This window comes from Trichosurus vulpecula, chromosome 5, assembly GCF_011100635.1.
Source record: "Trichosurus vulpecula isolate mTriVul1 chromosome 5, mTriVul1.pri, whole genome shotgun sequence".
NCBI lineage: Eukaryota > Metazoa > Chordata > Mammalia > Diprotodontia > Phalangeridae > Trichosurus > Trichosurus vulpecula.
The window spans coordinates 139,508,322-139,580,410 of record NC_050577.1 but is presented as its reverse complement, the minus strand read 5'-3'; the positions used below and the strand labels follow the sequence as shown (position 1 = coordinate 139,580,410).

The following is a 72,089-nucleotide window of genomic DNA, read 5'->3' as shown; positions in this document are numbered from 1 at the left end:
TGCCGCACTAATGAAGTTTACCTTAGACACACTGGAGCTTTCTGCTGGGTTGCTTGTAGACTCCTGAAGCTTCCTTTTCTTTGTGTTTGTAGTTTGCTCTCAGTTCCCAAAATAGACAATGTCACCAATCACTGCTTTTCTAAGGATGCTGCTAAAATATTGCTTAGAAGTCCAAATACTTCAATTCTTCAAACTTCACAAGGTTCTCCTCTTTTTAAGCATAGGGCAGGAGATCAAGATCAATACCGAGACTAGGACACTTCTGTCTTACCTGCCTGCTGACCCCCAACTAAATGATTGCTTCTCAAGGTCTTGCTCTCTCTCCTCCCCACCACCAGACACTAGAATGTTGATTCCAAAATACCTTGCTAGTTTTATACAAGGCTGTAAAGCAGCCTCAACCAAAATGGCAAAAATATAATAACTTCACCAATTTAGAGACCAATGTGAAATTTATGATAATTTGGAGGAGGCTTTGGCCCAAGTTCACTATCTATGGTTTATTAAGCAAAAGATAATAGCATCAAGGTTGCTTAATTTAATTAACAGAAAAGCTATTCTCTGCCCTTAAATACTTTAGGAACATCTATTCAAATACATATATTTGATATGCTAATTACAAATCATTCTTATCTCTTCACTAAAACAATCCTCACAAAGAACTCTATTAGGCAACACTGTATTGGTCTATTTTCAGTTACTTGATATAAATATCAGCATTTCTTGTTAAGTGTCTGTATTCCAAACTTTTTAGTAATATAGACTACCTTCAATTTGTCTAAATTAGTGAGATAGGTCTGGGAAAATTCCTCTAAGCAACTGCTTCCTATTTTCAAACTGTCTTTCCTCTGTTAGTGACTTTCTACCTGGCCAAGTAATCATATAGACTGTCTCATTAAGTTTCTCCAAAGGCTTTCTTTTTTTTCTTCATTCCTGTCTCCCATCCTGTATCATCCAACCACATGAAACCAAGAGAGCATGTACTCATTCTCTTTTTGCTTATAAGTTCTAAAAAAGATCATTCTCTTCCTATTCAATTCTGGGCCCAATGCTATCATCCTTCAGTACTTTTCCAAAATAGCCACATTGATGAAATTAATTAATTGTCCACCCAGCTACATGCCATGATCTCAGAAATACGGATTTTTTTTTTTGTCTCTTGTTTTTTAATTGTGGATGATTACTCAGGACTTCATTGAGGAAGTCTTACAGTTTTCTGGGGTGTGATGGAATTATGATGTCATCTGGGAACAGGAACTTTTAGAGGACCTTGCTTTCAATACAAAATCCTTTTGTTTGGTTCCTCCACACCACTCCCCTTCACTCTGCCTCTGCTCCAAAGTAGCTTTCTTACTGTTTCTCATACGTGGCACTCCCTTTCCTATTTCTATGCCTTTCTACTAGCCCTCTGCCATGCTGGATTCCCTTCTCTTGCCTTTTAGAAAAGCTGTTCTTCTTTTTCAAGACTCTGCTCAAATATTGCCTTCTAAATGGAGCCTTTCCTGATCACCCCAGTTGGAAGCATCCTCCTTCTCCTAAAATCACCTTGTATCTATTTTGTGTAAATCTATGTTGTAAATGTTATCTCTTACCACAGGATGTAAGCTCATTGAAAGTAAGTACTGTTTTGCTTAATAGATATTTGTTGATTGATTGAAATTGGCATAAACATTTAGCAAACATATATGTATTCCTGTTTAATACTTCTAATATTTGCTGGAATATTGAACAAAGTTCTTTCTGAAATTATATCTGCTATAAAGTCTTATGTAATTTTTGATATACAGTTAAGTCTGAGGAGAGTTTTCAAGGCACATATTGCTCATTTATTCCTATGGATTTTAAGAAAATATTTACTCATATATTCTATGCTCCAGCCAAATGCTCCACAGTTTGGTGTCTACTATCTTAAATTCCTGGGCAACTTTTCCACAAAATGGAAGGATATGATAAATGAGGTCTTTTTCTTTTCCCATATACAGCTTTCAGATGAATAGAGAGATAGAGAAAAGTGTATAAACAGTCATGGTGAGTCCAATCCCTTTTGCTTCCTTAAAGTCAATAATATTCTGAGCTCACCCCTGGTGTATGGTTCTTTATATAGTCAAGGATGTTCACTGTTCCAAAAGTCTCTTGGGAAACCATACTAGTTCCAGGCTTGCTCAAGTAGAAGCCAGTTTGGTCTTGGACCCTTTTGTTTGGGATGCTATGACACCCCTCAGCTCTGCTTCTTAGGATCTCTAGTTTTCTGCAAGGATCAGCGCAGGGGCCACCTCCTTCATAAGGCCTTTCCTCTTTCCCTCACATATTAGTATTCTCTTCCTCTTCAAATTAGTTTGCATTTATTTGTTTACATGTTATATTCAATCAATGAATCAACTTTAAGTGCCTACTGTACACCAGGCACTGTGCTTAACTCTGAGAGATATAAAAATAAAAATAAGTTTCTCACCCTCTATAATCCAGTGATTCTCAAGGTGTATTTGGAGACCCATGGGGTCCCCAAGACCCTTTGAGGGGAATCTGCAAAATCAAAACTATTTTCATAATAATACCAAGACATTTTAATTTCTAATGTGATAAATATTGATAGCTATAACCAACACAAGCAAAAGCTCTTTGGGGCCCACAATAATGTTTAAGAGCGTAAAGGGGTACTGAGGCCAAAGAGTCAGAACCACTGCTTTATGTGCTACTGCAGTAAAACAATATATCCACAGATTGCAAGATATATGCAAAACAAATACAAAATTGCAACACATATACATAATAAATGCAAAGTGTTTTAGAAGGTGGACACTAAGAGCTTGGAAAATTGAGAAAATCATCTTGAAAGAGGTAGTATTTGAAATAAACCTTGAAGAGCATTAGGGATCCCAGGAAGCAGAGGTATAGAGGCAGAGAGTTTCAGGCAAGAGGGAAAGACTGTACAATGGTGAAGAGGCAGGAAATAGAATTTCGAGGACAGGGAACAGTAAGCAGGCCATTTTATCTGAAGCATCTTGTGGGCAAAGGGCAGTGATGTGTGATCAGGTAAACTGGAGCCAAATGGAAACTGGTGCAACATAACTCCTTGAGGAGAGGTACTATCTAGGCTTTTTGTCTTTGTGTTCTCAGTACTTGGCACAGTATTATTTAGTGTTTTATTTTTCAGTCATGTACAACTCTTCATGACCCTTTTTGAGCTTTTCTTGGCAGAGATAATAGAGCAGTTTGCCTTTTCCTTCTCCAGCTCATTTTACAGATGAGGAATCTGAGGCAAACCGGGTTAAGTGACTTGCCCAGGATCACACATAGTATCACATGACACAGTGCCTTGTACATATTTAGGTACTTAATATATACTAGTTGAATTGATTTGAATTAAACCTATAGAACAGAGCAAAGTCTTGGACAAGTACCCTAGATTAAATAAGATCTACTGGATTTCCTCCTGTCTCTTCCCCCAACCAAAACTTTGCCTTGAATATTGTTCCCTTGGCTACATTCGTATCTGACGCTCACTTTAGACTGGAACAAAAGCAAAAATTGCATTGAGTAGTCTAGCCATCTGCTCATCTTTATAGATATTGCATGTAAAATTTCAATTCGCTTTTGGCAACATAAAGAACTTAGCAGTTATTCTATCAGTATTTAGCTTCAATATGTTTAGTATGCATGTAAGATTAATTTCTATTCTTCCTTTGCACCTTGTTGAGTTCATCTGATCTAGATCTCTCATTGATTCAGATGAACTCTGTGGGGCAAGGGAATTGGATGAAAAATGGGCTTATAATCTATATTGACACAGGAATTGAGATGCTACACTAACACAGGTAGCAGAATCATTGGGGAGCTATAAAATAGCTTCAAAGGAAGTAGTGCTAAGTACAAATACATTTATTTCCAAGTATAGATTAATGTTACATGCTATAATCTTCCCTAAGGAACCGTTATGGTTAATTAAGGACAGGTTAAGTGTTGTAAGATTGTCCACAACCAACACTAAACTACACTGGTTGGCAAATTGGCCCAAACAACAGGCTGCTTTCTGAAAGTAGAATGAACGAATTGAAAAGTTTGTGTAGGCTTATAAGGTTGCCCACCATTTTGTGTGTTCAAATTGAAGGCAAGTTATTTTATGAAAGAGTCTTAGAGTGAATAACTTATAAATTATATTTATTAAGATACCTTTCTGCAGATTGGTATAGCCAAATATTTTTTTAAAAAAGTAATTTTTTGCAAGTTTTTTCTCATTAAAAAAATCTCTAAAGGAAATTAAATGATGACAAGAAAAGTTATATATTTGTATCTGTATTTTCATCACCTAGTTGACTGCTATATACTGATTTTTCAGCTATAGCAACTTTCCTTGATCACATCTTATTCAGTTATAGAAGATTAGGAGGATTTATGTTAATGGAAATTTCCCATGCTGTAGAACTTACAGATTTTTGATGGGTATATGTAGTATCTATGGAGCAGAGAGGTGGCATAATGGATAGGGTACTAAGTCTGAAGACCAGAAGACTTATCTTCCCATCTTCCTGAGTTTAATTCTGTCTTTAGACATTTACTAGCTATACGACCTTGGGCTAGTCACTTAAACCCTGTTTGCCTCAGTTTCCTCATCTGTCAAATGAGCTGGAGAAGGAAATGGCAAACCACTCCAGTATCTTTGCCAAGAAAATCCCAAATGGGGGAATGAAGAGTCTGACATGACTGAAATGACTGAACATACAAACATGTCATTATCTATATAACTATAGATACACACGGATACATACATACATGCATACAAATCATATGTATGTGTATATATGCATATGTGTATATATATATATACACATATATATACACACATATATATGGAGAAAAAGAGAGATAATGAGAGAGAGCAGTGATGAGGGGGTGTGGTGTTGTTGTGATGGTGAAAAGGGCTTCATGTGGACAATGTCATTTTCCCCCAGCTCTTTCTTTCAGGTGTAGTTTTCTCTCTAGTTACTTCCTGTAAGGTTCAAATTGGGGAAAAGCCCTAAAATACAATATTAAGTAAAAAGTCATAAAAACTTAAACTCTGTGAAAGATGGAAGCCCAAACATGGTGACCTGTTTACAAATTGTAACTTAGATTCTAAATTATAACTTAGATGCTGAATCAAAACTTAAGATACTATGACCTATCAAAACCAAAACAAGAATATTGTGACTGGGACATGATCAATACACAAACTTATGTTTGGGCATAACATTGGCTTAACTCCCAAGCTTATTACTAAGCGCAAAACCAAAAATATCCACCAATCAGTGTGATGCACTCTCTAGCTCCTCCTGCCTTTGTTTTCTGTAATTACCATGGGGATTTCGGTGTTCTGGTGAGCGGAGGATCCACAGAACTGCTTGGCAGCCACCCCAGATTGTCCCTGTTTGTAAGTATTCATAATAATTGATTAAACTACTACCTACAATCAATATGGAGATACTTGGCCTCTTCCTTTGGCATTAAAAAGAACACCCCATGGTTATAGGGGAGGTACAGGGTTCCCCAGTCAGAGGAATTCCAAACTTTACGCTCCCTCAAGTCCATCCTTCTAAAGGAATTGTTTTTCTTTCAAACCAAAGTCAGGGGTAAAAATGGAAAGGAAAAATAATGGAGTACAATCTCTGCTACTAATCACAGCTTCATCCAACCAAAGCTGTTGACTAATTTTTTGTCTAAAAAGATACAAGTCAATATTTTTCTCCACCTACTTGGAGAAGTTACAAAAACATGAATCAATAACCACTTTTGTTTGTTTGTTTAGCTCAGGCCCTTAGCCAGGAAAAAATTGCCCTAGCAAATGTATATTCCATTTGTAAAAATCTGGTATTTTTTTTTCCTCTTTCCTAAGTACTCTACTCCTATTGCCTTTCCTCTACTTCACTGGAGTAATAAAACACATAGATCAGCAATGTGATGGTTAACCACATTTATCTGAGAAAAGAGACAGGGATAAGGAATGAACCTGTGATTTTATCAGTAGGATAAACTCCCTCTGTCAATGTAGATTGGCAACTTCTCTCCACCTTCTACTCTTAAAGAATGAAAGCAGGAGGCAGCATTAGCAATCACATGACTACAGGTAGTAAAAAAATTTACTCACTGCTGAGTTCTTAGCAATACATCACCTGGTGACAAAAATGATGCATCGGAAACTTGCTATATTTTGCGGTCAACAAATTCCTTTACTAAAAGTATAAATCTTAAAATATACCTGAAGATTCAACAAATTAATTGAACTAGAACTCAAAGATATTGCCTGTTTCAGCAATCTGGCTAGCAGCTGCTGTGGGGGTGAAAAACCAACACAAGCCCAACAATAAGAATGCTACCAGCACAGGTTCTTTTGATCTGCTTTACAAAGGAAAGCAAAGTTAAGGGGTTAACAGGTTTGCTTTAATTCAGTATACAAATATCACTCACTTAGTTCAGGGGAAAAGCTAGCACCCTGAACTTCAGAGAAAATACAAACAAATTACCAACAGACCAAATACAACTCATAGTTACCAAGAAAACCAAGTCTGGACATCCAGGCAAGCTGGAGGGCTCTTAACTACAGCTGCCCGGAGTCTCCACATCAGTGTGCCACCAAGAGTCAGAGCCCTGAGCAAATGGCTCTATCTTTCCTTTTTTTATACAGTTTCAGGCATTATCAAACGTCATCTGAGCAACCAGAACTCAGGCTCCTATGATTGGCTCTGGAGTTAGCACCTCCCCTTAGGACCCTGGGAGCTTCATACCCACCTAGGCTTAGCACCTAGTAATTAGGGGTTTGGGGCAAACTTAGGAGCAAAGATCTAATCAGGCCTCCCTTAGCCCCACCTGGGGCCCCACCTTAGTTACCAATTCACGCCCACATATGTTTAGCACCTAATAGGGATTTGGGCCTGGGGCTTAGCACCTAGTAAGACTCAAAGACACTTAATCATTTTAAAACAGTAAGAAAGCCCCAACTTAATTGATATCACATTGCCCTAAATTATAAGGACATAATACTGATCCATAAAAACTTAACAACAATGATTTTAATAGATGTTGCCATACCAAAAAATCATAATCTCAAAACCATAGTCCGAAAATCTTTCAAAATATAGAGACCTTCTATATCCCAAAAAGATCAAAGAAAAAGGAAAAAGACATATGTACAAAAATATTTGTAGCAACTTTTTTGTGGTGGCAAAGAATTGGAAATTGAGGGCATGCCCATCAATTGAGGAATGGCTAAAGAAGTTGTGGCATATTATTGTAATAGAATATTATTTTGCTAGAAGAAACGATGAACAGGATGATTTCAGAAAACCTGGAAAGACCTACATGAAAGAGTGAAATGACCAGAACCAGGAGAACATTGTAAATAGTAACAGCAATACTGTTTTTTTTAAAAAAAAAAAGGTACAGCTACTCTGATCAATACAATGATCTGAGACAATTCTGAAAAACTCATGATGAAACATGCTATGTACCTCCAGAGAGGGAATTAATGAACTCTAAATGCAAACTGAAGTATTTTTGTATTTTTTTTACTTTCTTTGCTTTGACTTTTTTTTGTTTTTTGCAAAATGTCCATTATGAGAACATTTTGTATTTTTTTTTACATGTGTAACTGATATCATATTGCTTGCCTTATCAATGGGTGGGGAGCAACTAGAAGGAAGGAAAGAATTTGGAACTCAAAATTTTAAAAAATGTTAAAAATAATAAATTAAAAAATATATAAAGACACCTTTCCCACCAAGTGGGAAAAGGATGAGGTACATAGCATTTGTACCATTCTGTCTGCTACTAAAGTGGCCTTGAAGATTTTTTCAGTTAGCTCAGACAATATGAACTAAACTTTTAATACTTTTATTCAATTGCAAACAAAAACAAAACAAAACTTATTTTATCGATCCATGTGGTCCATAGAGCTCCACAATATGCTCCACAGAGCATGGGCTTTTGTAAAGAATAATAGCAAGATGTCAATTGTAGGTGGAGCTAGGTGGCGCAGTGAGTAGAGCACTGGCCCTGGAGTCAGGAAGACCTGAGTTCAAATGTGACCTCAGACACTTGACATATATACTAGCTATGTGACCTTGGGCAAGTCACTTAACTCCAATTGCCCTGCCAAAAAAAAACCCCAAAAAGATATCAATTGTGATGATTTCTGTCTGAATTCCATCAAAAAGGATGAGAACAAGGTATATCATCATTATAATAAAAGATTTAGTCTAAGCTGTTTGATGTATAAGGCAAGTGTGCCCATAGGAACTGTTCTCTTTTTCCAAGTGGATGACCAAAAATGTAGAGGGGTCTGATTTCCCAAAACAGAGGGTGACTAAGTGATCCCCTGATGCTTTGAAGAAGCCGACAAAATTTCTGATTGTGCTCCGTGCTTTAAGTATTTGTGTGACTTTGTTTAAGTTGCTTGGCCTCTATGGGCCTTATCACCCTCATTTTTAAGATGAATAGGGTCATTTAAGTGATTTCTTAGATTGATTTCTAAGGGTCACCTCTAATATTCCATGATTATATGATTCTATTACTCCCTTGGCTGTTGTGAGGATCAAATGATATTGTATTTGTAAAGTACTTATCATGGTAGCTGATAAACAGTAGTCACTGTATAGATGCTTATTCCCTTTCTTTCCTTTCTATAATCTTTTTAGGGCAGTTAGGTGGGGCAAGGGATAGAGTGCTAGGAGTGGAGTCAGGAAGATCTGAATTCAGATTTAGACACTTACTAGCTACGTGACCCTAGACAAATCATTTAGCAGGGGCGGAGAACCTGTGGCCTCAAGTCCACATGTGGCCCTCTAGGTCCTCAAGTGTGGCCCTTTGACTGAATCCAAACTTCACATTCCCCACCCCTGATTTAATGTCTCTGTGCCTCAGTTTCCTTATCTGTAAAATGAGGATAATAACAGCACTTACCTCCCAGGGCTATTGTGAAGATAAAATGAGATAATATTTGTAAAGTGCTTAGCACAGTGCCTGGCACATAGCAGGTGATTAATAAACGCTAGTTCCCTTTTTAGGGTCAGGTTCTTTATAAAAATCAGGTTTCTGGCTTCCACTTTTCCACTTTTCAGTTATTTTTGTCATGTCACATAATGTAGACCTGGCCCTATGGTGAAGTTAAATTTTTATCTCAATTCTGTCCTTGATTTGTGAACTCTTACCTCTCAAATTTTAAATGTTGACAGAAGGAAGATTGTATTGTCTTCTTTCACGGCTGTGGTAAGATTTCAGTGCTATCCCAGCACTTTAAAAAATTTAAACCTTTTGAGAATTAATGTTGCTATTCATTTTGCAATGTATGAATGACAAAGTTGTGCTTTAGATTTTATTTGAAATTTAAATCTTCAGAACACATCCTCCTTCAACTTGTTTTGTTCTTTAAAAGAGTAAAAAAGGCTTTGTTATTATTAGAGATTTCAACAATTTTGTGGTTCTAAAAAAATTAAGTGTGTTAGGCTTAATGTCCCAGGAGAACTTTGTATATCTAAAGTGCTTTCTTTTCTAGGGAGGTTAAAACAATTAGGAAAATAATTTGATGGTTGAAATAAAATCTTCAGATCTTAAGCTTGACTTTTAGCTGTCCTGATGTGATTGATGCCAGATGATTTTTAAATGATTCAGAAAAATAAATTCTCATAGAATAAGAAAAACCTTGCCATTACTAGGGTAAGGCAAGATGTTGCTAAAACCTAGAGGTCACAGTCCACAGCAGGTAAAAACAACTCAACTTAATACCTAGTTAACAAGAATAATTAGTTAAAATAGAAAGCTACTAGATGACATTTTCTATTTTCCCCTACCCCTGTACCTCCTCTTATGTGAGCTTCTCTTTGCCTCTTGCTCTTTCTCCTGGCAGCCCTGGTGGTAGTATCATAGTATCCCAGAATTGACTGAGGTCTCTTCCTGAGGTCTTTCTCACCTCAACTGAATTTATCTTTAAAGAGTTAGTTTAAGGACTTGCTTCTAAAACATTTTGTGGGACTTGCCCAGAGTATCTAACTCACTACTGATGGCTATGATAATAGTATATTTTTTTAAAAAAAGTGATTTTACTCAGGTTGTGTGTACAAGTTTACAAAAGAGGTAGAAAGTTATTGGTCAGTAACTTAAGTAAATAAGAAAGACATTTATTGGATTTAAAAAGTGAGACTATCTTATTAAATCATTTTTGTACTCAATATTGAGATTGAAATGAGTTATTGTTATTGTTTGGAACTCTATTAAAGTATTGAATCAAGCTATTTCCCCCCTTCAAACAGGGAGTAATTAATCTGATCATTTGTAAATTGGCCAACCCATTTACATTATTATAGAGCCTGTAACAAATACACATTTAACATTTCTGAATGAAGCTATTTATTATATATCTGAGTTCTTTATGAATTAGACTATTTAACTAGTAAAAATAAAACCGAATAGCAACGTCTATGCCCAGCTACTAGGGAATATTCATTCCCTAATAAATGACCTTGGAAAAATCGCTTGATGTCTTAATACCTTAATAGGTAGGCAGCATGGAGATCTGAATTAAAATCTCACCTCAGACACTTTAGCTGTGTGTCCCTGGCCAAGTCATCTAACCTCTCTCAGACTTTTCTTTATGTCTAAAATAGTGTAATAGTAGCAATAATAATGCCTCTCCCATGTGGTCGTTGTAAAGATCAAATGAGATAACATATATAAAGCACTTTGCAGACCTTAAAGTTCTACATCAATGTTAGCTATTGTTACTATTATCACTTCAGAAATCTTACTTGAGAAATTGTTTTACAACTACTTTCTGACTTAAAAACACCCAAATTATGAACATCTCATATATACTCATAGTCTAAACAGAGATGGGGGGCAAGAGTGGCTCTTCCCATTAGTAAAAGTGGTGCTTGACCCAATAAATTTCTTTCATGGCAGATGGGGGAGGGGATAGTGTGAGAGAGAGAAGAGGAGGAAGGAGAGAGAATATCAGAGAATGCATGAATAAGGAGGAAAACGTTACCATGTTATTTCGGGAAGTCTTGGTGAGCCAAGACTACATTTTTTTTCTTGTAGCCTAGAATAGGATTCTGGACAACAGAAGTCCCAGGGTCTAGACCAGGTATCTATGAACTTGGATGAGAAAAAAATTACATTTTTATTTTCACTAACCTTTGATTTGTATTCCTATGTATTTTCTTTTATGCATTTAAAAATATTATTCTGAGAAGGGGTTCTTAGGTTTCACCAGACTGTCAAACATGAAAATGTTAAGAACCCTTGGTCTAGAGTCTTGGGATCCCATTTTCTTGCTCAAGATTTCCTAATCTCTGTCAATGCTTTCTAGATTCTGTTTGGCAGCAGTGTTTGTGCCCAAAGGAATCACCAGAAGTAGCAGCAGCCATTAATAGTTCGGACATCATTTTCTTACATTGAGTTGAAGTTCGCAACTTTGCACTTTTCATTCGTTGCCTATAGTTTTGTTATCTGGGGCTTTTTCTTTTTCCACAGCATAACCCTTCAAATATTTGAAGATAGCCATCAAGTCCTCCCTAAGTCTTCTCTTACCCAGGATAATCTTAAATTAAATTAAAAATCTTCAATTTCTTCAACTCATGAGTGGTTAGATTGGTTGAAGACTCAGAATAGCAGAATGAGAACCAAGAGATACATGTGTCATAAGAAACCAAGAGAAAAAAGCTAAAAAGTTCCTTGAGATAAGGGACTGTTTTTTGCCCTTTTGGTATCCCCTGCACTTAGCACAGTGCATAGCACATAGTAGGCACTTAATAAATCTATATTTACTGACTGAGAAAGAGTTTTAGGAAGCTTGTCGGTGTGAGGGAGTTGTCAATAGTGTAAAAATCTACACAAACCTCAATGAGGTAACTACACAAATTGAATGAGGTAACTGTGGAGGCAGCAATTTCAATAGAGTGGTAGAAGACATTGCAAGGGAGTAAGGGGGTGAATATTTGGTTAGAAAGTGGAGACAGCACTTCTATGCAGTTCTTTCTAGAAATTTAACAGTGAAGAGGATAAATATAGGCTAATATCTTGAGAGGGTAAGGGAACCAAAGGAAGGCATTAAAAAAGAGTATCAAAGATTTGAGCTTATTCATTATTGTAAAGAAAAAATAGTGTGTGATTTAAAGTGAAAGAAGAAATGATAAATCAGGCAAGATCTCAGATAAGAAAGAAGATGGAATCAAAGTTAAAAGTAGAAGGGTTAGCCCTGGCTAGGATGAAATCAACCTCATTCATAGATTGGAGGGAAATAGAGCTTGGGTAGAGACATATTTAGATTTTGTGGTGAGGAGAGCTTTCTACAGAGATATTCTTTCTGGACCCCTTTCCTTCCCTTTATTTCTATGACACTGCTATCATTTGGTTCTCTTCCTACTTCTCAGACTTCACTTTCTTCCCCATTGAAGAAGCTATACATGTTTATCCTGGAAAAGAGAAGGTTTAGGGTGAACATAATACCTATCTTTAAGTATTTGAAAGGCTATCAGAAAAGTAGAAGGTAAGGAAACCTGCTGAGGGAGGTGGCAATGGGAGTGGAGTTGGGGACCTCAAGCGAGGAGAAAGATTGGAAAAGTTGCCGTGGAGAATTGGCTATGGAATCAATTAAGAGTCATAGTGTCAAAGACTTAGAGTTGGAAGGGACTTAGAGGTCATCTAGATTGGTAAGGTGCAAAAAAAGAAAGAAATGGTCGATAGCTCTTGTTCATATTTCCCTGCCATTGAGTAGCAAATGCTTTTCTAAACAAGTGATTTGGCATGGGGGTGGGGGTGTAAATCAGTCAAGAGGAGAGTAGAGCCCCCCACAAAATGTATATATCTAAATAAGATTTATTAAAGGATATTCTTTATAACTGACTGAGGTATCTCAGGCTGGAGATGAAGGATGCTACAAATCTTCAAGTCTACAGCTTAAGTTATGCCTCTACTAGATTTCTACACTGAGTGTCTTTGGCAATAGACCAAGTCATGAGAATGTTGCAACAAAAATAACTGTAATTTTCCTTTTTATATAAGAAAAGCCTTATCTTGGACATGAGTCCATGATATTCGTCAGTTTTCCTTGCTGCCTAGGGGTTTTAGGGCAGCAACAGTTGGAGAAAGAAGATACTAATTTGTTTTAAATTCTGCTTCTAGATCTACACTCTGAGATCTTTGAGCACTGTGATGCTAAGAAGGACCAATAAGAGAGAAAAGGAGGCAAGAGTCTCACTAACCCTATGATTATGTAAATTTATTTCACCTGTTCTTGTGGAAATAGGGGCTCGCTATAATGGCCATTAAGTTGGACTCTGCAATATTTATCTTTAAATTTCCTAGCACCCAGAGGTTCACCATTCCACACAGGCACCCCATTAGCTCATACGGCATTGTCAAAACAAAGATGCCATTAAGTTTATTCATTTCCTGAATTCCTGACTTATCTCTTAAATTTTCTGAGCCTGTCTCCAAATTCCAAATTATGCTATGGTTGCAACAAACTGGTTAACATTCACTCAGGGCTCTTTGTTTGGCACTTCGTATATTGGAATGTTTTACATTTATGAGATGGAACAGAAGACAATCTGCTGGGAGCAAGACTAAGCCCTATAATACCCCCTTCATTTTACAGAAGAGGAAACTAAGACCCATAGAGGATAAGCGACATGCCCAAAGTCACAAAGGTAGAGAGTGAAAGATCCAGGATTATAATGAAAATGAGCCACAGAACAAATACAAGTCAATTCTGCTATAAGGTGATGTGCGTTCCTGAAAAGAACAATACGCAAAATTGTGCAATTAAAAGCTGCAGAGCCTATGGGAATATGGGGTTAGGGGCACAACTCTCAAAAACTTTGAGTGACATAAAAAAGACAGGAATATAAACAAAATAGTGGCACAGCTTTGTACATGTTAAATGGTTAAGAAATACATAAACACTACAATAAATAGTGGAGGCATCTGCAGCCCAGTCTTCAGGTACTGCTCAGAGGGTGGAACCTCGATGGGCTTCAACTTTAGGGCCTCAGGCTGTGGTGGAAGGTGGGGGAGGGGAGAATGGCAGACCAGCCCTCTTCAGCTCAGGGCAACTACTGCAGCAAAAGATATACAATAAATATGGCACTTTACCTTGAATAAGACCTGAAGTTAGAAATGGGTGTCTGAAGTCAACCCCACTTGAAGCTACCACAGGAGCCAACGCAAGGAACCCTCACTGTGGGATCTTGGTCACAGACCATGGCTGCCCCAGGAGAGGTATAGGTAGCATTGCCCTAGGACCAGGTACTTGAGCCCAGTAGCATAGCCTCCTCCATGAGGTGCCAGGCCCATTTGCACGATGTTGGTGACAGGGCTTTTTCCTGGGCTGGGTGTGTCAAGGGTCAAAGGGGCTCGGTCATTATCATATTGTTTCCTGGGCTGGAGAGTGGGAGGTGAGGGGGGGCATGGGTGGTCTCCCAGTCTTCTCTTCCCTTCCCTGAAGCATTCTGGGTGGAGGAAGATGATTCCACTGTGCTTTCCTCTGTTCCTAAGAAGCAACTCCTGCTCTCCACCCATGCATTCTGGTGACACCTCCCAACCCCCCCACTCCCATCCCAATGATGTAAGCAAACTCAAAATTCAGGTTATGCTTATTCTATTCCCTAATATATTAAGAAACAAAATCAGGTTTTTAAAACAAGCATTATAGCAGAACTGACTAATGGCATTTGATGTCCCAGATTTTGTGCTTATATAATCTAAGTGTTATGTTAGTGTGCAAGTATTGATAGGCCAAGGCAGGCTAGGAGCTACTAAGGATTGGTAGGGTAGTTAAGTGGGAGAATTCAAGGAATTATTGAAGGTTTATATGGGTCAAAACTGGGTCAAGGTCAGTGGGTTAGTTAATAAAGGAAACCACAAAGTACTGTAGTTATAAGTAAAGAAGTGGAATATGGAGTTCAGAAGGTGCAGGTAGGTGGTAGATGAGCCAAGTTCAAAGTCTGGGAATGTCAATGAAGGTAGAGAGGAACAAAGAAGCCAATGAGAGTGACTTTTGACCTCTCATCCTGTGCCAGAGGCTCTTGGTTCTTTTTCTTGAATTTTTGCCTTCTTTTGTGTGAGTGAGCAAAAGTGCAGTATTAACCAGAGAAAGACAAGTGTGCTATACATTCAGACTCTAGCAGGACTATAGGCAAGTAACCCATCTAGAGTTCCCACAGGACCTACGCTCTTGCCAGAGAGGGTCCTCACTATACTTTCAGACCTCACAGAGTTAGAGTAGGTATAGTGGGAGATTTATCTATTTTCAGGGACATGAACATGCTGCACTTCTTTCCAGAATCATAGAATTATAAGATCATAGCTTTAAAACTAGAAGGGAGGTTTTAAATTCAACCCTCCAGTTTTTACCGATGAGGAAATATCCTTTAGGAAGTAAAGTGCCCCAAATGACATAGTTAGAGAGTAGCAGTGCTGGAAGATGAACCTGGACATTCTGAATTTAAAACCAGTATTGGCAGCCCTCGGAATCAATCTGGCCATGCAAGAAACCCTGTAATCCCTTGGAATCTAGGATTCTCTGGACTCAATTGTTCTATTCCTGAATTATCACTGGGAGGGGAAGGCAGTATGAGGGGAGTCATGGAGAGAAGTGAAATTGTCAAGGAAAGCATTGTCTTTTCCCTTAGGGACTTAGGGAAAGAATGTGGAAGATGGGGTGAATTTTAGGAGACTCAGGGAAAGCAAATTTGAGTATGATAAAGGAAATCTGCTGGAGGGTGGCAAATAACGGTACTAATAGCAATAATACCTAGCATTTATATAGTGATTCAAGGCTTATAGATTGCTTTACAATTAGTATCTCAGGACATAGGTGCTACTATTATCCCCATTTATAGCAGAGAATGGTGTCTGAGGCTGGGTTTGGACTGGGGTCTTTCTGATTCGAGGTCTAGATACACTGTACGCCTTAGCATACTATCGCTAATCAAACTTTGCCAGAGGGCATCCAATCTGATCATACTTGATGGGCTGCCAGACCCTGTCACTCAAGGAAAACAGAGATCCTTTTGGGGGTGGCAGTCTGCTTGGCCCTTCTAATTTTGTTTGGTTCTTTTGAAGGACTGGATCAAAGTGGTGTGTGTAAAAATGATCACCCTGAGTTGTGGTAGTGGGAACTATGAGGAATTTGGTGCAGTGGAAGGCAATATCTTGGTATAATGAAACATGCCAGCCTAGGAGTCAGAAGATTGAAATTTCTTACACTAGTTCTGCCGATAACTTAGTGTGTTGGCTTTAAATTCTCTAACTTAATGAAATACATCTAGGATATAATGCATATAATTTGATGCTTTCCCTGTAAGTAGAGAGACTTGAAGAGTGTAAACAAGGCCTTTAGATACCTTTACTATGAGAGGAAAAAACACTTTCCTTAAGAATGCAGGATTTCAGATTTGGAAGAAACCTCAGAAATCACCATGTACAAACCTCTACTCAAAGCACAAATCTTTTCCGTAAGTGGTCAGCAGGGCTCTGCTGGAAGACTTTTAGTAATAGGAAGCTCATTACCCTTCTTGCTCAGCTAACTGATAGGTCTCATTGCAACTGATTTGCACATGTACACAAAATGGAATGTAGAGATGCAATGGTCCAATGGATCCTTTGGTTTGAGTAAGCAAACATCTTTCATGAATGTGTTATAAATGGCTTGGGAAAGGTAGTGTCTGACTGTAGTCAGACTGGGGACCAGGGGCTATCTCTTTCAGGGAGTGCTCATGATGCCTCCCTCTACTTCCGCAAAGATGGAAAGAGACAAGAATATGATTCTGTCATAGAGCAGGTAAGCCCCAGTTTTCTCCTAGTCCTCAGTCCCCTGGGATATTCTCTTTGGTAAGACATGATTGTCCTTAGAGGGATGGTACTGAAGTGAGGCTGTGGATAGCATCTTCCCTTAGGAGAATCCAATACAAATGAAGTGAAGTAATAAATGCAGTGATTAGCTGACCTAATCACAAAAATCAGAGAACAAGAATTTGATTTGCTCTTTTTATGTGGTGTTTTTTTCCAAGAACATTCCCATGTCATCTTCGTTTCTTAAAGCTATTTTTTACAAGGTCTTCATTGCATACTAATTGTCCAAAGTTATTTTCTTTATTTCTTCTGTTGAAGACAAGCAATAAAAATGAGTTTAGTTTTCCAATTTGAATGATCATTAATTTCATGGCTTTCTTCAGTTATTAGGAAGGCATGTTTTCTCTCTAGTCATTTTTTCTAGATACATTTTGAAAGTCCTTCTAAGTCTCTTTAATCCCTTGACTTTCCAACTGATAACTTTCCTTACAGGCCTTAAATGAGGCAGTATAATTTGGTTTTGTTCCCTTTCTTCTTTCCAAATTATATTTCTTTTTTCAGTTCTTTCAATCTCTTTGGTCTGTGTAACCCAAAAGAGCTCCAAAATCTGCATGTGCCTAATTTATTCAGATAAACTCTGAATTGTAAACTTCATTAAGACAGGGATTGCATCATATTTATTTTCATATTGTTTTTCCCATTCCCATCCCCAGTATACACCATAGTGATTTGTACACAGTAGGTAGTTTGTTGTCTTCTTTAGGCTGTATATTTTGGTCTTCTTTGTCAGCAAAGAAAGAATGCAAAGTCTGAGACTGAATCTCGGTGCATTTTCGCTGCCTGGCCATGTTCCCAGCCAACTAACTTGACCCTTGAGTTTTTCAGTGGGGTATGACTGCTTGTAGACTAACGAGTTCTAGGTTCCACATTTGGGGGGGAGGTGCCAGCTCTGTCACACCAGCACTACTCCTTCCCCAAGAACCCCCAGCCCAGGCTGGGCTTAGATCTTCAGCAGGCACTGCACTCCTGCTCTGATCCGCCACTTAATTCCTCCCACCTGGTGGGCCTGGGGCCAGAAGCGGCAGCAGCTGTAGCTGCCCCACCTCCGCTGTCCCCAGGGCTGGAAGCCGAACCGCGAACTCCTTCCACTTCCGCAGCTTTTCCCACTAACCTTCTCCGCAGTCTTTGGTGTTTGTGGGTTGAGGATTCTGGTAACTGCCACAGCTCACATATTCAGGGCGCTAGGGGCCCCATCCGCCCAACTCCAAGTTTGGTTGTTCCACACCGCTCAGGCTGGGCTCTGCTCCACTCCGTTCCCAGCTCCCAGCTCCCAGCTCCGTGTGGAATAGACCTCACCCAGAGACCATCCAGGCTGTCCTGGGCTGGAGCCCTGCTTCCCTCTGCTGTTCTGTGGGTTCTGCCGTTCTAGAATTGGTTCAGAGCCATTTTTTGTAGGTTTTTGGAGGGACTCGGTACAGAGCTCACACTAGTCCCTGCTTACCAGCTGCCATCTTGGCTCCGCCCCCTCCCAGCTCATTTTAAAGGTGAGGAAATAGAGACAAGCAGGGTTAAAGTGGCTTGCCCAGGATCACACAGCTAGTAAATGTCTGAGGTAAAATTTGAACTCAGAATGATGAGTCTTCTTGACTTCAGGCCTGTCACTCTATCCACTGTGCTGCCTCACTGTGGGTAGTAAATATACATTTATATAAAATGAAGCATAAAAGAAAACATAGTAATATATGAAGGATTATTACACAAAGAGATCTGCAGAATGATGACTGGGTATATATAAACGCCAACTTGAGATAAACACAGTAAGCAAACATTGGCTTGTTAGATGTCTATTAATCTCTGTGGTTTTCCTTTGTAAAATGCTGTGGGTTTTAAATGACATTTACTCCTTGTTTTGATACCTAGTAGCCTTAAATACTAATAGGATAAAGAATTTATATTTTAAGTTATTGGTATGACTATTAAGGGGATGGTGTGATCGTCAGCATTGATCGATGATTCCTATTTGCTCCTCGTTCTACTATTGATTTCCTTCCCGGTACTACTGCCTCTTCTCCATCCTGGGAACTAGTATGAAAGGATTTGTAATTCTATTTACTTTTTTGTTAGTTCTGAGCCTCCAGAGAGATATACAACTTTTAGCAAAAACTATTCACTGTTAAATGCATCTCTTTCTTCTCTGGGGATATTTCCCTTTCAATTACCTCTTTCTAACTGTATTCCCAATAAGTACACTCCATCCAGAAAATATCGATGGTTAACTTGGTTTATGAAGACAAAGTAAACTTTTTTTAAGAAAGGTAAACAGACTTTCACTGTGCTCAGAAAATAGCTCCCAAGGAGAAATTCAGAGGGAAAAAATGGAGATACAGGATTACCACCTCAAGGTCTATAATCCAGTGGGTTTCAGCAAATCATCTTCTGTCTCAACACACTCCATGCTGTGAGACAGAGATTCAGGAAGTTAAAATCTGGCCTGAGACACTTACTAGCTATGTGATCCTAGGCAAGTCACTTTAACCCCTGTTTGCCTTAATTTCCTCATCCATAAAATGGGGTGTAGCACCTGCCTCTAAGAGTTGTGAGAATAAAATGAGATAAAAATTTTAATGTGTGATGCAAATTTCAAAGCACTAGAAATGTTAGCTATGATGCTTTGTAACAGCTACTTCTGACTGTGCTGCTGTCTCCTCCCAACTTCACGTGGCTTCTTATAGTTTCCCATACTACATTTCTATAGGTCTATGATTCGTCCTGTTTGGAGCTAGGTTCCTCCTCCTGTCTCTCTCCAAGATGAAGTGAACTCACTTTTAAAGGTCACAAGAAGTCTGGCCTCTCATTCATCATCCTATCTTATTGTTTCCTTTCTACTTCATTCAAGAGACTAATTATAATTAATACCTCATAAAGAGATCACTTGGACCGGCAGAATCCTTTGTTGTTAGTTTAACAACTCAATGTCAGCCCCTTTTTTTGTAATTAGTTCCAAGGCTTTCAGTGACCAATCTCTTGTGTTGTAAATAGGGAATGATGTGTCATGTTCTTTCTCCTTAGTAACTTCAGTCTATTGAAGGAGATGAAACATTTGTACATGAACTTGTACCTAAAAACATGAGGCATCATGTGATTCTAGCACAGAGAGAGGTATAGACAAATGCTAGGAGTTCAGGTGAAGAAAAAGTCATTGTAGACTAGTGTCAAGAGAAGACCATATTGAGGAAGCAGAGTAGGAGGAGGGTAGGTGTAACAACAATGCTGCTTGCAGCTGCTGGGGAGGTGTAAGACCAATAATATCAGCACATAGGAGGGCTGCTAGCCCAGGTTCTTTGATTTGCTTTTCTAAGGAAAGCAACTTTAAGGGGTTTACAATCTCACTTTAATTAAACATACATATATCATTCACTTAGTTCAGGGGAAAAAGTCAGCACCCTGAACTTCAGAGAAAACACAAACAGAAATGACAAGCAGAAATTATATAAACAGAGCAAATAACACAAATCATCAGACAGGGCTTCTATCTGTCCATAGCAGTACATACATAATTACCAGAGAGAGAAGCACCAACATCAGGATTTTCAAAGTCGGGGTGGGGAGTGCTCCTTAACGGCTACCCAGAGTCTAGTCTGGCAAAATCACACTACCGCTCTTTCCATGAGTGAGCACCCAAAGCAAAATGCTAAGCTCAGAGTATATATACTGCTTCCAATCAATGACTCTTGATTCAATCGAAGACTGAATCAAAGGCACTTGATTGCCTTAGTGCTAAGAAGCCCTCCAAAAGAAAAAAACAGCAAAAGTCCCACTTTGCTTGCCATTACAGTAGGATATTTGTTCTGAATTGCAGACAGTCTTTTTTGTTGACATGAGAATTCAGTGGTCACTGAACTCAGAACTGGTAAGTTCTTGGGCACTCAATTCTCACTCACAATGAAGTTATATTATTTGTAAACCACACTATGGCTATCAAATTATTTAATTTATAATGAGAGATTTATTTGGGGTAGCAAACTAAAGCCAATTACCTTTAAAAAACAATCCTTCATGGTATGGAAACTTACCTTGGGAGGCTAGGATAATGTAATAAGATATTTAATAAGCATGGAAATAAGTAACTCAGGTGATTTTAAGGGATATTTCTCATCATCTCATATTGGAATCTCATATCTAAGTCATTCCCTCTTCTCTAGTCACTGTAAGGAATGTATTTATATTGGAAATTAAATCCATTTTTTTAAAGCCTTCCTTTACTGGTAGTAAGAACTGCTCCAGAGGCCAAAATAATATTTGAGATTGACTTGATGATGATGGGATTAGAGATAAGTTGCCTAGGTGGATTTCAGAAACAATCTTTTTCACTATATATTAGAACCCCTTTCACCCTACTACCTGTATTTGTCTGGGAAAGCAGATATGGTCACTTATAAAAATCACTCATTTTTTATGAACAATGCTAGGCTCTCCCAGAAAAAAAAACTGTTTTCACCTTAAGCTCTGCTTTTCTGTGTTCCAGATTGTGATAATATTTTAATATTTTCTGTGGCATCAGCTGATTATCTATTATCAAACTTTTTTTTGTCTTAATTCTTCTGCTCCAAATTTTTTTGGCCCAACAGATTATCCTCTGAAGACCTGTAGATGAAAACCAGGACCAAAATGGGTGGATGTTTGCCAATTAAACAACACTAATTAAGCACCTAGTATGCACAAAGCATTGTACTAGAAGCTGGGGATAGAAAAATAAGACACAGTCTCTACTTTCAAAGGGACAAAATGGACACATATGCAAACTACATGGACAGTCCTTCATTGCACTAGAGAAATGGTCAGATCGGTGACATTCTGATTTTGGGATCATGGTTCCTTTGGGGCTAAGCTTTGATGGCAAAATTCATTGAATCACACTCTGTGGCCTCTTCCCTCATGCCTCAGGGCGAGAGCTGACTCATAAGGCCCCTGTACTGTTCATAGGCACCCAGTGCCCTTCTGGTATTAACAGTTATCCCATCCTAATACTTCCTCCAAAGCGGTGACCCAACAGGCCCCTTGAGGACAGAGACTGCCTAGATCCTCAGTAGTCTTACTCCTGGTCCCCATGGTTATGAAGCCCTGGTGCTAGGACAGATGAAACTTGTTTCTCTCCCACTCTCTCAATCTATATTTTTCTCCTCTGCCCAAGTAGCTGCTGCTCTTTAGTGCCCAAAGAGTTCCCTTGGAAAGCACAGTGTGTAGTGATATTTTAGTGTGTCAGTTCATTGCTCCCTCATTATCTCTTGCAGAGAGAGATTTATAAGATCACTGGCCCTTGCCAGAAGAAAACTTTGAAACAATGTAATCCATCTCCTACACTTTAAACATGAGGAACTGAGGCCCAGACAGGTTAAGTGATTCGTCCAAAGTCACAAGGGTAGTAAGAGCTAGGATTGGGATGCGCGGAGCCAAGATGGGGGCAGGAAAGCAGGGACTTGCTCAGGCTCTCCCCCAAATCCCTCCAAACATCTGTAAAAATGGCTCTAAACAAATTCTAGAGCTACAGAACCCACAAACTAACAGAGGGAAGCAGACACAGGTCTCCACCCCAAGACGGCCTGGATGATCACTGGGAAAGGTCTATCGCACTGTGCTGGGAGCGGAGTGCAGCCCAGAATGGGCCACTCTGGGACAGACCAGGTGTTGAGGAGACCAGGTGAAGCAAGCTGTAGAACCCTGAATCACTGAGCTGTGGCAGCTACCAGACTTCTCAACCCACAAACACCAAAGACAACTTAGCAGGTCAGGGGAAAAACTGCTGGAACGGGGTGAGAGGAGTACGTGGTTGGCTCCAGCCCCGGGGGTGGCAGAGGTGGTGCAGGTCAATGGCTGCAGCATCAAGGAAGCTCCTGTGGCTGCTTCCAGAGTACCAGCTGCGGTTGCTTCTGGCCCCAGGCCTGGTAGGAGAAATCAAGCAGCGGATCAGAGCAGGAGTGCAGGGAGCACTTTGCTGATGTAGAGGCCTCCCTGCTTGGATCTGGGTCATGGTCCTGGTTGGTGGTTCTTGGGGGAGGAGGAATGCTAGTGTGGCAGAGCTTGCCATATAGAAGTAGCTCTGAAAACAGCAGTGCAATGCCATTAAGCTTGGAACAAAGCACTCACCATTCTGAAGCCAGTCATACCCTAACAAAAACCTCAAGGATCAAATAGTTGGCTGGGAACATGGCCAGGCAGTGAAAGACTGAGACCAGTGAATCTTTTTTGGTGACAAAGAAGATCAAAACATACAGCCAGAAGAAGTCAACAAAGTCAAAAAGCCTACATCAAGCCTCCAAGAAAAATATGAATTGGTCTCAGGCCATGGAAAAGCTTGAAAAAGATTTGGAAGGGTAAGTAAGAGAAGTAAAGGAAAAATTGGGAAGAGAAATGAGAGTGATGCAAGAAAATCATGAAAAACAAGTCAATGACTTGCTAAAGGAGACCCCCAAAATACTGAAGAAAATAACAACTTAAAAAAATAGACTAACTCAAATGGCAAAAGAGCTCCAAAAAGCCAATGAGGAGAAGAATGCCTTAAAAGGGAGAATTGGCCAAATGGAAAAGGAGGTCCAAAAGACCTTTGAAGAAAATACTACCTTAAAAATTAGAATGGAGCAAGTAGAAGCTAGTGGCTTTATGAGAAATCAAGTAATTATAAGACAGAACCAAAAGACTGAAAAAATGGAAGACAATGTGAAATATCTCATTGGAAAAACCACTGACCTGGAGAATAGATCCAGGAGAGATAACTTAAATTATTGGACTACCTGAAAGCCAGGATCAATAAAAGATCCTAGATATCATCTTTCAAGAAATTATCAAGGAGAACTGCCCTGATATTCTAGAACCAGAGGGTAAAATAGAAATTGAAAGAATCCACCAATAGCCTCTTGAAAAAGATCCCAAGAAAAAAAAAACTCCTAGGAATATTATAGACAAATTCCAGAGCTCCCAGGTCAAGGAGAAAATATTGCAAGCAGCTATAAAGAAACAATTCATGTATTGTGGAAACACAATCAGGATAACACAAGATCTAGCAGCTTCTACATTAAGGGATTGAAGGGCTTGGAATATGATATTCTGGATGTCAAAGGAACTAGGGATTAAAACCAAGAATCACCTACCCAGCAAAAATGAGTATAACACTCCAGGACAAAATATGGATTTTCAATAAAATAGAGGACTTTCAAGCATTCTTGACAAAGAAAAGACCAGAGCCGAAGAGAAAATTTGACTTTCAAATACAAGAATCAAGAGAAGCATGAAAAGGTAAACAAGAAAGAGAAATCATAAGGGACTTACTAAAGTTGAACTGTTTTGGTTACATTCCTACATGGAAAGATGATATTTGTAACTCATGAAACCTTTCTAAGTGTGAGGGTAGTTGAAGGGAATATATATATATATATATATATATATATATATATATATATATATGTATGTATGTATGTATGTATATAGACAAAGGGTACAGGGTGAGTTGAATATGAAGGGATGATATCTAAAAATAAATAAATAAATACAATTAAGGGGTGAGAGAGAAATATATTGGGAGAAGGAGAAAGGGAAAGATAGAATGGGGTAAATTATCTCACATAAAAGTGGCAAGAAAAAGCAGTTCTATTGGAAGGGAAGAGAGGGCAGGTGAAAGGGAATGAATGAATCTTGCTCTCATCAGACTTGACTTAAGGAGGGAATAACATACACATTCAATTGGGCATCTTACCCTACAGGAAAGTAGGGGGGAAGGGGATAAGAGAGAGGGGATGATAGAAGAGAGGGCAGGTTGGGGGATGATGTAATCAAAAGCAAACACTTTTTAAAAGGGCTGGGGTCAAGGGGATTAAATTGAGTAAAGGGAACAGGATAGGATGTTGGGAAATATAGTTAGTCTTTTACAACATGACTGTTATGGAAGTGTTTTGCATAATGATACATGTGTGGCCTATGTTGAATTGCTTGCCTTCTCAAGGAGGGTGGGTGGGGTGGGAAGAAGGGAGAAAATTTGGAACTCAAAGTTTTAAAAGCAAATGCTCAAAAAAAGAGTTGTTTTTGCATGCAACAGGGAAATAAGATATACAGGCAAGGGGCTATAGAAATCTATCTTGCCCTACAAGAAAGTAAGGGGAAAGGGGATGGAGGTGCGTAGAGAGGTGACAGAAGGGAGGGCTAACTGGGGAATGGAACAATCAGAATATACGGCATCTTGGGGTGGGGGGAGGGTAGAAATGGGGAGAAAATTTGTAACCTAAAATCTTGTGGAAATCAATGTTGAAAACTAAAATTAAATAAAAAAAGAGCTAGAATTGGACCTCATGTTCTCTGGCATCAAATCCTGAGCTTTTCCTACAATAACACACTGCCCCAGAGAAGTGTCTAATAACTAATATTTATTTAGTACTTTGTTCACAACGACCATATGAGGCAAGTATTTTAAATACTATTCTCCCCATTTTATAGATAAGGAACCTGAAGCTCGCAGAGCTTAATCAACATGCCCAAGGCCACATATTTAGCAAATGTTGGTGCTGGGTTACGAACATAATTCTTTCCTGATGTCATGTCAATTCCCTTTCTTCTGTGCCACATTATCCTTGATCTTATCCTATATGAGTTGATGATATTTTGATACTACGCAGATGAGACCCTAATCTTCGGCCTGCATTAGCTTGAGTTTCATGTGAGTTCTTGTTATAGCATAACAAGAATTACTTTGTAGGACCTTAGTAATTTTCCATAATGCCTCAGAGAGCCTGTACAATGTATTGCCTTTTATAAGTCACCAAGTAAGCAAACAAATGTGGTAAGACAGACAAGGGCACTGCGTCCCCGTGAATTTGCTTGATTGCATAATGAGAAAAATACAGTTACGAGCTACCTGGGATATGCTCTAATGGTTTGAATGGTACTGTGCAGTAAAACCTCATTAACAGACGCCACTGGACTTAGTGATAATTCAGGTATGCAGAGCAGGAGTTTACTTTCACACTGTGATAAATGGAATTGCTGCGAAAATGAATCATATAAACGAGAGAAATATTTAGCCTACACAAGTGAAGTCTGCCAAACTGTTTTTACACATTTGGAAAACAAATTTAGTGTGTAGCAATAATGAATGTACTCCTCCACTAAATACCTGCCCTGTGGTCATCATTGCGATGCAGAGAGAGCCATGGGCTCTTGAAGGCCATGTCTATGGAGCGGAAGCTATGCTAGTTTGTCAAGCACAGAAGGCCCAGGAACAGACTGTGCATCTGTTTACCAAGGACCAACCTAGTTAAGTTAGAAGAAGCTTCTCATCAGGGGTTCAGCCACCAAGTGGTGATTTTTTTGGGAACAGGGGGAGGCTCAGTAACTCATTCAACCATTTACTAAGGTGCAAAGTGGCTGTGACCTGCATCAATAAAAGGGGAAGTGATCCAGGTAAAATCTTAGATCCTTTAAGTAAGTAAAAATGGATGGCATGAGCTGGGTGGTATAGTAGCTAAAGTGCTGGACTTAAGTCTAGAATGCCTGAGTTCTAATACTGTTTCAGGCACTTACGACCTGTGTGACTCTGGGCAAGTCAATTAAACTCTTAGAGGCAGCTAGGTGGTGCGCTGGGAATCAGGACTGGTGGACTTGGAATCAGAAAAACCTGAGTTCAAATCTGGCCTCAGACTGTGTGACCCTGGGCAAGTGATTCAATTGCTGTCTGCCTCAGTTACCTCATCTGTAAAATAGGGATTATGATAGTATCTACCTCTCAGAGTTATTGTAAGGATCCAGTATGGGAATATTTGTAAAGTGCTTTGCAAACTTTAAAGCACTATGTAAATGCTAGCTTGCCTTATTATTATCATTATCATTTTTAGTACTTCCAAAGATCAATGATCTCCTTGATATAGGTACTTCCATTAACAATGCAAATTACAACCTAGCCATACCTTCTCATCTTGTGGAATTCTCATTTATTTACAATCATAAATTTCTCTCTCTCTCTCTCTCTCTCTCTCTCTCTCTTTCTCTCTCTCCCTCCCTGTCTCTCCCTTTGTTGTTACATTTTAAATGTAGGGGGTTTTTGCTCCACTTGTCAATTTTGGCCTCCAGCTTCAGTGAGCACAGTTTATGCTCCCAAGGCCTGTGGTCTTAGGTGGGCAAAATGTTGCTAAGTAGGACATGAGAAGTAAATTGAAACCAGTGTACCACAAAAACTTTGATTTTAATGACTTATAGTTTCCCTTTCTTGTTCTTGATGAAATCAGAATTTAAACAAATGAAAAATCACCCAAGAATACTGATAATGCAATCCCTTCTGCCTTGGTTTTCCAGTGTGTCTTTTCCTTTGATCTTGACTCCCTTTGATTTTTCTGAAATGGGCATCATATTGCACACAGAAAATGTTCTGTGGCCCGGAGGTTGGATCTGTTTGTCCTCTCTTCTACCAATCTTGATAACACAAATAACCAGTTTCCTTATGGAAAGAGGTCTAGAAATGCTGGAGGCAGGCATTTTTGTTATCTAAAAATCCCAACCCCTTCAGTTTCCTTCCTCTCTGACATTCTGATTGCTTCTTGGGCTTTCCACGGTTTGAGACAGGCTTGAGTCTTCTCTGGTCATGGCGTCACATGTTTTTTAGGAGCTTGCTTGTGTACTTAGTAGAAGAAGAGGGCGCTGGGAAGAGCACTGACCAGGAAGATCACTTCAAACCTGCAGTGCTACAAGTTAAACTGCGGTTCTTCAAGGACTATGATGATGGGACAGTCCTCAAGGGGCATACTCATTAAGATGAGAAGCGCTGAAGAGACAAAATACAAGCCTGTGATCTGTGCTAAAAGCAGGACAATAATGCTGGAGGACTTGCTGCTGGAAAGGTATAAAAGAGCTTGGTAAGAGTGATCAGTAATCCTCTGATAGCTGTGACAATTATTATCACAACAGTGATAAAGGAAATGTGCTGGGACCAGATTTTCATATCAGATTGGATTCCCAGATAATTCACTGGGATCTCAATGCCTCTTGTGACAGTATCGGTCTTTCCAACTCGATCAAACACAATGTTGATTGTTGCCATTAAAATTTTCCAAGTACAGTAAATAGAGAAAAAGTAACTTAGAGCAGGGCTGTCCAACCTTAGGTTTTTATCGAAACAATAGACAATATATTTTGATTTGCCATTTTAGTGAGAGCTCTGTGGTAGTTTGGCTTCATTTACTAAAGCGTTTATGTAAATTTCTATGCTTATAGGTGGGCCGCATAAATCTCACTGTGGGCCTCGTGCGGCCAGCATTTTGGACAGGCCTGACTTAGGGAATTAAGGCATCTTTCCATGAAAGTTTTAGAATATTCTGTTCTCTCCTTTGTAGCATATAGATCAACTGTTTCTAGAAAGAGCTGTCTACTTAGCTCTTTGAAAGCATCCACTTCCTGTTGAATGAGAGTAAGATTCTCCCTTCCTGGGACTGAAGTGTTAACACTCTTAATCATTCCCCAGAAGCCTGATGGTTTGTCATTCACCTTTCCTTTTTGGAATAGGTTTCTCTAGGCTGTGGCTATCTTTTTCTTTTTGCTGATGATTATGTCCATGGTTTGAAGCAGTCAGCATTCCAGGGCTAGAATATCTGTATCTGTCACATTCCTGAGAAAGTAAGGCATGGTGGATGGGCAGTTGACAGCCCCAAATCCAGAGAGCAGGGCCATAAGGGTGACCCCAATCACACCACTTGACTGATGAATTGTTCAGTGGACAAGATCCCATGTTTTGGGCCGAGTGTGGGAAATGGATCTCCCATTTCCAGAAGAAGTACACAAAGATCAACCACAGGCCACAGGAAAAAAGCCATCATTGTCTATGCAGGAGTTGAATGTTGCTCACAATAAAATAACTGATGTAAAAAAGCACCATAAAAACAAGAATCAGCAGAATTGCACAGAGATTCAATTTCCAGTGAAAATAACGGGAACTACTATTGAGCATTCCCAAGATCTCGAAGGTGATGGCTGAAACATGGTAGAGGAAAAGGCAAAAGTCACAGAGAAGATCACTTGTACAACATATTGGTGCATCTCATAGTCTTTGAACAGCTTTCTCACAAAGAACAACCATCCAAAGCCATAGGAAGTGACCCTGATGCTGGAGTTAATTAGGAAATTCATGATGAAGCTCTCAGGGAACTCAATCCCCTGCCATCATGGCTGCTGCCCCCAGCCTCCTGCTTTCTGGCCTTAGAAGCCACTTACATGCCCAGGCCACTGGCCACAAAGGCCAGCACCATTGCTCCAGCTCAGTCAGCCACCCACCAAGACCATGCCATTAAGCAGCATCTGCCGCCAGCCAATTAGTGGCTGTAAAGCATAAGTTTCCCTTAGAGGACCTATCCAACATATTTTGGAGACCTACTTCTATGTGTCTGAATAATTCTTGGGTTTCAGTACAGTGCTCAGAATTTCCATCTCTGATCACCCAAAATCTCCTTCCCTCTGTAAGGACCTCAACAAGATGGCACAGTTCCAAGATGTCACTTATGTGTAACATAATCAGTTAATCAGCAGACATTTATTAAGTACTTGCTATGGACCATTTACTGTGCTAGGCACTGGGGGTACAAACACAAAGAGTGAAACAGTTTATGTTTACAAAGAGCTTCCATCTGTGCAGACAACATGTACATACACAAATATATACAGTAAGTGTATAATGCAAAATAAATACAAGGTAGTCACATAAAGGTGGTTTGGAAGGGAAGGATTTGGCAACTGGGGGCATCAAGAAAGATTTCATGAAGAAAGATTTGCTTGAGCTGCTTCTTAAAGGAAGAGAAGGATTCTGTGAGATGGAGGTGAGAGAGTCCATTCCAGTGTGAAGAAAGGTTAGTGCAAAGATGGGAGTTAGAGTATATGAGGAACAGAGAAAAGACCAATTTGTCTGGATAGTGGAGTGCAGAATGGAGAGTAGTGTATAATTTATAATTTATCCAGCCCTCACCTCTTAACCTCTATTCTTACATCACCAACTATATATTGGACATTTCAAACTGAACATCCCATAGACATCTCAAACTCAAGAGATCAAAAATAAGACTCATTATGTGTCCTAGAAAAATTGTCCTGCTTCCAAATTAACCTACTACTGTCATCCTCTCATTCACCTAATTTTGAAACTCATATAATCTTCAAGGCCTCACTTGTACTAATCCCAAATATATAATTTGTTGTTGTCATTTCTATTTTTCATCATCTCTCCTTTACATCCTCTTCTCTTCACTCATATAGTCACCATCTTAGCCTAACAAATATAGCTGTTTCCCCTTCCCTTGTATCTGTAGTATCAATGAAGGTACTTTAAAAGCTCACAATAATGCCAAATTTCTGTTTAATTGTTGTATAATGGACTTGGTATTTCTTCCACTTAGGGAAAATCTGTGAGATTTTATGCTATTTTGGATGGCTTTGTTTGAACCTAGTAAACATGAATGTAGATGGCTTATTGTTTGACTGTTTTTTAATGTGCATCTTTGACTTTATGAGTTACTGGACTAACAGTTATTTATGGAGTATATACATTTAAAATGATTGTTAGTTCGGTAGACCGAAAATCTTTAAAATTAGGTTTCATTTGAAGTTGGCTGTACAAAGTCAGATAAAGTCTATGTACATATACATATATGTATATATGTACACACACATATTTATATCATCAAGGTAGTACATAGTTGGAATAGCAGGTGGGCCATTCATGTAGTGAGAACAAGGGATAACCAACAAAAAATCTCAATGCTGCCCTGACACCCATATAATGTTGAGGGAAAGAGGAAGGCCTTCCAAGGGTGAACTCCTTGCAGATGACTTACCAGAGGACATAGACAAAAGCTGTACAGGAGGAGAAGGCATTTATAGATTACTAATTGCACTGTAGTAGGGATTATCCAAATTATTGAGATTATGGATCCATTCAACAGCTGAGTTTAGCATCATAGGATGATACAGATTTAGAGCTGGAATGGACCTTGGAAGCCATTGAATCCATTCCTCTTGTTTTTATAGAGAAAGAAACTCACACAGGGAGAGTTTAAGTGACTTGCTCAGGGTTACACAACTGGTAAGTGCTTGGGGCAGGCACTGAACTCAGATCTTCCTTACTCCAAGTCCAGGGCCCCATCCACCACACCATCTTATCACTTTTTAGCCCTCAGTTTAAGTTCAGCATAGAATAAGAAAAAAAAATCAAATTAGAAGTAAAAAAGGGAAATGACCCTTTATTAATATAATAGATCATTGAAACATTTGAGATAAGCAAATTCTGGTGAAGTTAGCAATAAAATTGTGGTTCCCATTCCTGAATGAGAAAAGCTTGCCAATTTTAGGTCAGCCTATTCAAATACATAATTGTACCTGCTGTCTCATCAATATTGATATTTCTTGTCTCACTAATGATGCAGATCATAGCCCACTTGTGCTTACCCATCTTATCCATGTGCTTCCATAAGTTTCTCACTGGAGGACCACCTGGAATGCTGGGAGCTTTCCTCAATTTCTCCTGATAGTTTAAGGATTCCAATAGAACACAGTCTATCAGTTGTTATTTACTCTTACTTATGACTAGCCCATCTTCCTTCTTGATCTCATATCTCTTTGGGGATAACCTTTAATCTTATCCTCATAGTTCTTTGTTTGTTACATGTTGCCTTCTCACAGCCACCATTCGCCTCTCCACTGCCCCCTGAGTGAAACTAATTTTTAATTCTTTGGAGACTAGTGTTCCTTGACTTGTGGTCATAACAACATATCAATAGAGTATCAAACTACCACCTCCTTAATGTTATTATATTATGCCATGCAAACAGTTTGCATTCTGTCTTCCTCACTGGCATCTTATGACCCACCTGCATCTTTTGGTCATTGGCAGATAAATACTTTTATTAATTAGGTGAAGGGAGTAGTTAAGAGCAACCATGCGGCAAATCATGGCCAAGGAACTGGTTTTAATTTCAGTTAATTAGTGAAAGATGTAAGTAAGAAAGTCAATACTAATGTATTCCAAGGAAGATGGATTAGACTGTCATCTTACATCAAGAAGAAAATCTTTTTTAAGTTCTTAGGAAAGAAAACTTCAAATACATTTTTCTTCCTTCTTGAAGTAATTAAGTATGCTATTAAGAGCCCCAAGAAATTGCTTAAAGAGCAAATTTTCTTATAAAACTAATAGATATATTTATAATTTACAGTTTGCTCCAGCTTTCCTAGCATTTATTGTGCTGCTGCCCCTCACCCCATCCCCAACCTCACCTAGAAAAGCATCCTTCAGATCAGACCTTCAGAGACCTTGGGGGAGTTGATACTTTCAGCTTTGGAACTTAGACCTGGGGATGAACTGTCCTGATGGGTGAGTGAAGGAGTGCAATCTCACATGACCCACTCTATATAAGGAACTCTGTACCTCACTTCATTTCCCTTCCAACTCTTGCTTCAGGAGCATTAATTAATTCAATACTATCATTAGAAAAGGCATGAGAATTGATTACTCTATGACTTCACTCACCATTTCTGTGACTCTGCAAACCAAAAGGGATCTAAGAGGCCATCTAGTACATCTCCCTCATTCATTTTATTTTATTTTTTTCAATTAACATGCATTTTTCCTTCTCTCCCTCCTGCCTTTCCCTCATTAAAGAAGAAAGAAAAATTAGAGCTTTGTAACAGGTATAGTCAAGCAAAATAAATTTTCACACTGGGCATGTCCTGAAATGAATTTCTCATTGTTCATCTTAAGGCCCTCACCTCTCTGTCAGGAGGTGAGTAATGTGCTTCATTGTTAATCCTTTGGAATTGTGGTAGGTCACTACATTGATCAGAGTTCTTAAGTCTTTCCAGGCTTTTCAGTTTTGTTGGTATTGTGTAAGTCGTTCCGATTCTTCTCATTTCACTCTGTATCAATTCACACTTCTTCCTATGGGTTTTTTTTCCTGAAACTGTCCCTTCATTGTTTCTTACATCATAATAGGATTCCACTACATTCCTATACCATGATTTGATGAAATTCCCCAACTGATGGACAATCCCTCTCCTTATTTTTCAATTCTTTACCACTACAAAAAAACTGCCATAAATAGAGCATTGGACCTTGGTTCAGGAGGACCTGAGTTAAAATCCAGCTTCAGACACTTACTGGCTGTGTGACTTGGGGAAGTCACTTAACCTCTGTCTGCTTCAGTTTCCTCATCTGTAAAATGGGGAAAATAATACCACCTACCTCCCAGGGTTGTTATGATGATCAAACGGGATAATAGATAATTACCTGTGCGGCCCAAGGTCATATAGATAACAATAACAAGAGTAAATAGAACAATCATTTATATAGCACTGATATGTGCCAGGAGCTGTGCTAAATGCTTTACCGTTATTATCTTATTTGATCTCCCAAGAACCCTGCGAGGTAGATGAATTTTTGTCCCCATTTTACAGATGAGGGGAAAACATCAAAGTTAGGATCTGAGCCCAAGTCCTTTGACTCCCAAGACCTCTCTCTCTCTCTCTTTTCCCCCATAAACAGAATTGCATTTATTTTACATCAAATTTCAGTATTTTTTTTCTCAATTACATGTAAACAAAAATTTTTAGCATTCATCTTTTAAAATTTTGCATTCCAAACTCTGCCTCCCAGAAGGCAAGCAATTTATATAGATTCTACAAAACATTTACATATTAGCCATGTTGCAAAAGAAAATATAGACCAAAAAACCTCAAGAATAATAAAGTAAAAAGAAAAGTACACTTCAATATGCATTCAGAATCCATCAGTTCTTTCTCTGGAGGTGGATAGCTTTTTTCTTCAAAAGTCGTTCAGGATTGTCTTGGATCATTATATTGCTGATAATAGTTAAGTCATTCGTAAGCCCATTCTCTTTCCACTGTACCACACTGCCTGTTCAAGTTGCCAGGAGAGGGAAAGGGAGAGGGAAACAGAGAGAGAGAGAGAGAGAGAGAGAGAGAGAGAGCGAGAGAGAGAGAGAGAGAGCGAGAGCGAGAGCGAGAGAGAGAGAGAGACAGCAAAGTATCTACCAAACTACGTGTGGCAACATCAGCATTATTTGAACCAACCTAGACTAGACTCCAGGCTAAGTTTGAAGAATACACTACTCATTGAATTGATATCATGAAGGACTCCCATTCATGCACACAGAACAGGCAGAGGATACAATGGGGACCTTGGCAACACAGAATTTCAAATAGGGATAGGCTGCTGTTTAACAAACTGGCTCACCTTCCCACCCCCTCCCCCAATGTACCCACAGCACACTTTTAAGTTTAATCATCATTATTAATATTTTTTCCACAACTTTCTTAAAACTAGACAATTAAATAGAACAATAAATCTGACCCTGTTCTGTAGCATTTACTGACTTCTGAGGTTAAAATTTTAACAATTGCCTCAAGCGCCTATACCAGCTGGCTATAGCACACACTAATTTCAAACTTGGGGCTCCAGTTGTTCATTTGTGTGTAAGAAGTTTCTTCTTGGGGTCGTCTTTGCCTGGATATTCCTAATAATACCTGTTAAGTAAACAAAGGAATTCATGAACAACTGTGGCTTCCCCTCTTAATTGGATTTTTCTAAATTGACTTTTTTATTCCCTTCTCACAGTCTCTGTAAGTTATCAGTCAATGGTCCATTCTTTCCTCAGCCCATGAACAGCCCTGGCTGCAGTGAGAACATTGCTGGGTTTGCCCTTCTTGGGAGGATTTCCTATTTGCCTTGTTTTCCATCGTTCAACCCTCTTGCTTATCCATCGGCAGTATCTTTAACGGTGACTATGTTCTGTCAAATATCCCAAATCCTTTTATTTTTCTCCATTAGCTCTGGACTATAATCTTGTAGCTAATTTTCTAAGAGTGCTAGGATCATTAGGTTTTTTTTTTTGTTTTGTTTTTCATAGATGTGTGTTTGTTTTTTTAAAATAGCTGATCTGTAATTGTATCACAGCCAAGGCTGAAATTTAGCCTCATTTTGAAAGGACTATTTATCATCTTAGGGAAGCTAGTTGGCATGGTGGATAGAGCATGGGACCTAGAGTCAGGAAGACCTGAGTTCAAATCCAGCTTTAGACATGTACTAAATGTGTGACCCTGGACAAGTCACTTAACCCTGTTTGCCTCAGTTTCCTCATATGTAAAATGAGCTGGAGAAGAAGATGGCAAACCACTCCATATCTTTGCCAAGAAAACCCCAAAAGGGGTCATAGAGAGTTGGACATGATTGAAACAACTCAATAACAATAATCTATCTTCTTTCACATTTTTAAAAAATATTTTTAACGTTTAAAACATTGAAAAAACTCATTGAAACCTCTATTTCCTATATGTCTGATAACAACAACCTAGTGTAGAGCAGTGTTGAACTTGGGAGAAAGATACCTGAGTTTGAATGCTAGATCTAACACTTTGCTAGTTTAGTGATATTTGGACGAGTCACCTACCCTATCTCTAAACCTCAAATTCCTCATCTGTACGATGGGGATGATGGTACTTGCACTACTTTCTTTGCAGGGTTATTGTGAAGATGTACTTTGTAAACCTTTATATATGCGGCTACATTCAGTATGTTATTGTTATTTATAATATTATCATTTTGGGACATTGTGACAAGCAAGGAGATGAGCTTATACGCAAGAGATAATGTGGAGAGGCAGCAAGTGAATAAGGGTTTAGGGACGGAATTTAAATAGGTGATTTAAGTTATTACTCTTATCTTTTCACTAGCAGCAGTCTTGTAACTTGATATTTCATTTGACTAATTATTGTGGGAGCTTGGGGGTGGAGAGAAGCCAAGGGAAGGTAATAAAGCATGAGCTCACTGTGTTATAAAAGGATTATCCAGTCAAATTCATGTAGCCTTCCTGCCTATTGTGTGTTGTGTGTTAAGAACCCATTGGGTAAAGTATACATTCAGGGGATAATTAAATGGATTAGTTCAGAGATGTGTGTGGTTAGGACTTGGCACCTCTATTTTCATGATATACAGTATCGTATAAATTCTGTAAGATCTCTCTGATTGGCTCCAGATTGTGTAAATAAGAGCCAGGGGTGTAAGTTGAAAAGTGACAAATAAGGGGAGGGAGCATTTTACTGTCACTAGCTCAGCTCCCGGCACATAATAACTGCTTAATAAATGTTTGTTCACTAATTGACTGACTGACTAGCCCAAGAGGAATAACCCTTGATAGTTACTAAGAACCTTTCCCGCTCTAAAATTTCAAGACTATGATTCCAAGACTCTAATCTCAGGAGAAAGAGTAGACACTGGGAAAGTTTTTCCTAAGAATACTAATAATTTGGTGCTGGGTCCCTAGGCTCTCACACACAGAGAGTACAGGAGAGCTCATCCCCTCTCGGTCCCAAAAGTGAGTAACGTTAAGTTGGCAGAAAGAAATAGGAAAATTAAAGAGATTCACCTGACTTTCCCATGGTGAAATAATTTTTTCTTCTTGGCAGGATTTGGAGTAGAATTCATAGTCCCCAAGTTTGTAAGTCTCATAAAGTCACTAGCTTCCACTTGCTCCAATCTAATTTTTAAAGTAGTATTTTCTTCAGTGGTCTTTTGGACCTCCTTTTCCATTTGGCTAATTCTGCCTTTCAAGGCATTCTTCTCCTCATTGGCTTTTTGGAGCTCTTTTGCCATTTGAGTTAATCTGTTTTTTAAGGTGTTGTTTTCTTCAGTGTATTTTTCAGTATTTTTTTGGGTCTCCTTTAGCAAATCATTGACTTGTTTTTCATGGTTTTCTCGCATCCTTCTCATTTCTCTTCCCAATTTTTCCTCTACTTCTCTAACTTGCTTTTCCAAATCCTTTTTGAGCTCTTCCATGGCCTGGGACCAGTTCATGTTTTTCTTGGAGGTTTCTGTTGTAGGCTCTTTGACTTTATTAATTTCTTCTGTCTGTATGTTTCGGTCTTCTTTGTCAGCAAAGAAAGAATGCAGAGTCTGAGACTGAATCTCGGTGCGTTTTTGCTGCCTGGCCATAATCCCAGCCAACTCACTTGACCTTTGAGTTTTTCAGTGGGGTATGACTGCTTGTAGACTAGAGAGTTCTATGTTCCACGTTTGGGGGGGAGGTGCCAGCTCTGCCGCACCAGCACTGCTCCTTCCCCAAGGACCCCCAACCCGAACTGGGCTCAGATCTTCGGCAGGCTGTGCACCCCTGCTCTGATCCGCCACTTAATTCCTCCCACCAGGTGGGCCTGGAGCCGAAGCAGCAGCAGCAGTAGCTGCCCCACCTCTGCTGCCCCCGGGGCTGGAAGCGGAACCGTGAACTCCTTCCACTCCCGCAGCTTTTCCCACTAACCTTCTCCACAGTCTTTGGTGTTTGTGGGTTGAGAAGTCTCGTAACTGCCGCAGTTCACTGAATCAGGGCGCTAGGGCCCCTTTTGCCCGGCTTCTGGTCTGGATGGTCCAAGTCGCTCAGGCTGGGCTCTGCTCCACTCTGTTCCCAGCTCCCAGCTCCGTGCGGGATATACCTCACCCAGAGACCATCCAGGCTGTCCTGGGCTGGAGCCCTGCTTCCCTCTGCTGTTCTGTGGGTTCTGCCATTCTAGAATTGGTTCAGAGCCATTTTTTATAGGTTTTTGGAGGGGCTCGGCAGGGAGCTCAGGCTGGTCCCTGCTTTCCAGCCGCCATCTTGGCTCCGCCCCCAAGTTTGTAAGTCTAATTAGACCAACCTTTTCTATGGAAGTTTTCTGGCTCCAGAGGACATCTGTATGAGAAAGCCTGAAGCCTTGACTCTTCTAGTCTCTTTAAGAATAAAAGTAAGAAAAACAAAGCAAATAAAAACAGAGGTGGTTCTGTCTTTGAATTAATTACCAATACTTTCTTAACAAAATGAGGCACCATGGCAACATAGTATGTTATGACTAGGAGTCAGAAACAATAAGTTTACATCTTGCCTTAGACTCTTAACAGCTAAGTGACTCTGGGCAAACTAGCCTCTCTTACCTCATCTGTCTCCTCACATGTAAAAAAGAGGAGGTTTGACTTGAAGGCCTCTGAAGTCCTTTCCAGCTTTAAATCTATGATCCTATGATTTTCAGCCATGGTTTATGGCAGGGCAATAACTAGGAATGATGCCTGAAGTAAATTTAGTTGAGCTTAGGTAGAGAGCAAGGGGATGAAGAATGAGACAAGTAGCCTCGAAGGAAAATACTACTTTAGGTAAAGTCGAGGCAGGAGAGGGACACAACATATCCCTTTCACTCCCACAAGGTTTGGGTGGACATGTGGCCTTAGGAAAAGGGCAATGCAGTGAAAGGATCCATAGCAAGGTGGCCCAGGGGAGGTTGCATCACATGGTGGGGAGAAGGGAACAGGTAGAGGACTGGAACATCGACCATCAAAAGACTACAGTGTGCCCTTTCAACTCTCACCACCCTGGGCAGAGTTCCATTCACCCTGTGCTAGTTATGACTCAGGACTGTGGCACCCATTGAGTCTATAGCCTAGGCCAGTGGAGGCAACAATTTAAATTGTAAGCTCTCTGGGGCAGCTTCATAATTTGGTCATTTTAATTACTATGCCTAATGCAGATTGTGAGGAGAGACTGGAACATTTCTGTTCAGCTGTCACTCTAAACCGTGGTTATAATGTGAATTTGATGTCAGAAAGTCATAGCAGCATTTATTTAATGTTGGATAATAGGCATAACAATGTTCTTGAGTGACAGTTGGAGTGAAAGGAAAGTTAAAATTTATATGCTTATTTGTCTCCTGAATTGTCACTTCAATATGCGCCCTCTTTGCCTGTTCATGGTTGCTTATCAAGTCTTTAGGGAGTTGACTGCAACCACTAAGAAATCTCTGTTGTATTTCATTAAGAAACTAAAGTTCTGTTTATTTCTCTTGTAGTAGTCTTTAGAATTCTGATTTCAGGATTCAGTTCAATTCAACAAATATTTACTATATACTATGTCTAGGGTAGAGTACTAGGCACAGGAGGAGATATAAAAGTCAGTAAAAAATGATCCCTGACCTTAAAGCTTACAGTCTAGCAGGTTTATATATATATGACTATAACATAATAGTAGCTAGCATTTATATAGCACTTTAAGATTTGCAAAGCACTTAATAAATATTTTCTCATTTTGTTCTCAAAACAACTTTAGGAAATAGTTTTCATCATTATTCCTATTTTATAAATGAGGAAACTGAGGCAAAGAAAAGTTAGGTGACTTGCCCCACACTGCTCGTATGTGTCTGCAGCTAGATTTGAACTCAGGTCTTCTTTATTCCAGGACCAGTACTGTATCCACTGGGCTAGCTGCCTAAAGTAGGTTTTGATAATTACATAAGAAAAGGACCCAAAACAATGTTGTATGACTGAGAGGCCTAAGGAAATATGAACTCCAGATCAAGTAAATGAGTTCAGGCATTTGTGCGTAAATACTGTAAAACAAAGGAAAATGATTCAACACTTGACGAGACAAAGGACTCTGTGGAATTTGAGGAGAACATGGAACTACAACATGCTGTTCCTGGGTGGTTTAAAGGAGAAATGAGAATTATGAAAACAAAATTTATGTCCTACAAAGCAAAATAGAAAAAGTTAAATCTGCTGTGGCAATCCTTGCTAAAGTAACAAAAGAGAAAACAATAGACTGGGAATGCAAATTCACAGAAGCAAAGGACAATCTTGAAGAAGAGAAACAAAAAATAAGAACATTAAAAGAAAATATGTTCACCATGTGGATCTCAAAGACAAAATGAGTAGAGACAACCTAAGGATCATAGGTCTCCAAGAATAATATGTCAGGACAAAAAAAAAACCATAATGAAGGATATAACAGAAGAGAACTTCCCAGAACTTCTGAACATACAACATGTAATTCCAGTCAAAAGAATGCATAGATTGTTTCCAGAAAGAAAAAAAAAACAGGGTTGCAAACTCTAAGACACGTAATTGTTAAATTTAACAATTCAATTCAGAAAAAACAAGTTCTCCAAGCCACAAAGAACTTCAAATAAAAAGAAAGGACATTTGAATAATGCAAGACTATTAGAAAAAAGAGGAGGGAATGGAATAATTATTCTTTTTTTTTCAAACAAAGTAATTTATTAATGAATCTGGTGTGGTTTGTCCTAATGTTTCTTATTGGCAGCTGCCACCTGTCCTACAATTCTGTCCAAATCTCTCTGTCCTAGATGTGTCAGCTTCTGGTCTCCATCCTAGTCTTTTTCCACGATCTTGAGGCTTTCCAGGGCTTGCAGGATCCTTTGGGCCATGCTCTTGGAGCCTCTGCTGAAGTAACTGGGCATGACCCCATTTCACCGGTGCCCACTGTAGATCTTGGTCATGGATCCTGTACTTGCACCACCTCAAAGGTGGTAACAGGCCATGGAAACAGTCTGGGTGTAGAACCAGTTCTCATTAAAGGGTGTCAGTTCCTTATGTTTGGCCAACGTGATACTGTCCACTCATTCAGGGACTTTCAAGTTCCTTGACTTTTTCAAAAAGGCAGCCAGAATTCAGACGAACTCCTGCTGGTTCACGTCTTTCACTTGTGACTCCAGCCATATGTAGGAGGATAGAGATGAGGGGTGGAGCTCAGGATGCAGCCCATGGTGAGATGACCTATCCTACAAATTCTAGTTTAACCATGCAGGATAAAAGATGGACATTCAACAATAAAGAGGAGTTTGAAATATTTTTAGAATGAAAACCAGAACTGAAGAGATTATTTGCTTCTTGAACACCCCAAACAATGGAATTACAAGAGGAGTAAATAAGTGCAGACAGAAATAGCAACAAAGGAACAACAGAAAGTCCAGTAAAAGGCCTCTTTCTAAAGGTACACAAGGAGAGAAAGGTGAAGGTAAAAATCTGGTAGAGGTAACAGTGAAGAGGAAGACAAAAGGCATTATGAACAGAATCTGGCAACCCCCTTCCTACAGGCAAATGCTTGTTTTGTGCAACTACAATGTTACATGGGAGAATACATGAAAGGGGAGGAGAAGAATAGGGAGACAGAGAGGAGTGAAGGATGTGTTGGAGTCAAATCAAGGACTAGCAATGAAGGGGAAATGACCTCTGTGGTCTCAGAAAGAGAAGAGCTTCTGGGGAATGGGTAAAAAGAAAGGAGAAAAGATTGAAAAAAGGAGAAAGAGAAGAAGCCTTACTTTGGAGGTGGGAGGGGGTTCCACTGACGAATGCTCCTCTGGGCAAAGAGAGATGAGGACTTTACACTGGATGAGGTCCAGGTGATTTGGTGCCTAAAAAGACTACTTGACCTAGGTGGTGGCAAGATGGAACCCCTGGCAACAACTGACACCTGAAGGAATGGGAAAGCATAGACACAGTGATAAGAAATAATAAAACAAAATCTAAAGAATGAAAAATAGAAGAGAATGAGAAACATCTTATAAGAAAAACAACTGATCTGGAGAGCAGATCAAGAAGAGAAAACATAAGAATAATTGGACTACCTGAAAGTTATGATAAAAAAGAATCTTGAAACAATAATATGAGAAATAATTAAAGAAAATTGTCTTGAAGCATTAGAACAAAGGGGGAAAATAGAAATAGAAAAAATGTACTGATCACCACCTGAAAAAGATTCTATGAGGAAAACCTACAGTAATATAATAGTCAAATTCAGAAACCCCAGATCAAGGGCAAAATATTACAAACAACAAGAAAAAGGAATTAATAAACAAAACCCTAAAGGGAAAAAGATAACAAATGAGAAGAGGGCATCAGAGATGAGGGGAAGAGAACCAGTGGGAACAAGGCCACCTTAAAAAAAGAATAAAATTAAGTAACTGAAGGAACATAATACTGTGTTTACAGCATAAGAGAGGGAAAAATAATAACTTGAAAAAACCCACATTTTAGAGACAGATGGAGGATAACATAATCTTGATTCTCATAATTTTAAATGTGAATGGATTAAACAATCCAATAAAATAAAGAAGAGTCACAGATTGAATAAGGAAATAAAATCTACAATCTGTTGCTTTAAAAAAAAAAAGCACATTTAAAAAAAAAAGATATAAACAAAATAAACCTGAGAGGAAAGAAAAAATTATATGCATCAAGTGAATAAAAAAAGGAAGAGACAGAAATAAAAAGAGTATTCAGAACATAATATGCAGATATGCTAAAATAACAGAGAAGACAAAAAATAGCTGAATACCTTCAAAAATGTAAAATATCCAAACTATTAGAAAACCAGAGAGAGAGCTTAAATAATCCAATTTCAGAAAAGGAAATAGATCTAGCTATAAAGGAACTATCAAAGAAAAAAAGGAAAAACTCCTCCATTTGATGGATTCATAGGAGAATTCTTCAAACTTTTAAAGAGGATTTAATACATGTAATTCACAAATTATTCTTGCACATTGAGAATGAAAGCATTCTATCTGAATCCTTTTATAAGACAAATACAATCCTAATACCTAAACCAGGGGGAGAGAAAACATGGAAAGAAAAATATAGGCCAATAGAATTATTGAACACTGACTCAAAATTTTTAAAACAAAATCCTATCAAATAAACTATAGCAATTTATACAAGATATCATTTATTATGATCAAGTGGAATTTATACCAGAAATGCAATGATGGTTCAAGTTAATTTATTTATTTCTGGTTTTCAACATTCACTTCCATAAGTTTTAAATTTTCTCTCCCTCCCTTCTCCCCTCCCCAAGACGGCATGCAATCTGATACAGGCTCTACATATACATTCCTATTAAACATATTTTCACATTAGTCATGTTGTATAGAAGAATTAGAATGAATAGGAAAAACCATGAGAAAGAAAAAACAAATAAGAACAAAAAAAAGAGAATAGTCTGCTTTGCTCTGCATTCAGACTCCCTCGTTCTTTCTCTGGATGTGGATGGCATTTTCCATCATGAATCCTTTGGAATTGTTTTAGGACCTTGCATTGCTGAGAAGTGCTAAGTCCATCAAAGTCAGTGATCACGCACTGTGACTGTTACTGTCTACAATGTTTTTCTGGTTCTGCTCACTTCACTCAGCATCAGTTCATATGTCTTTCCAACAATGATGGTTCAAGAAAACAATCAACATAACTATGTTAAAAACCAAAATAACCAGAATGTCATGATCATCACAATAGATGCAGAAAATGTTTTTTGACAAAGTACTACATTCTTTTATGCTACAAAACCTATAATACATAGGCACAGAGGGATCTTTTTTAATATAGAAAGCATCTACCTAAAATCAAATGCAGGCAAATACTGTCTTAGTATTATTATTAGAATTGTTTTGACCTACTGGTGAACCCCTAAAAGGTCTTGGGATTTGCCAGGTATTTATAGATGACACTTTGAGAACCACTGCTCTATAACATAGCCAACAAGTGGCCAAGCAGTCTTTCCTTTGTTCAGGAAAGAGGAACCCACTCAATACCTCTTGAGGCAGCCCTCTGTACTTTTAGATACTTCCAGTTGTTAGGAAGTTCCTCCTTATATCAAGCTTAAATATGCCTCTCTTTAATTTAGGATAATATTCCAAACTCTGAGATTTAGAGCTAGAAGGGAACTCAGAGATCAAGCTATCAATTTTACAAATGAAGAAACTGAGGCCCAGAGAGTGTGCACCTTTCCCGAGGTCACAGTGATCACAAGTAGCAGAGCTGGGATGTGAAACCAAGTCCTCTAACTCCAAATGAAGTGCTCTGTTCACTGTAATACGCTGCCTCTATTTCTACCCTTTGCTACTAGTTCTGTTCTTCAGAGTCAAAAGGAACAAGCCCAATCACCCCCACATGTTACAGCCCTTCAAATTCTGTAAGTCCGATATCAACCTGGCTCTGCCTCTTATTATGTATATGATCCTGGGGCATTTATTTAACCTCTTTGAACTTCAGTAACTAATTCATCTAAGGAAATGTGTTATTGTAGCACAGTTTGGAGTCATAGGATCGTAGTTTTAGAGTTGAAAGTGTTGGGTTAAAAATTGCCCAACCTACAATAAAAGAAACTGAGGCAGAGCTCTGAGCCAATGGCACTTTATTAAAGGGTCCATGGCCCCCTCCGGTGAAGGGGACCTCAGATCTTCCTCATGATCTGAGATGTACTCTTCTTCCAGAGCCTTAGTTTTATAGTGTTTGAAGCAAACTAAAGATACAGATTCTCATTGGTTGATAAACCTTGCCTTCAACCCTCCAGGAGGGTCTATATAAAATACAGAATCCCATTGGTTGGCTAATGAACAAACCTTGGCAGACCTATCTTGACCTTTCAGGAGATCCTATCAAACTGATGAGCAGACCCATGCATTGAGCTGATAAACAGATGTCAAACCATGTACATGTGCTGATGAGACAGTAGACAGGCAGGCCACAGGCCAGCGAAAAGGGCCACTTGCTGGTCAAGTGCTCATGGATATCTCCCCACTTTGGGCAACAGAGGGATGACAATGGACTAGGGGCAACAAAAATAGTTGGGGGATTTTCCATGTAATTGAGTTGCCTCTGCCACACTGGACTTGGTAATCATAACAAGGCAAAAATAAGGGTGGAGATTCTCTACTTAGCCTCCTATGATTAAGCAAGGGAACTTACAATCTGTAGTCCACAGCTCTGAGGCCTAATTATCAGAACTTATAATCACCACCCCGATGGAATCATATCACATCGATTAATACTGATTGGAATAAAATAGGGGTCCAATTAATCATCTACCACATTCCCCCCTTCAATCCAAAGAAAGCTTAGCCTTTCTATGGATTGCCACAATCTAGGTCTGTAGAGGGCAGTCCTCTACTGAGGCATGAGGATAACAAAAATTCATCAGTGTAAGTCTTCCAGTAATACAATGTAATAACCCACTCCCCATGTCCATGTAATCAATCCATTATATCTTGGGGTTGTGATGTCTCATCTCATACAGCTGACTGCTTTCTAAAACTGTCCTCTGGTCCTCTAGACATCTCTCCTCTTAGGCACACTTGAATGGGTGGAGTTCCAGAGCAGCTTCTAACAGATTTGCTTCTCTGGTTCAGGTCACTCACAGAGATTTTTTTTTCTGTTAAAATTTCTTACAAATTAAATCTTAATACAATATTTTTTTTTGCAACAATAATAACAAAGTCAGGTAGTGAATGCAACCTCAAACCTCATCGCACTAATATGAATGGCAAATTAGGAACATCTAGGCCAGAGAATTTACAATTTTTTGACATACGTAATTGTCCAATCTTTGTTATTATCTTTTACAAACAAATCTATAAACAAAATTAATTTTCAAAACTCATTCCTCTCTTAGGAGGATGAGATTCTGCTAAGGAACTAATAAGAGAACACTTTTTATAACATGACCTGTAATACAATGGAATTCATTTAAAAGTTGCCAAAATAACTGCAATTATCAGAAAAAGGTCTGGGATGGGGTGTATAAATACATTGACTAATCAATTTCACGACAATGCCTATCAAGTAAGTTGTTTATTATAAAATGTTGGCCTTTCAGGACACGTTTGACATCCAGCTGATAATAATAAACCCAAATAAAATTGGCTTTTCCCATTTAGGTAACATAAGATATTCCATAAATTACTCTCCTCTAAGAAAATTGATTGCACTAAAGTTTTTTTCTGCAAACCAGAACTGAAGATGTTTCTGCTTTAGTCTTAATAATTAATAGAACAATGCCATGATCCCATAAACTGTTCCATCAATACCCAATTATACTTACATTAATTTTCGAAAGGACTAAAATTCTAGGCTAAATAGCTCAAATCTTTGGAATGGCTAATTGTTCACAAAGCAGGGCAGAGAACTGCAAGCTGGGTTCAGGACCATGGCTTTCACCCAATACAAGGGAGGAGAGTAAAAACTGATGACCAAATGATGTCGCAGCAAGTATTCAGTTTAAGGGAACAGCCATGTCCCCATGGCCACGGCCAAAAGTTGAAGTTAAAAGACTTAAAATCATTTAAGATACAAGTCAAAAGTCAAAGGTGGGATCCAATTCAAATGGAAGTAATAGTAGGATCAGCATGGGGACAGCCAAGACTGCTTCTGTTGAAACAATACTTTCTCTCCTTCTGAGATTGCATCGAGTCAATAACTCTAAGCCCAGTGTAAGGTTTGTCAAGGAAATAGGTATTGGCTGATTTACAGGCCTTGCATTTATTTCATAAGAATGGAGATAGATTAGGTAAAAGTGCTGATAAGAGGGATCTTGATAGATAAAACGAGAGGATAGAAAGATTAACCATATCTGAAATAGCAGTTTGAGATCTCATAATCTAATTTAATATCAGCTATTTTCTAGTTTATTGAAAGAATTATACATTGTTCTAAAGAAGTGATGAACATTCATGAATAACATAAAACCATTACTGTAACATGTTTACATCATCAAAGACAAGTTCTCCTAATTAACAAGATTTCATTTATAAAATAGTGTGGCTGGTGGACTTCCCATAAAGAAGTTATATATGCAATTGTTTTGGATATTTATCACCACATATGAGCACAGGCATAATTTTTATACATGAGAGTTCACTTTCTTTTTATTTTCACATTCATTAAAACTAAGCGGAGTGATTTTTTTTTCTGGTCTACTTACTATTTTTACACAAGCAGGAATGTGTATGTAAAAGTGGTTGCTATGGAGGCCACAGAGACGTCATATAATTAGGAGACTAAAATGTGAATGATGCCATATTAGATTCATTATTCTGGATACCATTTTTTTTTCTGTATGTTGGTCTGCATTAATGTAACCAATTGATAATGTGATCTACAACACATTTAGTCTATGCATATCAGACTGGCTTAACCTTTCTGCCCTGTATAAAATAAGCTTTGGACATTTGCAAATTCCTGCCCCCAACTTGAATATGATTAAAATAAAATTCATAAGAAAGCCTTTTAGGCAAATAGTAGAGCTGGATTTTTTCCTCAGGAGCTCCAATCTTAATAGTCACTTTTGAAGGTCTCTTTTTTAAAGCTCTAGGTTTAAAAAAAGATTTTTTTTTGGTCAAGATGGGTAATTTCCTTAGCATAGTGAACTCTTGGTATAGAAATTCCCTCTAGTGATTAAGATTAGCAATTTATCTGGAACTGCCCATCTGGGAAAGTTGCCTAGGAGGACTAAGAAATTAAGTGACTTGTAGATGGTCACATATCCAATATATGTTAGAGGCAGAATTTGAACTTGGGTGTTTCTGACTTCAAAGCCAACTATCTCCCATACTATGCTGCTTATTTGGATTGAAGCCTCTAGATTACAAGTGTTAAATCAGATTTTCCCCCTCCCTTTCCATAAATATAGCTTGTTATTTATAATCTCATTTGAAGATATAAAACTTCAGTTTTCTCTTCTGGAATTTGCCTAGGGATGGGAGGTGGCCAAGTGAAGAAGGAAAATACTACTTGAACCCTACTTTCTTTATGGAATTCAACATCCAAAAATTCTATTCACTAATAAAGTTGCAAACATTCAGTTCCATACTCCTGTTCTAACATTTCACATTCCAAGAGTTGCTTCAAAAGCAGGAAGGTTTGCCCTGATAACACTATTTATTGCATGATTCATTATTTCGCTTATCCCATGGGAAAAGTAAAGCATAGCTGTTGAGGTTCAACTCATTTACTATTAGTGGTTCTGTTTTATAGTAACTTCTAAGGTAGCTGACTGATTTTGCCCATATTAGTATGCAACTAAACTGTATCAGTCTGCAACTTTAAAGTTGAATTTATTGGTCAGTTTGTTGAATATTTTGTTTATTTGTCATTGATCCTAGGTCTCCATCTGTTGCACAGGGTGGAAGTGCAGTGGCCCCTCACAGTCCAATCCCAATGCTGACTGTCATGGAAGCTTTAACATGCTCTTTCCTTCCAGCCTGGGTGACTCATTTCTCCTTAGGCAGCTTGGTGGCCCTCTGCTTCTGAGGAATTCACTATATTGGGAGTGGGCCTTAGATCAGACATCCAATCAGCTTTTGCCCTACTGTAGCTCAGAACTCCCAAATTCAAATGATCTCCCAGCCCAGTCTCCCTATAAACAAGGGCTGCAGGAATATGCCACCATGTCTGGTTTAATCTAAACAAAATGGCACACCGTCAAATGACTTAGACTTCAATGTTTTCAGCGTTTAACTTTTTTTCGTGTTAAACTTCACTAACTCAGGTTCAGATAGAATAAACATTCAAGGCAGTGGGTGAAAGAATATGAGAAATCCCTTTATCCCATCCTTCCTGTTATTAATGGAAGTCTCAAGACTAGCCAAAGAAGTTGTTGAAAGTGGTGAAATCATTCGTCTGGCTCCCAAATTCCATCCCTTGATGACAATCTATTTTATGCCCCAGTTAATGGAAAGGTTGATTCAATTAAAACCAAACCTTAATGGGTACTCAAAACGGAATTATCTTTGAGGAGACTCTAGAAAAAAAGATAAAAGTTAAGCTACCTTTTCAATGACATGGACTACCCATATTTTTTAAAAACCATTTTTCCATTTTGTGAAAAGTCATTTCCAAAAGACAAGGGAAAATAATCCTTTATATTTTATAGCCAAAGTGTGGTCACTTTTCCTAGACTAAGTGGTTAATTAATAACTGGGACATGTACTTTAAAACACTCACCATACTCCCTAATGAAGAATAAGAGGTCTCGGAAAGCTCTTTCTATTCCTGGCAATTTTGTCACGGAGAAGATAAACAACCAGGGTAGCTAATATAAATCATTCTTGAGGAGATAAACTGCCTGACCTTTTGGGGAGCCAGTTGCATTTATATAACACCCAGTTCCTAGGACCTCAAATCACTCTTAAAAATAAATTACTTAATTTACAACCATGACAGAATCCCTAGAAGGTTGGAAATTACTATTATTATCCCCATTTTCCAGTTGAGGAAACCAAGGCAGAGAGTTGTAGAAACATTAGACTTATACTACAAATCATTAACAAGTCTAGGAAGAGCGTTCAAGTTCTCTCCACCCCAAATACAAGTCATTCCTGTTTTTATCAAGCACAGTTGTCCTCTGCCTCATGCACTTTGGAGCAAGAAGAGCAGAGATTTCAGAAAATCAATGATTTCTCTGGCTAGGCTTCCTTTATAGAAGAAATAGTTCTTTTTTCCACTATTACATATCATAATAAGAGTAATAAATGACATTCCTGTAGGTTTTGTTCTTGTTTAATTAGCTTAGTTGATTAGATCAATCGTGGCATTAGTGAACCCAAGATCATAGGTTTGATCATTTTTTAGCCTAATTAATTCAATATGAAGAAAAAAATACCCATTTCACCCCATCTTATCCACACTAGCTATCTTTCAACTGCATGGCTTACTCCAGTTCTATCATTATTTCTGGGAAAGAACTCAGAGAGAATATTTCCTATGGATAAAGTAGTGACCTCTTTATTTCTGCAGGGACCAAAAGTTCCAGGTCTAGATTTGCCACTTATTAGTGTGACCTTTGGCAGATAATTGTAACTTGTTTGGTTCTCAGCTTCCTCATCTATACATAATGGAGATATGAATGACCATTCTACCTACTTATATACTTGTTAAGATCAAGTAAAGTAATGTATGTGAAAACACTCTGACGAGTATGAAGTAGGATATATCTAGATTTCACTAATGCAATTAATTACCAGAGTAACTTTGGATAAGATGGGTAAAAATGCAGAATGGATGTTACAGATTACTAGCAATCAGGGACTGGCAAGGTGCTCTTTAAGAACCCGAGAAAAAAGGCAGCATAGTATACCTGATAAAGTGTGGGACTTGAGAGGCAGGAAAACCTGGATTCAAATGTACCTCTGCATTTCCCAGATGTGTGACTGAGGGAAAATTAATGAAAATTTTTTCAGCCTCAGTTTCTTCATCTGTAAAATTAAGACAATAATATCTGTAATACCTACCACAAGGATTGTTGTGAAGCTCAAAAGTGATAATGTATGTTAAAAAAACAGGATGAGGCTATAAGTCTGTCAGAAGTGCCTTACTCTCTTCATATCCCTGCAAATCTTAAACATATCTCTGAACAAAGCGTCTGGATAAAAAGAGAAAGGTTCAGCTAGGTGTTTTGTATACAAGATACAGAGGTACATCAGATATTTTGAAACATTAATATGATAGATGTTTTCACTTGTCACTCCATCTTTGTATCATGTAGATACAGCCTTTATCATTTTCTATAGCTTCAGTATCTCAGTAAATAAGAGTGGGGTGTGGGCTTTTGAGTGCCTCTTTGTGGGTTTGGGGTAAACACAAAGCATAGCATCATTCAATGTGGAACATTAATATATTTATACATGCTTAATTGGGTCCCAACTCAGTGTTCCTAGAGAATGAAGTTATTTCTAAGCACACTGAGTCAATGGCCCTTTTCTACCTCAACTAAGTTAATTGCCATAGGGGTGGGAAGAGGAAGAGGGAATGCAGAGGATATTAGCAATAACGATTTATTTAGTATGTAGGTTTTGCTTTATGTGCCAGGCACTGTGCTACGAAATCAAGAATACAAACATAAAACAAGAAACAGTCCCTATTCTCAAGAAGCTTATTATCATGGAGGAGATAACATGTACATATATATGTATGTATGTATGCATGTGTGTGTGTGTGTGTGTGTGTGTGTGTGTGTAGTCAAACCAAGAAACATTTATGAAGCACACTGATCTATTCACTGGGAATAGAGCTCGCAATCTGATGGAAGAGATAGCATCCAAATGAATAAGATGTATGCAAGATACATTGGGGATAATCTCAGAGAGAAGGCACTTATGTTAAGGAGGCCCAGGAAAGTTTTGCAAAATCTGGAATTTTAACAGAGAATTGAAGAGTGATCCACTGAAACTTTAATATTAGTACATAAAGAAGAAACAGCCAAATGAGTTTTGCAGGACACGTCTCAGATTGGAGTCAATATAGTGTAGCCCCAATGTGATATTCACAGTGCTTACAAAGGCTATGAATATGCTGGCTTAGTTCTTAATCGCAAAGTATAACAGACTCTCTTCACTAAAGGCAGAACCAAAACATTTATTCAAACCTCAGAAAGCCAAATCCCAACACCAGAAAGCCGAATCCATCATAGCAACCAAGAAATCTGTACACATCATCAATGCAGAGGGCACCAACATCCCCAAGCCTTCCCTCTGTTGGGCCTTCCCACAAACCAAGCTCCCTTAGGCAAAATACCCCTCTCTCACCCACACTAGCTACGGCTCTGTGTGTGTCTCTCTCACCTCTCACTGCTCTGTCTCACTCCCTCTCAGCTCTGCTCCACCCTTCCTGCTCCGTCTGTTCAGCAAGCTCCTCCCACCACTGGCTCCATGTAACTTAAACAGGTCACAAGGACCTACTACTGGTTGGGAAAATCTTCAAATTGTATTAACAATACATATAGTCATATGACCACTGGATATTGCAAGTTTCTGATGATATTAAAGGCTAAATTTGAAAACAAATACTTTTCCAGTGCAGATGGAAGATTGTAAAAACAGATGCACAATACCACGTTGGAAGATTCCATTTAGATTTTACCTGCAAATCCACATTTGCTTGGATGCTAAAACTAAAAGAGGCTCTATACCTCTGCCACCCGTTAGCTCTCCATCGTTCAGTTATTATTCCCTTCCCTCAACTTCATACTTCCCTTTCAACACAATGAAAACATTAAAAGAATAAAGAAATCAATGGTCCACAGGGACTACTAGGAAAAGAAGCCATCAACATTCCACTAAGAAAGAAGCAAGAAACTGTCGCCAATCATAGTCTGTAAACAGTGCAGCATGACTCTCCTATTAAAAATTAATCAAGGGAATAAGGCCCTATGATAGCAAATAGCAAAAGAAAATTGCACATCTTCCTAGGGGAGAGTATACAAGTCATAAAAATTAAAACATAAAACTGTTCATTTACAAATATAATTTACAAACATAAATGTTTTGGTGATTCATCTCTTTGGCAATTCTAAAAGTCTTAAGAGAATTAAGAAATCTGCTTAGTCTATAGCTTCTTTATGTATGTGGCAGGTTGGTTGCTCCTTTACAGCGACAGATTGTCACTTTGAATTATACTCAACCCTTGCTTATTCAAGGACTGAATTGTCAATTCTTGATTACTCGGGTACTTTGTATCTTTCCCTTCCAGATTAAAATTACAGCATTTTAGGTAGAATTCAGTTCATGGTGACCCTCGCTGGGTATGATTCTTCCAAATTACTGTTTCCTGTCCTTTGACAGGGAGATCAGGTTGTTAAAAGTTATCCACTCAAACTTTTCCTGGTTGGTAACAAACAAGTTCCTTCCACTCCGGAAAAAACAGCAGAATAAGCTGTATTAAAAAGAGATCAGTGTCTTCCTGTCAGTTTAACATTTATTTCCTATCACAATCATTCTTATATATAAATTCAGAAAGAAACCTGAAGCTTTACCTTCCCATATAGCCAGAGGCTTGCTGGTAAACATTTAACATTAACAACCAGCTCTTTCTTGAAAAAACAACACACACAGCACGGATAAGCAGCTAGGGAGTATAGTCGACGGAGCACTGGAACTGGAGTCATGAAAACCAGAGTTCAAATCTAGTATCAGACACTTCCTAGCTGTATGAGCTTGGGCAAGTTGCTTAACCTTTGTTTGCCCCCACCTTCCTCATCTGTAGAATGGGGGTAATAATAGCATGTATTTTCTAGGCAGAGCTGGTGAGGATCAAATGAGATAATGTTTGTAGAACACTTTGCAAACCTTAAAGCATTATAAAATGCTAGCTATAATAATAACTATTATTGATAGGACTTGGTTGGATATGATGGATAAATGACAAGGGAAGAGTCAACAATGAGGTTTTGAACCTTGACGATTGTGAGGACAGGAAGTTTGGAGGATGAATGGGATAGGATAGGATGGAGAGAGGAGAGGAGAGGAGGGGAGAGGAGAGGAGAGGAGAGGAGAGGAGAGGAGAGGAGAGGAGAGAGAGAGAGAGAGAGAGAGAGAGAGAGAGAGAGAGAGAGAGAGAATATGTACATTTCTTCTCTAATATAAAGTCGTGCTTCTCTGGAGAGAAAAACTCTGCAGACATAGCCAGTTTGTCCTCCCAGCTGCTAGCTAGAGCTATTTAGGCACAATAAATTATTTAGGTAATACAGGTTAACTTTTTGTTACTTCTGATCACGGGAAATCACAATGGAACGAGGGCTGGGGCAACAGCCATGTCGTGAAAAGAACAGCGGTCAGTCAATCAATAAGTATTTATTAAGCATCACACTGAGTACTGGGGATACAAAGAAAGGCAAAAGGCAGTCTCTGCCCTCAAGAACTCACAATCTAGTGAGGAAGACAAGAAGCAAACAAATATCCTATATACAGGATAAATGGAAATCATAGAGGGAAAGTCCTAGAAATAAGAGGGATTGGGAAATGCTTCCAGTAGAATCTGGGATTTTAGCTAAGATTTGAAGGAAGCCAGGAAAATGAAATGAGGAGAGAGAGCATTCCAGGCTTGGGAGACACCCCGAGAAAATGCCTGAGAGATGGAATGGCTTGTTTTACCCACTAGCAATGTCATCATAAACTTTTTTTACGTCCAGTTTCCATCTGTAATTAACAGAATGTTTTTGATCCTTAGTGCCCTCTTCTGAAAAATGAGGAGGTTGGACTAAATGATCATAGACAATGGATTTAGCCTGGAAAGTGACTTTAGAATTATCTAGTCCAATGCCCTCATTTCTACAGACGAAGATTAGATTGCAAATTCTTCCATCAGAGTGAAGCCTCCTCCATTAGATTGTAAACTCCTTGAGTGCAGGGATTGTCTTTTGCCTCTTCTTGTATCCCTAGTGCTTAGTACTGTGCCTGGCAAACAGTAGGTGCTTAATAAATGTTTATTGTTTATTATTCAGGAAACTAAAGTCAAGACAGGTTGAGTGAATTGCCCAAGGTCCCAGTGTATTAAGTAGCAGAATTGAGATTCAAATGCAAGTCCTCTGACTCCAGATCAAGGGCTCTTGATCCTCTTCCAGGTTCAAGTTTCACCTCATCCAGAAGTGCCCCTCTTATTCCTCCAGTCCACAGGCTCTTTCCTTCCTCTGAGAGAACCATAAGATAACTATAGTCTAAGAACCATAGGATCTTAGACTTGGAAGGGATCGTAAAGGTCATCTACTCCAGCTTCTTACACAATACAGGAATCATCTCTGCAACATTCCTGATAAGTAGTCATATAGTCTCTGTTTAAATACATGCAGGGTCAAGGAATTTACTAGCCCACAGAAAAGCCTATGTCATATTTTGACTGATCTAATCAGAATCATAACTAGGGAGGGGTGATCAGATCTCTGCCCAAGAGTATTGAAATTTAAAGGGCAGTAGTTACACTTTTCCTTCAGAAGACAGAAACAATTGAGTTTGATGTCTAGTAAACAATAATTAGCTAAAATAAGAAGCTCCCAGGTGACATGCATCCTTCTTCAGATAACACACTTCGAATGTCAAGGGGAAGATTGACTCAGACCAGTACCTGGTTAGTTCAGGTTGAAGGATAGAATAAAATGAGGCACTCGTAGGTACCGTATTTTACAACCTGATCGTTGCACCTTGTTTTTTCAGTCAAAAAAATTGGTTTACAACCTTTCATCCCATAATCATTGCATGGTATAATTCTATTTGACATACCACTTAAAAGGTAAATAGAATGGCAATGTATTCACCAGTGGCATATGGATGCACATTTATCTTTCGAGAATTGGGAGCCTTTAGCCTAGAATTCTCAGTGCATGCACATTGTCAGTATTCAGTTTTAACGTATATTCATGAATACTCCATGCATCCTAATCTTGCACCAAAGACAGTATAGTAATAAATGATTTTTAAGTAATACCAGCAGTTTTTTAAAAAACTTCACATAATGATTGTACCCCACTTTTTTGCAAAAAACAATTTGGCATAAAATCTGTAATGATTATATGGTGACATATGGTAATTCTTCACTTTACAAAAGACCACAGTATAGAAAGAATTTTCAAGGACTTAGGTAGATGCATCATTTCCATTTGGAAATGCCTCTATTCAGCAAGGCAGGGTGTGGTAACTTGGACAATCTTGGGGCATCTGCCAGTTCTGAGGGCCCCAACTCCACACAAACGAACCTTTTTATACCCTTAGGTGGCTAGGAATCTAGGGAGTTATTTCAAGGGAAACACAGCTTAAGCCTTAGCCCTGATGACAATCAAATCCCAGAAACAGTTTTGTGGTCTTTCAGGGCAAAAAACTGGCCTAACTTGCATGGGGAGGGATTAGGATTTTGGTCCCACCATACCAGAGAAGCATTCCCTGAAGTGGCCTGAAGGTGTCCAGTATCTCTGACTTCCCCCTCCTGCCACACACATAACATCCTTAGGTCTAAAGGTTTCTTTTCAAGGTCCCTCCTTACCCTTAGGGTTTTGTGGTGCTCACCTCAAGCACTAGAATTCCTATAAGCTTTAGCTGTTAGAAAGTTCTTCCATATATTAATCTTAGATCTGACTCCCTATAACTTCCTCTCATAGATCCTAGTATTGTTTTCCAAAGCAACAGAAAATAATTTTAATCCTCCCCCCACTCATTGAGAATGGATCATATGCTGTCGTGAATTGTTCATTTTTTCCCATATATATATCTTTTTCCACAACTAGATTGTATACTCCTTGAGTGTAAGATCCTTGCATTTTGGGATTGTTTCATTTATTGTACTTGTGCCCCTAGTGAGTGGTATGGTGCCAGGTACTTAGTAGACACTTATTAATTCATTGCGTGCATGGGGACTGTGTCACATTTCTTTTGTATCCCCCTACATTGTCTAACACAACAATAAGTATATACTAGACAGTAAATATTTGGTCATTCATTGAAACAGAGAGGGAACAGAAAGAAATATCCAGGCAAACACACAGAGGAAAAGAGAAAAACATGCACAGAGGGGGAAAAATTCCAGTTACAAAGAAAAAGACAGAGACAAAGAAGCTGAAAGGATGGTGGAAATGAGCCAGATGAAAAGAGTCTTGGTAGTTTCCTTAGCTCCCTGCAGTTCATTGGTGTGGTCATGCATGGCTGTCCACTTGGGTCCATGTGGAAATTATCATTTCCTTCCGAAATATTGATTAGCTGGTTAACCACTGTTCACAGTTCAGAATTACATAGCTATGGTAGCCATCTGGGAAGAAATCCTCTCTCAACAAGTATATGCTACTGAACCAAGAGCCAGATATGGACTGAAGATCACTTTTCCCTGTTCTAGTACCTTTAGAAATGTTTTACAAACCTAAAAATTCATCTCTTCACAACTTCTACTCATTCTTCTTTCATCTGCTTTCTGGGGCTGGGAAGACCAAGACAATCCATTTTCTGTATGACAGTTTTTCTGCTACTTGAAGATAATTCTCATGTTCCACTAAGTTTCTCCTGTCCTAACTAAAAATTTCCAGTTATTTCAGCCAATTATTTATCATATGGCATAATCTTGGGGCCCTTCACCATCCTCTGGAGATTTTTTTGGCATGAGGATAAAAATAGATAATTGGATCTGTAATTTCATTGGTCTAGGGAGCTCCAGTGATTTAGAGCGGGAAGAAACCTCAGAGGCCATTCAGTGTAATTCCTTTGATTTACAGTTAAGGAAATTAAGGCAGGGATAGGTTAAGGGATTTGCTCAGAAACATATAGCTAGTGTGAAGCAGGACTTGAATCTAGTCATTTAATAGCTGTGTGACCTGAACAAGCCACTTAATCACTCCCAGCCTTAGGAAACTCCTGCCAGTTCAGGGCATAGCCTTTTCTGCAACTTGAAGTTTTAAAGAGCTGCCTAGAGGAGTGGTATTAAACTCGTATAGAAACAGGGGCCACTAATCTGAGAATCCACTAAGGACCTTTAGAGAGACTTATCTAAGGATCTGAGGGTAGGATATTGACTTAGTTTTAAAATATAATATATATATATATATAATATATCATCTGCATTTTATTATATTTTTATTTGTTTTGTACTATTTCAATTCCATTTTAATCTGATTCATGATGAATTCAGGAGTGTTACAGCTGTGGCTGACACTCTAGCCTGGAGCACTTGGCAGTTAAGTGACCTATCCAACGTCACCCAGTCGAGTATATATCAGAGACAGGATTCAGTCTTAAATTTAGGTCTTTCTGGCTGGCTCTCTGTACGTTATGCTATACTGGCTAAACAAGGTACTTCTTAAAATGTTGTGACTGGAATACAGTACTTCAGTGGTGATCTAATAAGGAAGAGCGCAGTAGTATCACCACCTCCTACTCTTAGCACTATGCGTCTCTTAGGAAGCCTAAGAATGCATTTATTTTCTTGGCTGCCACGGCCCATTGGTGACTCACACCGAGCTTGCCATCTGTTAAAACCCCTAATGGGAAAATGGAGTTTGGTTTTCACTTATAAGAGTGCTGAGCTTGTTACCCTACATGTGACTGTCCATTTACATTGTTAGCAAGCCTAGGCTATGATGACATAATGACAAAACTGGCCCCAGACTGAACAACTAAATCAATAAACTGGCTGATATATATGTACATACACGTATGTATGTGTGTATACACATATATACACATATACATATATGTATGCACATACATATACATATATACATATACACACATATATACATATATACATATACATAAGAATATATATTATATATATATGTAATGTTAAACAAATGGTCTGGCAGATTTCTTTGTGTTTGTTTTGCATTATATAGAGAGAGCCTCAGGGACCTGACTATTATTCATTTCTGATTGAAAACCTTGGCTCTGTTACTAATTTGCCTTAGGAAATTCTTATTGGAACCTCATCTTCTATCTGAAAAATGGGGGTAGAAAGACTAACCTTATCTATTTTGGCTCATCTGAAATAGAAGATTTTTAAAAAAACTTAAAATAAATGTAGATCACATTTCTAAAGTATTTTATAGTTTGCAACATGCTTTCCCCCTATAACAAACCTGTGACGCATATAATAAAAAAAATTAGGAGGACCAGATCTGTGATACCATTCATACAGGGAACTCCCTCTACCAGTGCAGGTTGACACTTATTGTGCAATCTGTTGTCTTGGAGATTTGTCCAGGGGGCACTTGGAGATTAAGTGACTTGCTCAGGGTCAATAGCCAGCATGTATCAGAGATAGGACTTGAACTCAGGACTTACCACCTCTTTGAGCATTATGTTATGTTGCCTCTCTACAGTAAAGATACTATCATCTCCTTTTTACTGATAGAGAAACTGAAGCTCAGAAAAGGCAAGTGACTGGTACATAGGTACACAACTAATAAGTGACAGTACCTGTACTGAAACATTTAAATACTGTCTGCAGCTCCAGTGTTCTGTGAATTACAGATGTTGCCTCAGAAATAGATGAAATCTCAGTTGAAAAAGTGTAAATAGAAAAGAAAAAAATGTAAAGACCTGAACCTTGGGAAACAGCCACATTTGGAGGAATGGTCAAAGGAAAGATTCGATGCAAGAGACCAAGAAGGGAGTGGTCAGATATAGAGAAGGACTTTGATAAATGGAGCATCATGGGATTCCATAAAGGAGAAAGTTTTCAAGGAAGAGATGAAATTAACTATGTCAGATACTATAGAGAGGTCAAAAAGAATGAGAACTAAAAAGACAACAACTATCAGATTTGGAGATTGGGAGGTCACTGGTGAGCTTTAAGGTTGTAGTTTTAAAAGAGATTTAAAGAGACTTACAAAGGATTAACGAGTATGTAGATAGTGGAGAATTGAAGGTAGTGTCCTTATTATCAGATAATTTAAGATGTTTGACAGTGGAAGGGAAGGCAAATTGTAGGGTGGTAGCTAGAAGAGGCAGAAGAGTGTTACTTCCTAGTTTTAGAGGTTTGTTTTGTTTTGTTTTAACCATCTTTGGATTCTGGGTGTCCTAGACCATAGGAATAGTTGAAGTTGCTTTATCTTTGATGCATAATTTCTCTTTTGAAGAGGTTTGAAAGGCTGTGGGTATGGGGACATATAGTTTACCGCCTTGTTGTTCATGTGACTCAGATTTGGCATTATTTGCCTATTAAAATACTTTACCCTTTTAAACTATATATCTCTATAAGACCAGATTTTCCCCATATACTTCAACCAAAACAACATATGTCGGCATATTGAATATAGAAGCAGATGTGAGAATCTGTCTTCTTTTTAGCCAGATGTTAAAGAGATCTGCAAAAATATGTAAATCAATGCCACTCTTTTCAGGAATTTTGTTTTGGAAAATATATTTTCACAAAAATAATATTTATGTTAGCACATAATGAGTTTATTGTTATTTTTAAGTGAGGTAGACAAATATTTTAAAAAAACATAAATTTTAATTTCTCATATGGTAAATATTAATAGATCTAACCCACATAAAAGCTCTTTGGTGTCCTTAATTTTTAAGAGTATATATGGGTCTTAAGACCCAAAGAGTTTGAGAACCATTGATGTAAAGGAAGTTCATATTCAGTCAGAGATTGGATTAGATGGCTTCTGAGGTTCCTTCCAACTATAAGATTCTGTGGTAGCTTCCACATAATAATGAAGCCTTAGAGAATTACTTCAATGGACAAAGATGATTTTTAAATGAAAGTAAGAAATTAGCTTAACAACAAGAATCCTGAATTGAGGATGGGGTGGGGGAAGAGATAGTGATAAGGGAACAGGCATCATGGAAAGTCAGAACATGAGTGAAGTAAAGGGGGAGCAATATGACTCTTGCCCCCATGGATCTTGGGGGGCAAGTAGTCCCACGAGAGATGCACCATAGAAATGGGAATCCAGCAAGTGGGGAAGGGCTCACAAACGACTTCAAAGCAAAATTTAGGGATAGAAGTTGCTGTGGAGTTGCTTCTTCCCTCCCATGTTGGCAGTCTAGGGCAAAACCCCACTAGCCCCAAGCTAGTTACGACTCTGCTACTATTTCAAATGTGTTTTTACCATGGAGATCTATTACCCTCTCCGAACAAAGATCTTTAGGATGATTTCACATCAAAAACTACCACCAGCAACCCTTCTCATATGTCAATGGTTTCCTTCTCTTTGGGTTTTGTTGGTTTATGTTTGGCTATGTTAGTATTCCAGAAGAACTGGAAGATCCTTGCTATGTTCCCTCTGACTTGCTCCTGTTATTCCTTGCCTTGTGACAAAGCAAAGGGAGAATCCTATCACATAGTTGATTTGTATATCAGCATCATCAAACCCTTGGTTATCATTTTCCCATCTAAAGGTAGTAATTTCCCCTTCCATCCAAGTACCTCTCTTTCATTCTGCCTCTCATTGCCTGCTTCCTGTTTATCATGGATTCATAGTTAGCAAACATTCCAAAAGGTTAAATTTTGAAAGGCTTAGTACACTAATCAACAATATAATCCACCACGATTCCAAAGGGCCCATGTTGAAATAGGCTCTCCACCTACTAACAGAAAGGTGATCAACAGAGAATGCATATTGGGACATGTTTTAGACATGGCCAGTGTGACAATTTTTTTACATGACTATGCATGTTTGTAACAGGAGTTTTGTTTTTCTTGTTTTCTCAATGGGATTAGGAAGGGAAGGGGAAGAGGAGGAGGAGCTTCATGAAAATAAAATAAAATTTTATTTTAAAATTCTTAAGTTTGCTCATTTAATACTTTTCTCAGCTTTATAACCTGACTGCAACTCATAGCCTATTTTTTTTTTGACACAGGCAGCTTCCTGAAAGAACTTGGATTTATAAAATCTAATCTATACCAGAACATAACCCTTAAAAACATTGAAAAAGAACATGAGAAAAAACACCAGAACATAATATTTCTTAAATAAATAAAGTTGTTCCTCTACAAAATCTGATAAATGAATTGATGTTGTACCTCAATCAGTGATTCCTTTTTCCCTAGATATATCCAACCTTCTGCCAAGTATCTTAATCCATAAGCTTCAGATGTGATCATTAAAAATTCTAATATATTTTCTCATCATTATTTGTGTCCTCAGAACTTACTTCCCAGTTGATAACCATCGTGATATGTGTACAGATGAAGCTTTTACTATCTCTCTCTTTGTAGAAAATGGAAAATTATTGAGCAACATAAATATTAACTAAGGAGGGAAGGTTCACCAAAGTCTTTTTAGAATGATGAAAAATTTACCCAAGTCTGCATGTCAGCTAGAGAGGTCTGGTTTTGTTTTTCAAATTTAGTTTTTTCCAATTACATGTAAAAACAAATTTTAACATTCAGTTCTTAAAATTTTGAGTTCCAAATTTTCTCTCTCTCCTTCCCTTCCTCTTCTCTTGAGTAGGTAAGCAATTTGAGATAGATTATACATGTACCTTTATATAAAACATATATCTATCTATCTATCTATCTATATCTATCTATATATATATGTATATGTATTTGTTGCCATGTTGTGAAAGAAAACAAATCAAAAAGAAAAGGAACCTCAAGAAAAATTAAGAAAATAAAAAAAAGTATGCTTCAATCTGCATTTAGATTCCATCAGTTCTTTCTCTGGAGGTAGACAGCATTTTTCATCATAAGCCCTTTGGAATTGTCTTGAATTAATTGACTATGAATATTTGTAACAGAAGTTTTGTTTTTCTTGTTTTCTCAATGGAATTGGAGAAGGAGGGGGAGGATGAGGAGAAGTTTCATGAAAACAAAATAAAATTTTATTTTAAAATTCTTGTTTGCTCATTTAATACTTTTGCTGAGAATTGTATTGCTGAGAATAGCTGTCATTCACAATAGATCATTATACAATATTACAGTTATTGTGTACAATGTTCACTTGCTTCTGCTCAGTTTGCTTTGCATCAGTTCATATAAGTATTCCCGGGTTTTTCTGAAAGCATCCTGCTCATCATTTCTTCCAGCACAACATTATTCAATTACAATCATATGCCCAACTTGTTTAGCCATTCCTCAATTGATAGACATCCCCTCATTTTCCAATTCTTTGCCACTACAAAAAGAATCGCTTTAAAGATTTTTTGTACATAAAGATCTTTTTTCCTTTTTCTTTGATCTCTTTGGGATATAGACCTAGTCATGTTATTGCTGGATCAAAGGGTATGCACATTTTTATGTCCCTTCAGACATTCCAGATTGCTTGGATCAATTCACAACTCCACCAACAGTATATTAGTTTCCCTATTTTTCCACATCCCATCCACCATTTGTCATTTTCTTTTCAGTTGTATTAGTCAATCTGATAGGTGTGACATGGTCCCTCAGAGTTGTTTTAATGTGTGTTTCTCTCATCCATAGTGAGTCAGAGCATTTTCTTCAATGACTATAAATAGCTTTGATTTCTTCTTTTGAAACCTGCCTGTTCATATCCCTTGACTATCAACTGGGAAATAATTAGTATTCTTATATATTTGATTCAGTTCTCTCTATATTTGAGAAATGAAGTCTTTATCATAGAAACTTGCTATTTGAAAAATTTCCCCAAGTTTTCTGCCTTCCTTCTAATTCTGGCTAAAAATCCTTGTATTTCTTTGTGCAAAACTTTTTCAATTTGATGTAATCACAATTATCCATTTTACTTCCCACAATGCTCTCTCTCTCTTCTTTTTATCATAAATTCTTCCCTTATCCATAGATCTGACAGGTAAGATATTCCATACTCCCCTAATTTGCTTATGATATTACCCCTTATATATAAAGTGTGTACCAATTTTTATTTTATCTTGGTATACAGTGTGAGATATTGGTCTATACTTAGTTTCTGACAAACTGCTTTCCAGTTTTCCCAGCAACCTTTGTCAAATATAATGAGTTCTTGTTGTACAAGCTTGGATTTTTGAGTTTATCAAATACTAGATTACTATGGTCATTCACTACTGTGCATTGTGTACCTAATCTGTTCCATTTATCCACTATTCTATTTCTTAGTCAGTACCAGATTGTTTTGATGATTACCACTTTATAATATAGTTTGAAATCTGGTACTGCCAAGCTACCTTCCTTGACATTTTTTTATTAATTCCCTTGCTATTCTTGACCTTTTGTTCTTCCAGATGAATTTTGTTATTTTTTTCCTAGCCCTATACATTTTTTTTGAAAATTGATTGGAATGACATTGAATAAATAAATTTCTGTAGAATTGTAATTTTTATTCTATTGGCTTGGCCTACCCATGAGCAATTAATATTTTTCCAACGGTTCAGATCTGACTTTATTTGTGTGAAAAATGTTTTGTGATTGTGTTTGTATAGTTCCTGGGTTTGTCTTGGCAGGTAGATTCTCAATTATTTTATATTATCTGCAGTTACTTTAAATGGATTTTCTCTTTCTATTTCCTCCTGCTGGATTTAATTGACAATATCAAGAAATGCCGATGATTTATGCGCATTCATTTTATAACCTGCAACTTTCCTGAAGTTGTTAATTAATTATTTCAGCTTGTTTTTCAGTCAGTTCTTTAGGGTTCTCTAAGTATATCATCATATCATCTGCAAAGAGTAATAGTTTTATGTCCTTGTTGCCAATTCTAATTCCCTTAATTTCATTTTCTTCTCTAATTGCTATAGCTAGCATTTCTCTTTCATTATTGAATAATAGTGGTGATAATGGGCTTCCTTGCTTCATCCCTGATCTTGTTGGGAATGCTTCTAGCTTATCCTCTTACAGATAATACTTGCTGATGGTTTTAGATAGAAACTACTTATCATTTTAAAGAAAGCTCCGTTTATTTTTATGCTTTCCAGTGTTTTTTTTTTTAATTAGGGGTAAGTGTTGTATTTTGTCAAAAAGTTTTTTCTGCATCTATTGAGATAATCCAGCTAGAGACTTTTGCTGCAAAAGCAATGAAAGTAAGATCCTGCTGTCAGGAATATGAAGAAAACCACAAGTGCTGTAGAGGAGACTGTCAACACCTTTGTCTTATTGAATACAAATTAAATCAGATTGCTATTGACTGATAGTGTTGCATGTGCTTGTTTCTTTCATTTGGCATTCAACACTCATTTAAGTTCTGACTGAGAGCATAGCACAGTGCTAGACACCCCCATAACAGCCTTGCTCTTAGTTTCTGATGTAGCTTGGGAAACAACATGTCCCCCTGAAATAAAGAAGAAACAATAACAAGCAGCAAAGGGGTGATATAAGAGCATCCTCACCTTCAAACACATATTGAATCCCTAATACATGGAAAATTATTTCTCCACAAAAGCTATTTCCTAATCTAAGAAATGAGTTCATGTTCTATCTGTAACAGCTATTCCTGTTTCCCAAGATGTATTCAACCCTATAGTGAGGGTTACCATTTGCTCTGACACAAAGTTATCTGAATGAAAATCCTGAATAGATCTTGAGAATTTCTTATTCTGTCAGATAGTTATTTGGGACAAAGGATTGGGATCCTAGCTACATAGCTAACTAGGAATTAGAGGAAAAGATTTAATCTTGTTTTGGAAATATTCTCCTTGGCTTTTTCTTACCTGGGGGTGGTGGCTCATAGTTTATGGCTGTGAATAAAAAGCTGTCAGCCTGACAGTATCGAGAAGAGGCTTTCTAGTCACTATACCCTAGAAGACTAAGTAGAGCTGACATGGCCTTCAGGGAACAATGTCCAGCAGTGACCACAAGATTAGAAAAGCCCAGAAATGCAAGAGAGATGTGGAGCAGCAGAGATATAACACTCAGTGGGGAGCAGTAGATGTGATTTATGTCTAGATATAGATAAAGATACAGTTTCAACAGAGGGCAGCACCTAGGAGGAAGCAGACCCAGAGAGAGTCCATGAGAGAAAGTAGTGTATAGTAAGGATAGAAAGGTAAGGTAGGGCCAGGTTATGAAAGGCTTTAAATGACAAAGGAGTTTGTACTTGCACCTAGAGACAATAGTTAGCCTCTGGGTTTGAATTGGAGAGTGACATGGTCAGAGCTGAGCTTTAGGAAAATTACTCTGGCAACTGTGTGGAGGGGTAGGGTTGCTTGGTCCTGACCCTTCTTTAGTCTGGATCCTATGGTTTTCCCATTCTGTTTGTGGTAGCTAGATATGGGCCCTGCCTTTTGCAAAAATCCCTGGATTTTGACTCAAAATCTCAGTGACTCAACTTGAGTTTTGATCTCAGTCCCTTCTTGTACTGTGTCCAACCAGAAGTTTGTCCTTTTCCTTGCTTTAGCCTTGACAGGCCTTTGTTAGATGACCCTGTATGAGATTAGGCTAGTGACAGGACTCCCACAAGATGTCTGGGGTTTGTTGCTCAGCTGCCATGCTAGTCCTGTCTCCTGCTGTGGCTCCAGAACCATCTGTCTGGACACTGTGGCTTCCATCTGCTGGTATTGTCTCCACTCTAAGGGCTGGCAGGCTACTGGCACTGTCTTTGTGCAGTCCTGGACTGGATGGAACAACTTGTAGCCATATATTTCCTTTTGGTTTATTGTTGTTCTCGGTGGTAGGTTCTTGGAACTTTACTGAAGCCTTTAAGATGGGTGAGATACACTCCTTTGGGACCTTTCGTGTTACCATCTTCTAATAATAGCTAACATTTTTATATAGCACCTACTATGTGCTAAGCACCATGCTAAGCACTTTATGGATATCTCATTTGATTCTCTCAACAATCCTGGGAGGTAGGTGTTATTATTATCCCCTTTATATAGATGAGGAAACTAGTAATTGTCTGAGGTCATATGTGACCTCAGGTCCTCCTGACTCCAGGTTTAGGGCCCCATACGCTGAACATCTAGCTGCCTGTTCTAAGCCCCTAGTAACAAATCTCACCCAATTTTAAAAAAATAACGACTTTTTATTGAAGCTTGCCCCCCTACCCTCTGTGATTTCCACTTCCTAATATCATCCCCATTCCCACAATCCAGATACTGAGATATTTCTTCACTGTTTACCCTAGGCTTGCTCCTAAACTGAGCTTATAACCCACCTTGCACCCCTCCCTCCACCCTTTCCCTTAAGCCCTCATCCTCAGAAATGCCCCAGACATTTGAACTTCTGCTAGTTTCCTCACCTTCCATCATCTCTGTTGATATGTAAGCTTTTCACTTTTTTTAAAAATGCAATTTGAAAACCAATAAAATTGTAAAGCTGAGCACAGAAGCAAGGGAAGTATGCTGTTTGTGAAAGGCCTTGTTATCACAATGAAGAATTGATTGAAATATCTGTCTGTGGTCTCCAGAAATGTTTTTTTAAAAAATCAAAATAAACAATCTGCTCTTAGGAAAATGAAAAATACAAACTGGAGAAAAAGGAAGAATAGGAAAGCTGTCAACTGTTGTCTTACTAAGCATCAATTAAATTAGGTTAGTGATAATTCAAAGTACTCTATTTTCTTCCTGCTCTCCAGAGACACACTTTTAGGTTTTTACTTTGGTGGTTTGAACCATGTAGATTTCTGACAACCCCAAAGTATAACCTAGGTTATAGGAGAGCGCAAAAAAATGTATGGGTATAAGCAAATTTTTAAAAATAGCAAGAGTGCTTCTGATATTTCTCTGTTGCATGTTTTATTAGTTTTAGGAGTAATGTAGTACCTTTAATTGTGCTTAGGAAAATTCCCTTTATACTTACGGTTTTTTTTAACATTTTTAAAAATCATAAGTGACTGTTGGATTTTATCAAAGTATATTTCTTCTATTGATAAATATAGATTTTAAAAGTTTATTATCTATGTTGATAATTTTGCTGATGTTGAACAGACTTGCATACCTGGTATAAAATCTGCTTGGTTGTAATGAATAATTTTGTCCATGTAATACAATATTCTCTGGCTAATATTTAATTAGCACTTCTAAACTAAAGGAATCACATGTCTGGACCCCTCCCCTCCCAAATTTTTGGAAATTTGTTTTGTAGCAGTGGTGGTGACTCTTTGCTGAGCTGGAAAGTAGGTAGATAGGGCTGCCAGATGCTCTTATTCTTCCCCCATCCCAAGTTTTTTATGACTAGGCTACGTTCTCATGGGCTGTGACTTTCTGGTCACTCCATTGGTCTACTGCCCTCTTGAAGACTGGTTTTCCTTTGAAACCAGACCACGATAAAGGCAGATACTTGTTTCATTAACAACCTCCCATATAGCAGCCCAAACAATAAGCAATAAGTTGCTAACTTATCTTCCCAGAGGAACCCCAGTAAATATATTTTCTCTGTCCTGATGAAAATTAGCCCAGAGGACCCTCAAATTCCAGATTCAGGTTGGAATGGACATTCTGTCTGACTAGAATCATGCTAATTTCATTCTTTATCCTCCAATCAATGAGGATACATGGTACACAATTCAGCCCAATAACAGTTACAGTCAGTAGATGGACTTCCCTATCAGCTCTCTCTGTTGGGACAGTTAGTTATTCCAGGTCCTAATAATAACTTGCATGAGGTGAGGGTGTTGCCTGGTGGAGAAACAATGCTGCCCTTGCTGTGATTGCTTTTACTCCCCAAAGTTCAATACTTCAGTCTCGAAGTCATTCAAGCAATTCTCAAAATTATGTCTATGTGACTTGGAGCTGCTCTCTTCTGGATTCAGTTCTTCTTTCCTATTTAATATCATTGCTTTTCTGGATTTTTCCCCAGGAAGCCTTGCTTTTCTTCTTTGGCTAAATTCTTACTCTGCCAATGGCCTTAGTGTATGTACTAATTTTAATTTTATATGTAGTAACTGTACCTTAGTGGGGCGTTATAGAAGGACCTAGCCAAGGTTCAGTATATCTGGGAAGTTGTAAACACGAACAAATAGCATTCTTTTTTAGTTTTGAGCTCCCAGCCAGAAATCTCACTCTGACAAATATCAGAATTTTAAATCTTTTTCTCTCCTCTCCTCAGAAACTTCTAATTACCTTCATTCAGTGCTACATTCAAACAATAGCATAGGCAATTCAGTAATTCATTGACCAACATTTTATCACATTTTCAGACTTGAGAAAAGAACTTCTAGCTATTTCTCTTTTGTTTTCTTTGTTATTTTTTCTTCTCATGCATTTAAAAAATTTGACTGAAATGTTTGTGAAAGAGCTGGGGTCCTCTAGGACCTAGGCATCAAATTTTGAGGCCTGCAAATCTCTCAAGTGCTATAGAATCAGATGAAAATGTAATTGGGAAATGCTTAACAAAATAAATAAAAGTATAATGCAATATTGATAATGTTAAAATATGGTATTCTAAGTCAATATGTGCCCACATGGATTCTTATGGTTTGGTGGCCCCTTTTTCTATTTGAGCTTGACACCATCCCTATAGGACCTTTCAACTAGACATCTTCAAAGCTGTCTTTCATAACAAATCTCATCTTACCTATTTTTTAAAAAATTATATTACTATACATTAACTTAGACCAATTATTTCTATCTTTTTTCTTTCACTGCCTACTTCATATTTTTGTTACCTGCTACTTTTGGAATGGAGATGAAAACTGTTTAAGATGAAATGGATTCTCTACAAAAGGAGGAAGTTTAATACAGTGGGATCAAATGCTTAATTTGGAGGCAAGAGATCTAGGGTCGACCCTCTTCACCCACCCGCCCAGACTCTTAATGGCTTTGTGACTCTGGGCAAGTTATCTGACTTCTATGTGTTTTAGCTATAGAAAAGGGATACATGCCTCATAAGGTTGTTGTGAGACTCACATGACATAATGGACATAAAGTGCTCTGAAAAATATGTTACCATATGAATGCCAGTTACTATTTTTTTACTTTAGATCAGGTCTAAACTTTATTACTTCAGCATACAAAAGGTGCTTCTAATCAATTTCCCTCTTTGAAAAATCAAAACACTTTTTTTTAATATTCATTCCACTGCTCTAGGTCATACTGCACCAAGGAACTTTCCTAGGGCCATACTGGACAAATTAGAGGTCATAATGTATGTTTCTTATCATGGAAATCCTCAGGTAAATAGATGGATGAAATATAGAAACAGCCTGTTGTTTTGTTGTTGTTGTTCAGTTGTTTCCATTCATGTCCAATTCTTTGTGACCCCATTTGGGATTTTCTTGGCAAAGATACTGAAGTAGTTTGCCATTTCCTTCTCCAGCTCACTTTATAGTTAGGAGCTGAGGCCAATAGCATTAAGTGACTTGACTAAGATCGCACATCTAGTAAATGTCTGAGGCCAGATTTGAACTCAGGGAGATGAGTCTTCCTGACTCCAGGCTCTGCCCTTTATCCACTTCATCACCTAACTGCCTATTGAAATAGCCTGGCTAGTCCATAATTATTGGGAAAGAGAGGAGAGATAGGAATCAGTCAATAAGTACTTATTAAGCATTTACTATGTGCCAGGACCTTTACTAGGCACTGAAGATATAAATACAAAGAATTGAACAATCCCTACTCGCAATGAGCTTACATTCTAATGGAGAAAGAGGAGGAAAGAAATGAAATCTGCATAAGGTTGGTGAGCAGTGTTGGGTTACCAAAGATGGGGCTCAAACATTTAACTTGTTTTCTATAGGATTTCCTGAGATCATTATGGTTGCCCAGATTGCTGGGTGTGGTTATCCAAATGGTGTGATAAGACAAGGAGGAGTACAATTTAGTAAACAGAGCATCAAAAATCCTGGATTCTAGTCCTACTCTGTCATTATCTAGCTAGGTGACCTTAAACTCTTTGGGCCTCGGATTCTTTATCTCCAAAATTAAGAGTTTAGCTAGACGATTTCTCAGGTCCCCTCTCGCCCTGACACCATGAATTTGCCATTTGAGGACACAAGAAATGGAGGGGGCAACCTAATCATGTACCCTTTCAAACGCTAAAATTCAGCGGTAGGCTTTCTCTTTCTAGTTATAATTTTGTATGTTACAGATCTAGACATCTGACTCAAATAGGTTTTTTTTGGCGGGGGGGAAGGCAGGGCACTTGGGGTGAAGTGACTTGCCCAAGGTCACATAGCTAGTAAGTGTGTCAAGTGTCTGAGGCTGGATTTGAAGTCAGGTCCTCCCGACTCCCAGGGCCGGTGCTCTACTCACTGCGCCACCTAGCTGCCCCCCAAATAGTTTTTTTTAAAAGCACCAGGTTCTATCTCACACATTTTAGGGCAGTATCTTTTTTCATTTTGAATGTTATTTTTTTATAAATGAAAGGATAGTTTTCCCCATGTTGAACATGTGAAAATGGCAATGCCTAAAATGACTCATTAAGAAAGGTTCTGCAAATATATATATATGTATATATATACATATATACACATATATAATACATATATATATATATAATATGAACTATGTCTTTATGAGCTAGTTTTCAGATATCTTGGATACTGGATGGTTCTGAGAATACAAAGATCATAAGATCCTAGATTTAGACCTGAAAAGAACATTAAAGGTCATGTAGTCCAACCCCTTCATTTTTAGATGAGGAAACTGAGGTCCAAAGAGGTTAATGACTTGCCCAGTGTTACACAGCTGATAGGCATCTAATTGTAGAATTTGAAACCAGAAGACTTCTTAAGTCTAGCACTCTATTCTCTATAGTATTTTGTTTTTTGAGATAGATACATAGATACATAGATATTCAGACAGACATAGACCTTGCTTTCACATAGATTATCATCAATTAAGGAGTTGTTGCTTATGAAAACACAGAAGATTCCCCTAATTAGAAGGGACCTCAGCAGCTATCTAACCCAACCTCAACCTGAATAAGAATATCCTCTATAATATCCCCAGTGTACCTTCATCTATCCTTTGATGGGAGTGCCACCTCCACCACTGTAACCTCTGAACCTTTGGAGGTTCATGCAGTTCACATCTACCACTCAATCAAAATCCTGGTAGCTATTGTCTACAAAGTTCCAGGTCACTCTATTTCCTTCTTCAACAAGTTCAGTACCTTGCTCACAATTTTTCTGTCTTCCCCATATCTTACCTTCATACCTGAGGACTTCAAGATTCCTATTAATTGTCCCCAAAATATCCTAACACCTCATTTCCTCAAACTACTCACTTCCCATCACCTAGTTCTTCACCCTACTTCAGCCGCACACAAAGATGGTCATACGCTTGGTCTTGTCTCCACCCACAGATATATCACCTCCATTGGTTGGTGATGATCTCTAAGATCCCTGTAACTGAACAGAAGTTATTGGCTTTCTTTCTCTCTCTCTGCATTCCCATTCCAAACCCTACTCTTTGTCCATAACATGACCTCCAATCTCTCCACCCCTCAGTTCTTTCACAGGCCATCTCCCTATTCACTTACCACTTTCCCTTCTTTTCCCTAACTTTATGCCTTGGAGATCCAGTTCAATTTTGCACTGTCCTCTTCTCTTGAGTCCCTAACTCCCTTATTATATCTCTGATTATGCCTTACCAAGTCTCATCCTTGCATCACTCCCACTATCCACTGCCTTCACTCCAACGCACATGCTGCTATACAAAGGTGAGAAAATCACATAATCATTCTGATTGGGTCCATTACAAATTTATATTACACAACCTCAACTAGGCTCTCACTGTTGATAGGCAATTCTATGATAGCTCCCTTACCAAATCACTCTCCTAGATCTCATATATCTCCCAGAGAATACAGAAGCTGTTGTGAACCTAGTTGTAAGAAATACACAGTTTGAATTTGTTTATTTACCAGCAGCAACTCACCTGTGAACAGACAATGTAGTGAGAACAATACAACATAGTTTCTAAAGGAAGCCCAACTCACATTTCCAGGAGGACTGGGTTTTAGATGATGACACTGAAATTCTGGACTAGTTATCTTGGTTCAGCCAGAGGTGTGGATCTCAGTAGCTGATGTGAGTTAGGACTCATAACTATTACTATTTTTCCCAGTCTCAGCTGTCTGGTCACTGGCAGGGAGCTCTGACTCTTTCTGGCCTTAGCTAATCAATCATGGCACAGGGTGAATGGACTTAGCAGCCAGGCTCAACAAAGAGCAGCCCCTTCATCATCTTCCTCTCTCACATTTGAGCATGGCACACAATTTTGCGTCACTTTTCTATTATCAACCCTCCTTTCACTCCAATATTCGGGTAAAAGGCCCATCAATCTGTGATAATAGAGAGGATGGTAACTACAACATTTGAGAATGATCACTTAAGAACATAAACAAATATTGTTAACTCCCTCATTTGAATCTGACTAGAGTCAATGGCAATGTGACCTTCTTCCCGTACCTACTTGTTAGTGCTCTAATGAAGAGCAGGTGAAGAATAAAGGAATTACTTATAAATTAATTCACTTTGCACAATTTTGAACTTGAAGAATTGATGACATTTGTCAATATTTTCTTTCATGACCCTAAACTTAATCCATTTTCTATCTGAAATAGATGGTGTGTT

At 38.4% G+C, this 72,089-nt stretch overlaps 2 pseudogenes; both read right to left on the bottom strand.

The window, feature by feature from the left end:
* Nucleotides 1–27,437: 27,437 nt before the first annotated feature.
* On the bottom strand, nt 27,438–28,977 carry LOC118852272 (annotated as a pseudogene).
* A 10,962-nt stretch (nt 28,978–39,939) lies between these two features.
* LOC118851073 lies at nt 39,940–60,852 on the bottom strand (annotated as a pseudogene).
* Nucleotides 60,853–72,089: the final 11,237 nt, after the last annotated feature.